This window comes from Colossoma macropomum, unplaced genomic scaffold (assembly GCF_904425465.1).
Source record: "Colossoma macropomum unplaced genomic scaffold, Colossoma_macropomum, whole genome shotgun sequence".
Lineage (NCBI taxonomy): Eukaryota > Metazoa > Chordata > Actinopteri > Characiformes > Serrasalmidae > Colossoma > Colossoma macropomum.
This window is the reverse complement of record NW_023496051.1, coordinates 3889902-3944963: the sequence shown is the minus strand read 5'-3', so window position 1 is coordinate 3944963 and position 55062 is coordinate 3889902. Positions and strand designations below refer to the sequence as shown.

At 41.3% G+C, this 55062-nt stretch overlaps 2 protein-coding genes across 2 annotated transcripts; both read left to right on the top strand.

Annotated features, from left to right (window-relative positions):
• Positions 1–5094: 5094 nt before the first annotated feature.
• On the top strand, positions 5095–11206 carry LOC118804579 (calpain-1 catalytic subunit-like). Its single transcript, XM_036565078.1, has 7 exons — positions 5095–6061; positions 7031–7116; positions 7210–7284; positions 7399–7559; positions 10028–10185; positions 10296–10307; positions 11009–11206. The coding sequence occupies exons 1-7, from the start codon at positions 5966–5968 to the stop codon at positions 11204–11206; spliced, it is 786 nt and encodes a 261-aa protein (XP_036420971.1). The 5' UTR covers positions 5095–5965.
• A 7052-nt stretch (positions 11207–18258) lies between these two features.
• LOC118804578 (calpain-2 catalytic subunit-like) lies at positions 18259–54158 on the top strand. The gene is made up of 22 exons (XM_036565077.1): positions 18259–18283; positions 19792–20129; positions 20826–20895; positions 29884–30002; positions 33293–33426; positions 36870–37038; positions 37130–37213; positions 38079–38164; positions 38411–38479; positions 38611–38771; positions 43357–43526; positions 45140–45151; positions 45250–45461; positions 46551–46587; positions 47600–47665; positions 49234–49291; positions 49372–49436; positions 50624–50692; positions 50972–51050; positions 51709–51825; positions 53522–53580; positions 53703–54158. Exons 1-22 carry the CDS (start codon positions 18259–18261, stop codon positions 53724–53726), a joined length of 2223 nt encoding a protein of 740 aa, XP_036420970.1. The 3' UTR covers positions 53727–54158.
• Positions 54159–55062: the final 904 nt, after the last annotated feature.

Below are 55062 nucleotides of genomic sequence, written 5' to 3'. Positions count from 1 at the left end.
ACGCATTCGGCAAGAGGTCAAAGGAAAATGGACTCCATTCCCAGAATCCCTCGGGAGATCACGTCACAGCACAACGTCCTTCAGAGATGGAGGACAACACGGACTCCATTACCCAGAGTTCTAGGGAAACTCACGTGATCACTGACTCTCAAAACACGCTCCTATCAGAGATCTAGTTCCCCTGAATACTGATGTGTCACACCTGTGTAGGATGTCATATGACTCAAGCTGTTTAGTTTATAAGCCCGGGCTTTAGGTAGGCAAATTGCGAAGTATTGTTTCCTTGAGAACTACTGAGCGTTTGTATTCATATGACCGATACTCTGTTTTTGACCTGTGCTTTGTTTGTCTGGATTCTGCCTCTTGTCTTACCCTTTGGATACTTTTGCCTGTCTTTGCTGACCTGTGTTTTTTGACCCCTTTTTCTGTTATTTGGATTACGTTTTTGCTCTGCCCTCTTTGGATTGTTCGCTTGGTATTTTTTGAATACACTTTGGCCTAGAGTGATTGAAACTACTGCTCTCGTTATTTTTTATCCGCGAGCGTCTGTTTTTTTTCTGTCAACACGTTACAGAATACTTCGACACTCATGCAGACGGCGGATCCGGAAGCCTTACAAAAGGCTCTGAACGAGCAGGGACAACTCCTGGGTCGCCATCAGCAGGTTCTGACCGGAGTGACTCACTCCTTAGAGTCGTTAGCACACCAACAGGCCGAGCAACAAACACAGCTGGCTCAACTGGTTGCTAGTGTGCAGGGATTGACGAGCCAGCTCCAAACCATGAGCTTCACGGAACCTGCAGTCAGCCCTGATCTACCCCCGACAACAGCGGCTTCTACTACCGTGGTTTTTCCGGTTAGTAAACCAGATAAATTTGGAGGAGACCCAGATAAGTGCAGGGGGTTTCTGCTCCAGTGTTCTGTTTTTTTTGAGAACTCACCGGCAAGCTCTGACCAAGCCAAAATCTCTTTCATTATATCTCGTTTAGCAGATAAGGCTTTAGAATGGGCCACAGCCAGTTGGACCCATATTCAGCGTTTGTCCTATAACCAGTTTCTTAGAGAATTCAAAACTGTGTTTGATCACCCCTACGAGGGTAAAGTCAGCGGGGAGTTATTGTCTAGATTACGTCAGGGGAATCGTTCAGTGGTGGACTACTCGCTTGAATTTCGTACTCTAGCAGCGAGCAGTGGCTGGAATGAGGCGGCTCTCCTTGTGATGTTTCGTCAAGGACTAAATGCAGAGATCGTTAATGAGCTAGCCACCAAAGACGATGACTTGACTCTAGATCAACTGATAAATCTAGCTATCAAGTTTGATCATCTGCTGACTCACAGAAGTAAAACTAAGATGGTGAAAGGCTTTAGAAGGACACTTTCTCGAGCCAGCCCTGAGCCTGTGGAACCCACCGAACCCATGCAATGCGATTCCTCCCGGCTCTCACAGGAGGAGAGGCTACGTCGGTTAGCCAATCAGCTGTGTTTATATTGTGGCAAAGCGGGACATCAAGTTCGTGAGTGCCGCGCCAGACCACAAAAAAGCAAGGCGCCGACCCCTGGACAGCACGTGGAGTTCACTCCGCGTGCTAATGTGGTGAGTGTGCCCACAAAGGGGTTGGTTACGAAATCTTTCATGTTACCAGTAATCATATACTGTCATCCCCTTTCTCGTGTCATTTCAGCCTTAATCAATTCTGGGGCAGAAGGTAACTTCATTCACGCCAGGCTCGTGGAGGAACTTCAGGCTCCAGTGGAAAATCTCACGAGTATGCTGAGGGTGGCGGCACTAGATGGAGGACCAGTTGGAACGGGGACCATATCCCCGTTACAGACTAGTTTCCTTCATAAAGAGACTTTGTCATTTTTAGTCCTAGAACAATCTGAATTTGAGTTAATCTTAGGACTACCTTGGTTAGAGAAACACAACCCCAACATTTCATGGGTTGACCACAGTATCACCAAATGGTCAGAGTACTGTCACCGTTCGTGCCTTTCCAAACCTGCCATATCAGTGTTGTCCACGTCCATAGAAAGTCCTAATGCAGACTCCACATTTGAAATTCCTCCGGAGTACCTGGACTTAAAGGAAGTCTTCAATAAACAGAATGCCACCAAACTGCCTCCCCATAGACCCTACGATTGCACGATAGAACTTGTAGAAAACCCTGTTTTACCTAAAGCCCGAGTCTATCCCTTGACCCAAGAAGAGCAAAAGGCTCTTGATGTATATATACAGGAGGCCCTTGACCAAGGTTTTATCAGACCTTCGACCTCACCCATCGCGTCTAGCTTTTTCTTTATTAAGAAAAAAGATGGCGGATTACGCCCGTGCATTGATTATAGGGCTCTCAATCAAATTTCTAAAGCCTACCCTTATCCTCTCCCCTTGGTACCAGTAGCGCTAGAACAACTACAAGGAGCAAAGTTTTTTACCAAATTAGATCTCCGTAGTGCATATAATCTAATCCGAATTAAAGAAGGGGATGAGTGGAAAACAGCCTTTTTGACCACTAGAGGGCACTACGAGTACCTTGTAATGCCTTTCGGGCTCTCTATCGCCCCCTCAGTCTTCCAAGCATTCATTAATGATGTCCTTAGAGACATGTTAGGTCAGTATGTAGTCGCATATCTGGATGACATTCTAGTCTATTCCCCTACCCGAGAATCTCATGTACAGCATGTCCGTGCAGTACTGCAACGGCTCCTAGAGAACGATTTATTTCTGAAAGGAGAAAAGTGCGAATTTCATCTACAGACAGTTTCGTTCCTAGGTTACGTCATCAGTCAGCAAGGGGTTATCATGGACGATCATAAGGTGGAAGCGGTAGTTTCATGGCCCACACCCACATCAGTCAAGGAAGTTCAGAGATTCTTGGGTTTCGCCAATTTTTACCGTAGATTCATCAGAAACTTTAGTAGCATCGCTGCCCCTATCACTTCCCTCCTAAAGGGAGCCCCCAAGAAGCTCAGATGGACAGAACAGGCAGAAAAGGCCTTTGCAGATCTCAAGGAGGCATTCACCACAGCACCTATACTAAAACACCCTGATCCCACACAGCCTTTTATTGTGGAGGTAGATGCGTCGGAAACGGGAGTGGGGGCAGTGTTATCCCAGCGTACAGGTTCCCCTCTAAAATTACACCCCATCGCCTTTTATTCCCATAATTTCTTTCAGAGGGAGGCAACTTATGGTATAGGGGACCGAGAACTCCTCGCTGTAAAATTAGCCTTGGAGGAATGGCGACATTGGCTGGAGGGAGCCAATCACCCCTTTACAGTCCTCACTGATCATAAGAACTTAGAGTATCTCCGTACAGCTAAAAGGCTTAATGCTCGTCAAGCCCGATGGTCCCTATTCTTAAGATTTCGATTTAGTATATCCTACCGCCCCGGTTCTCGCAACACTAAGGCAGATGCGTTATCCAGACTTCCAACTAAGGAAGATCCGACCCCTGAAAATGAGAACCCTGAACGTGTCCTTCCCCCTGAAGTAGTCATCTCCTCGATCAGATGGGAGATTGATGACGAGATAGAAAGAGCTCTGACAAATATCAATGTACCCAGCCAATGCCCCTCAGGGAAGCTCTACGTACCCGAGTCCTTTCGCGACCCACTTATCACATGGGCCCATTCCTCTCTCACTTCAGGCCACCCCGGAGAAACCAGAACGCACAAGCTTCTTGCACAACGCTATTGGTGGGAAACCATGCTCAAGGATATACATGCCTTTGTCTCCTCATGTTCGACTTGTTCTCAGTGCAAAACTCCAAAGGCGCTACCGGCTGGGAAACTAATGCCCTTGCCCGTACCCAACCGCCCCTGGTCCCACATAGCCGTAGATTTTGTGACTGATTTACCGGAATCACAAGGTTTCACCACCATCCTGACGGTGGTGGACCGGTTCTCTAGGGGTGTTAAATTTATTCCGTTTTCCTCAATCCCTAGTGCATTTCAGACTGCCGAGGCCCTGTTCCAGCATGTCTTCCGAGTGTTTGGTATCCCTGAGAATATAGTATCAGACAGGGGACCCCAGTTCACAACAAAGGTATGGACGGCTTTCTTTGAACATATTGGAGTTTCTATTAGTCTGTCATCAGGTTATCACCCACAGTCAAATGGACAGTGTGAAAGGGTGAACCAGGAACTGGGGAAATTTTTGAGACTTTATTGTCATGAAAACCCATCTGACTGGGCTAAGTTTTTAGTGTGGGCCGAGATAGCACAGAACTCTTTAACAAGTTCTGCCACGGGCTTGACTCCGTTCCAGTGTATCTTAGGTTATCAACCACCACTAGCTCCCTGGACCGGATCTCAGACTGAGGTACCAGCTGTGGACTCCTGGATGACACGGAGTGAACGTGTCTGGGAGGAGACACACCAGCGCATAGAATCGGTTCTGCTGCGTCATAAGGAACAAGCAGATCGAAACCGAGGGCCGACCCCCATATACCAGCCTGGGGATAGAGTATGGTTGGCCACAAGAGACTTTCGTTGCCCTGAGGGACGTTGTAAGAAACTTCAGCCTAAGTATATAGGACCTTTCAAAGTTCTGAAACGTATTAATGATGTAACCTACAGATTAGACCTACCCCCACATTTTAGAATCTCACGCTCATTCCATGTTTCGTTGCTTAAACCTGTTGTTGCAGGGCCTTTGGATGAGGCTTCACCGGACGTATCGCCACTCCCACCGGAAGAGATTGACGGGGCTCCAGTCTACGCTGTCCGTAGGCTGCTGGACTCCCGACGACGGGGCGGGGTCCTCCACTATCTGGTGGATTGGGAGGGGTACGGCCCAGAGGAGCAATGTTGGGTGCCGGCAAAGGACGTATTAGACCCCGGTCTCATTGCGGATTTCCACAACCAGCACCCGGGGAAGCCCGCTCCTCATCCCAGGGGCCGCACACCCAAGAAGCTCTCGAGCTCTCTTCCTGCCCGTCTGCGGGATCCTCGTGGAAGGAACCCATCTCTCCAGCGCCTCGGCAGCTCTGGATCCACCCCTGCTCGGAGGTCCGGTGGGGGGCGTAGCGGCCGTCCGGGTCGTCCTCGTTCCAAGGCCCACCCGGACTCTTTGGGGGGGGTACTGTCACGCATTCGGCAAGAGGTCAAAGGAAAACGGACTCCATTTCCCAGAATCCCTCGGGAGATCACGTCACAGCACAACGTCCTTCAGAGATGGAGGACAACACGGACTCCATTACCCAGAGTTCTAGGGAAACTCACGTGATCACTGACTCTCAAACACGCTCCTATCAGAGATCTAGTTCCCCTGAATACTGATGTGTCACACCTGTGTAGGATGTCATATGACTCAAGCTGTTTAGTTTATAAGCCCGGGCTTTAGGTAGGCAAATTGCGAAGTATTGTTTCCTTGAGAACTACTGAGCGTTTGTATTCATATGACCGATACTCTGTTTTTGACCTGTGCTTTGTTTGTCTGGATTCTGCCTCTTGTCTTACCCTTTGGATACTTTTGCCTGTCTTTGCTGACCTGTGTTTTTTGACCCCTTTTTCTGTTATTTGGATTACGTTTTTGCTCTGCCCTCTTTGGATTGTTCGCTTGGTATTTTTTGAATACACTTTGGCCTAGAGTGATTGAAACTACTGCTCTCGTTATTTTTTATCCGCGAGCGTCTGTTTTTTTTCTGTCAACACGTTACATCATCATTCGGTCACTGTGATGAGCTCTAAGCTAGAAAGTCATTTGTTCTAACACATCATTTCACCCAATATCAGGAAAAAACTGATGTTACCTGGGATCGATGTTATGTCAACTTGACATCAAAGCTGAGAAAAGCAGCCTTCATAGCAGACGGCACTACCGAAATAGGCCTTTATAAATGTTTATGTGGGTTTATGTCAGTCATAATGATTATGTAGATGTCATGTAGTCTAATGAACAGTGCTCTACTGTAAGGTGTTACCAAAATCTCCAAAATAAACACTTTTATTGCTTTACTGTTTAATGCTTTCTGAGCAGGGCTTTTCAAATGAAGAGGAGCATGTGACCACAGAGAAGCTGGTGAAGACGCATGTCTACTCCATTACAGGAGCAGAGGAGGTCAGACAGTCTGTATATCTGCTCAAACACAATGTGCATTTTAGATCTGCATGTACATTTGCGTTTATGTCTATGTTTTTATCATAATCAGTGCTATCAAAGTTTCTACTGCCCGGCGGTGGGTAGCGCTGTCGCCTCACAGCAAGAAGAGCCTGGGTTTGATTCCCCAGCCGGGTGACCAGGGTCCTTTCAGTGTGGAGTTTGCATGTTCTCCCCATATCTGCGTGGGTTTCGTCCGGGTACTCCGGTTTTCTCCCACAGTCCAAAAACATGCAGTCAGGCTAAATGGACATGCTAAATTGTCCAGGGTGTTTCCTGCCCTCCCCCCAGTGACTGCTGGGATAGGCTCCAGCACCCCCTGCGACCCAGAAGGATAAGTGGTTTAGAGAGAGCAAGTGTGTGGTCTGGTGACACTGATTGACTTACTGGTTGTGCCACCTGACTTTTCAGACCACTTTCAAATTAAATAGGCATCTATGTTGACAAATTAAATAGGCCTGAGTTTATACTACATTTTTTCAAATCTATTTGAGTGATTATAATGAGTATCATAATAATTATGCATTTTCGTGTTTTTTCCTGAGGTCACACTACCTGACATGGTAAACCAAACCATTCAGTTCACGTCAGGGCTTTAGCAAAGGATGGGGGTTGAGCTACAACTGACACATTCTTTCCATTTACAGAAAGTACATAGTAAAATTATATAATTATATAATCTGCAATCAAGTTTCAGGTGACAGCGTAATTTTGCCCAGTTCACCTGTACGCACATGCCAGTCCTGGCAACTGTTTTCCATCACGAGTAACACAGTTGTTGCTAATAGGCTCAGCCTTTGGACCCGACTGTAGCTTTGATAATGTTTTTCCTGTAGTTCAATAGTGAGACACTTCGATACTGTTATGACCAGCATGTGAGCTGCAGGTCTTTTCGGAGTCTTTAGGTGCTGATGGCTCTCTCTGCTGTAGGTTAGCCTGGGTGGAAACCTGGTTCAGCTGGTGCGCCTCAGGAACCCCTGGGGACACAAAGAGTGGAACGGCGCTTGGAGCGATAAGTGAGTTTATCAGTCATCTGTAGATCTCACAGCACGATACCGATACTGTGAGTAATGAACTGGGTGAGATCCTCTTACCTTCTTGTCCATCAGCTCCAAGGAATGGAACCTTGTCCTGCCTGAGGAGAAGGCCAAACTCAATTACTCCGCAGACGATGGAGAGTTCTGGTCAGTTATTTCACTGTTACTGCCTCCTCCTACTATAGGAACAGCACATCAAGTGGGTCTGCTCCTCCCTGTGAATTCTCATTCTCCTCGCTTTTCTGTTAATCTTTCTTTCAGGATGTCATATTCAGACTTTAAAGAGCGCTACTCAGTGGTGGAGATCTGTAACCTGACTCCAGATGCTTTGTGCATTGATCATGCTGGCCAGTGGGAAGCTAAGTCGTTTGAAGGCAGCTGGAAGCAAGGCTCTACTGCTGGCGGCTGCTATAAAAATGCAGGTGCCTTCAACAGGCAAAATACACTGGATCCAAATGTGTTTGAAAAACCTGACAAAATTTGTCCTCACATTCCCCAGAAATGCATACATTGTAGGCCCACCTTGTTGGTGGGCAATTATAGTCTAGAACACAGTTTCAAAAGTTGCAAATGGGCACCCCCAGCCGAATTACATACTTTGTTGATATTTTAAGTGAAAAGAAGTAAATTCAACCTCCGCAGCAGACTGTTTAAATTTTTCTGCAAATGCTCATACACACTTACTTTATATTTGATGAACTTAAAAAATAGAAAGAAATAAAATTGTAATTGCAGCATGCACAGAAGTTTGGACAGTACTTAGTAACACCCCTTTGGCAGATATCACAGCTTTGAAAAGCTTTTTGTTGCTAGCTAGAAGCCTTTCTGTTCTTTTTTCCGGAATTTTCATCAAATCTTCCTTTGAGATTGCTTGTAGTTTTGCAATATTCTTGCGATCTTACAATCTCCTGATGATAGGACCAACGCTTAGGTCAGGGGTCAGCAACATGCATCTCTTTTACTGCCCTGTTGCGGCTCCACAGCAGAAGTAGATAAGTAGGTAAAAATAAAATAATCCTCCTTTACAGTAAAATAAAGCTCTACTGATCGTTCATTTAACAATAAATGGTCTGAAACACTGGAGTTAATGTAGAACTGCTAATTCACCCTTTAACCCTGAAGATCAGCGCAGACTGCTGGTCACCATAGCAACGCAGACAATAATCTCGCCTGGTTAGTAGCTAACGAAAGGGCACAGAGAGAGATTTAAGATTATAATTAATTTGATAATTCAGAGACGAATGGACTTATTTGCATTTATAATCACTGCAGCTGGTTTCCTGATACGTTTAATCTGCAACGAGAAACTGACATTAAAAAGTCACAAAGCTTCTCGTTTGAATTCTCCTGTTTTACTGTGGCTGCAGTTACATTCACCTCAGGCACCATTTAAGGTGGAATGGGAAAATTTAAACAAGAAGCTGGTGAATGAGAAGCGACTTCAGCCTCGTAAAAAGTTAAACATTGAGAGACATTTAACAAGAAACTGTTTTACCTTTTGTGGAAAAGTTTCCTGCTGGAGATGCGAGAAAAGCAGCTATAGCTGAGCTAAAGCTTAAAGCAGAGCAAAGTAAGTCTGCGTTTTTGGTTCATATTTTTAGTCTTTTTAGTACATCAGCACATACTGAGACATATTTACAGCCAAGATGGTAAAATGGACATAAAATGTTATGGCTCCCAAGGTGGACAAAATGGCTCCAATGGCTCTCACCACTTGGGTGCTAAGCTAATTAATTATAAGTAACTTTGCATTTTTTGCAGGAAAATGTTATTTAAAAAGGTTTGGTTGTGTTTACTTCTTTTCAGTAAAATAGGAAATTTGGACAAGGGTGCCCAAAATCATTTGCATATGACTTTTTTCCATTCAAAACTGATTGTTGTTGTTGTTATTATTATTATTATTATTATTATTATTATTACCAGTAATACGTCTAGTGGCAGTATATGGGTCAATAACAAATAAAGTTTTTAAATGGCAAATTTAAAATCTTATAAAAAGGACATGATGTGCATTTTTACAGCATTTAATAACTAATATAATAATGTGCATTATGTTAGTTATTAAAACTGTGCTGGTCTGCTTACACCGATTGACTTATTGGCCACCTGATGCCACCTGACTTTTCAGACTAATTTCAAATTAAACAGGCATCTATTTGGACATCTATATGGAATCTTTATACTAAATTATTATATTTACTGACTTGATAAACTGAACCGTTCTTATCGTGACTCAAAAATCACATTTTTCCCAAAATTTGTGAAAGGGCTACCTTGCCACTGCACCATGAAGGTCACTTCATCTTCTTTATGATGCAATACTGGCACCTATTTCATAAAAGAATGTCAAGATAAAAGTCTAATATTAGCCTAATATTTCAGGAACTAAGAACTTGCTGACAAAGGTTTTTCAGAGAGTTGAATACTTTTAAATTTGTTTGCTTTTTATTTTGAAGTTTTTAAACAAAAAGCCATGGCAAACTATTTAAATCTGAATTTTATATATAAGTAAATAACCTTTTTTGGTACTTAATATGGTTGGACAGTTGCACCACCTGACATTTTTAGACTTTCGGAAACTAAAATAAACTAAAATAAATTTTATGTATCACATAAAAGTGGCATTAGTGAATCATTTCATGCTTTTTTACATTAATGTTTTGTAATATAATGAACTTGAATGCAAAAAATGCACATCATGTTAACGACCCATACATTTTAAAATATACTAATAATATATCAGTAATAATAATATCAAGTTTATAAGCAAAGTTCATCAGTGATACAATTTTCCTTCCTAACTTTTTAGTGTTCATAATGAACATAAAGATACAAGGTTTTGTTCCAACAACGATGATATACTGAATGTTTCTTGTTGTGCTTTCTGCAGCTACATTCGGCTCAAACCCACAGTTTGTGGTAAATGTGGACAAGGCCCATGGCGGCGCCAAGAGTTGCTCCATTCTCGTGAGTCTGATGCAGAAAGACATGCGCAAAGAGAAAAAGCTTGGACACAAATTCTGCGACATTTGCTTCGCTGTCTATCCGGTAACATCTGACACTAATCCTTCCAAGCAATATAAGCGCAAAATCTCTATCAACACATTTAAAAAGACAAAAAAATAACACATATTCTCTGGTGTGTTTTTGTGTTTCAGGTTCCATCAAAGGTAAGCAAAGAAAGCAACCTGCAGTGATACATGTGATTATAGGCTGAAAGCTTGTTCAGTGGTGAATGTCCAGAGACTTTCAAATTGCAGTTGCAGTCCCACATTTATTAGCATAGACACACCATCCTAAGTTCACTCAAAAAGATCAAAAGATCTGTGTTTTCAATACGTCTCATTTTTGAAGACCTAACATTTCAGTGCCAGACACAACAGCGCACACCACTGAGAACATCACCTGAAGTGCTGTCAGTTAGTTCCACTGCTAGGGAATATTCAGGTTTTTTGCTTACTGGTTTTGCAAATAGCACATGATTAGTTCGGGCCCTTAATTCCTCAGCCTTATATTGTCAGTAAAGCCTCACCCCATGAAGAGGAGTTACATTAAGTGTGTGTCATCATTTGCAACGGCAGCTAGGTTTCCAAAAAGTCGATTTCCACAAAGGCGATTTCCAAAAAACTGATCAGGCATAACATTATGACCACCTCCTTGTTTCTACGCTCATTGTCCATTTTATCAGCTCCACTTACTATATAGGTGCACTTTGTAGTTCTACAGTTACAGACTGTAGTCCATCTGTTTCTCTGCATACTTTGTTAGCCCCCTTTTACCCTGTTCTTCAGTGGTCAGTACCCCCCTGTAGCTGCTCAAATGCAGACATACTACTGCCTGTATGTGTTTTGAGTATTTGTGTATGTTGCAGTATAAAGGCCGCAAGGATGTCCACTTGAGTTCTGAGACACTGTCCCGCATGAAGCCAGTCTTCAAATCCAGACACTATGATAGGCGGGAAGTGAGCGAGCGCTTCGATCTGCCACCTGGAGAGTACATCATCATCCCCTCCACCTATGAGCCAAACCAAGAGTGCAGCTTCCTGCTGAGGGTGTTCACTGAGAAGTAGACCACCACCAGAACCCAAGTGCCAGTGATGGGGGTATCTGCACCTGCATTACAGCCGCAAAATACTTAACTACTCCATAAATGCAAAGATAAATAAAAGTCTTGCTCCAGTTTATTGGCTATCAGCTCGTGAAAAATACAACTTTTCCATCTTCTGGAATTACAATAACAAACGAATAAATCAAACTGTTTTCTAATGTCTTCTTTCTTCTGGAAGTGTCTACAGTACAGTACTGTGCAAAAGTCAGAGACCACCCTTTCTTTTATTTCATTTCCAGCAAAAACAGCCTAGAGTTTTCTAGTGTTGGAAAAAATCGAGAAACATTTAAAAGAAACTGAAAAGTATAATATATTTTAATGTACCCCTTTATTTTTGTGAATATCTTCCTATCATATTACAACTGTGATTCCCACATTGATGGATCTGCTGATGTGTGTGAGTTTGTGTTTTTACTCATGCTAAACCCGGTTTTTAACGTCAGGTGCAGACTGAATACTTTCCTGCTGGTCTGGACGGCAAATTATCACGATCAGTTATTAAAGATATAAAAGCTCCCGAGAGCAGAGCAGCCCAGATTAATCTGTGTTTGAGGATTATAACAAAACAGATTTGGTGAAAATCGGTTGAGTAATAAGGAAGTTGTTTTTATTTACTTTTTGAAAACATCTTTTTGGGATCAACTTCTTTACAGAGCTCATCAAAGGATCCCAACACACCCCAGCTAACCACCCTCAGATCTCACTTTTACTAAAAGGAACCCATAGAAACAAACCTCGCCTTCCACCTCGTCAGCTGCCCTTAACCTCTGACATCCTGCACTGCATTCAGACACTCCATGACTGACTCTTGACCGAGCCGATATCCACCACCTTAGACACCTTTTTTCTTCTCGTATTCTTCAGTTTCCTGAGATGTTCGGAATATGGTCTTCTCAAGCTTTCCAAGGCTATATACGTACTCGAATCCAAGACCTCCGTCAAGCTTACGAACAGTTGGCCTCCATGTAGTCTGGAGTTTTTGGGGGTCGGCCTTCTAGCGCCCTGCAGAAGCCGTGCAGAACTCCAGCCCAAAGTTCCCCTCCTCTCATTATTTCCTTCAACCCAAAGTGTGGTCTGCATTCATAAACTGTAGCCTAAACTACAACACATTACATCAGCAAAGATCTTTAAACAGAAGTTTTTTACTATACAGAACCTGAAAAATCCATTCGCCATAGAACGTAACAGGTTGCACCGCTTTAAATATGTATTCTCCACACATGCAGACATAAGAACATAAGAATGGCCACCGAAGCTAGACGAGCAAAGCTACCTATAAAATACAGAGAGTACTTTAAACTATCAAAATATTACATGTTTTATCTCAAAAATGTAAGTACAACGATAGTTAACTGAGTACCACTAAGCTCTGGTGAGGCCAACGTTAATCCAGGGTGCATGGTAGAGCTGAGTGGGGTACCTATTAAGCCACTTTCAGGGTGGTCCTCCTGGCATTCAGATGGGCCTGTAGCCCTGAAAGCTCCTCAGTCATTCACTCCCCTCTATGTAGCTTGACTAAGGCTGAGCTCATTTCATTGAATGAAATTCACAGTATTACAGTAGGTCTATGTCTGTGCCTGATACAGTCATACCAACACAACACCTACTACCATACAGCAGCCATGTCTGTGTTACTGTGCTGAGAATGGGGCTCCAACCCAGAAAGAAGAACTTTAATATGTAGTATTTGGTAGATGTTGTTTAGATGTAACTAGTTACGCTAGAAGCCATCGCTAACTGTAGCTGTATTCCCAAACAAGGATGCTAGTTTCATTAGCTGCCGGCTCCAGCTGGCTAATGTGGAGCAGGTTCTGTGACACGTTTACAGCAAGATTTGTCTATTTGACAGACCTTATGTTGGGCTAGCAGGCTACAGGTGCTAATTAGTTAGCCTACTATTAGCAGTTTAAGAAACGCCAGCTTCATATGAGTAGCAAACTTCAAAGCTAGCTGGCTAGCTATGTTAGCGATCTGCCAAACAGCCTCATTCTTTTAGTTTCATGGCGACTTTTGAAGCAGCAGTTCGGAAAACATCCACCTTTCACTGCCCAGTCAGAATCGCAACTCCTAGCTAACTTGTATCTTAGCATCGCGGTTATGCTGTGACATTCTGATTTCCATTTTCTGACATAGCTAGCTAGTTGTTTGTGATCTGGAAGGAGCCACGTGGTGTCTCTGACATAGCGTACCAGCTAACGTTAGCTGTTTGTACCAAGCTGATGTAAGAATTATTTCGTTGATGCTTTGTTGCCAGCATTAGCTTTTTAAAGATGAACACAAAATTACCTGGTGATGCAGAAAAGCTGCTTTATGTTAGCCGGCTGATCCAGTTTGGGATAATAGCTACTGTTAGCAATGGCTTCTAGCCAGCGTAGCTAGCTTAATATAAACAGAGTCTGTCAAAATTATACTATATAAGGTCTTCTTTCTGTATAAAACAGAAATATTACAGAAATTGCTGGCATGTTGTACAAAGATGGCCACACATACAGCATTTTAGCTCTGTTTACAGTTAAATCAGTGCTTCCGTCCAGTGCTACCTTTGACATGGTAGTTATATGGAGTAATGCCACTGATTATACTGTCATACATTCACAGCCATAGAGGCGCTTTGGCTCTTCTGACAAGACAACTTTATCAGGCTATTTGGGTCCAATAATATAAAGAGTTCGCGATCAGTGAATATTAGTAACTGGTGAACATTAGCTAACTAATAACTAGTTACACTGCTTTTAAAGGTAACATTTACTAGGATTAACTATCAAGGCCTGTATAGAAAACATGTATTACTACACAGAAAGGTAAGGCCTATGGATTCAGCTGCAGTGCCCCAGTCTCAGCTGTATAATTTTTTTAAAATAAGACAACAGTGATCCCTAGTGGTCAAAGTTTTTATTACACAGAAGATTTACTGTATTTCTGTATGCTGTGAGCAGATTAGAGACCATTGAATCTCTTTCTGCACTACGAATATTCTTTCTTTAGTTTTTAGACATAGATTTTAGTACTATTTGTTTTCTATACCTTCATTTAAGTAAAAAAGGCACTTTAAATTTAAAACATTTAAAATAAACAAAAAGACATTTTTTTCACACTATGCTTCAATGCTTGGCTGCCCTGTTCTGTGAGTTTGCGTGGTCTACCACTTTGTGGCTAGGCTGCTGTTGCTCATGGATGGGTCATTCTACAGAAATGTCCATTTTTGTGTCCCTAGTGCTTACAGATATATTACATCCAGAATTCCACAGAAGAGCTCGTCCTCACAGTCGTGTGTAAAGGCTGAGGCCATATTTTGAAGAAACAAAACACATTTTTCTGCAATTTTAACTACAATAATCTATACATGACTATGAAATATATGAGTTAAATGACATAAAGAAAACAAATGCCAAATAAATATTATAAAATATATAATGATAGTTCCCCAGGAGTCGTGTCACTGATGTTACTGCGTAACAAAAAATCTCTTATTTTGAAATAAAAGTCACACTGATGACATCACTTGACTTCCTTTTACCTGTTTTCTGAGGATCTATGAAGAAAAGCACATGGTGAGTCCACTGTGTCTTTCAGTTATCAGAAATTTTCACATTTAGCTCATGATTTCATATGAAGCTTATAGCTGAAGTCACTGGTGTGACCAACTTTATTCTGAGGTCATTGTGAAAAAATAGAATACAAATGGATTAAATTACATATTTTAGTGGATATTCTATGATTGACAACATGTGGTTTGATGCTCTGTAGCAGCCGTTTTGTAAAATGCATTTTTCATTAAAAATGTCACTGGTGGTACTTTTCTTATGTGTAACACCAATGAGGATTGGTAACACCAGTGACTCCTATGGAGAGATGGAAAAGTGGACGTTTCTGTAGAATGACTGAGGTGCATTCATTTCACAATAATAGCACTTACAGTTGTCTAGGGCAGATCTAGCAGGACAAAAATTCCACAAACTGACTTGTGGCAGAGGTGGCGTCCTATGATAGCGTGATGTTTAAAGTCACTGAGCTCTTCAGTACGACTCATTCTACTGCCAGTGTTTGTTTATGGAGACTGCAAGGTTATGTGCTACATTTTATACACTGTTAATAATGAGTGTGGCTGAAACACCCCAACAATTTGGCTTTTGGCCATATAGTGTATTTTTACTACTCAGAACTGCATAAAAGCTTATGAATTTTCACATTCCATCTGAGGAAGTCCATAGAGCAATCGGGAGAGCTGCAAATGGCAAGATAAGGTTTTATTTTGAGGGCACATAATTATTAAGTAATACTAGTAAGTGAGGCCACAGTAAGTATTGTCAAAATTAGTACACTTTGAGAATATTTGAAGAAAAAAGTCATACAGCATGATATTTTGTGAATAAAGTCATAATACTTAGAGAAAAAAAAGTCGTAATATTTCGAGAAAAAAGTCGTAGAATAAGACATTAAAGTGGCATTGATACCAGGAAAGGTCACAATATTGTGACCAAAGACTTTTTCCTCGTGTTAAATGAGGGGCGTTGAGTTGGTGGTTTAGTTCTACTTTCATATCGATTCACCCATAAAGAAACACTCAGTCTCCCTGTCTCTCCTGCACATCAGCACCAGCCTGTTATTAGTATAAGAACCGGCTGAAACGGCTGAGCAGGAAACTGAGACGGACTCGGAGGAAACTGTCTGTCTGTGTTGTTGAAGGAGAATCGCAGGCAGGGTCGTCTACACGGCTATCGGGGGCTACATCTCCCCCCATTCAAAGAGGGCATGGAGTTTCACAGACAGTGAGAATGATGATCAAAATGATCCACAGAGAGACAGGAGTGAGTGGAGCTCCGGCGCCAGAACAGCAACCGAGACCCCGAGACGTTATGGCAGCCCCCTACAGTTAGCCCCCCTACAGTTATCCCACTTTACCCTCCAAATATTACGACTTTTATTCTCGAAGTCTACTATTTTTATTTTTATCAACAGTGGCCCTAAAATGCCATTGTAGTTTAATGTCTGTATTGATGAGGCTGTGCTTCTAACCCTAGCTCATCAGTCCACTTCTGCACCTAATGCCCTCCTGACCTCAGCTATGCCTATGCATAGGCATTGTTCCCCCTCAATCCGAAGTTCGACTATTTATTTATTTATTCATTTATTTAGTTATTTATTTAATTCAAATCAAATGATCTCCTTGAATATTACCTATTAGAGTGTTTGCAGAATGGTCCCCAGTGGTTTTATTTAAATACAACTACCGCCATCTATTGGCCATGCAAAGAACTACAGTAAAAGAAATGGCTTGCAGAGAAGTATCATCTCTGAACCATGAAGTATCATATTTAACCCCTAACAGTCTCAAAGTTAGCCTTCCTGCTGAATCTGTTGGACTACAATATGATGTCAGCGGTGACTCACCACTAAAAACCTTGGCCTGGAAAACCAGCTCTTAATCAGATAAGTGTACTTCTGAGTAAAGACGTATGTGGGTTCTCTGCAACGCTGATGAGTGAAGAGTCTTATCAGCTAGTGTACAAACCTTTCTCTTTAAACTAACTGATAACATCTCTGACTATGATTTTTAGTTTATGTTTGCATGCATCCATATGTCATATGGTGTTTTTACAAGCAAATACACACTTATCGCAGTGGCTTTGAACAAGACATCCGCATAGTACTGCACACTGTACTCTCCAACTGTGAGAACTAAGCTTTCAGCACTGCACAGCATTACTGAACTGAACATTATTGAAGCACTGAACACTTTAAAAGAATAGTTCAGTTATACAACCCCACTTCCAAAAAAATTGGGACGCTGGGCAAAATGCAAATAAAAAACAGAATGCAATGATGTGCAAATCATTTAAACCCTATATTTTATTGAGAATAGTACAAAGACAACATATCCAATGTTGAAACTGAGAGATTTTATTGGTTTTTGAAAAATATTTGCCCATTTTGAATTTGATGCCAACAACACATTCCAAAAAAGTTGGACGGGGGTAACAAAAGGCTGGTAAAGTTGTGCAATGCTATAAAAAAAAACCCGGTGTTTGAACATGACTGGGTATAAAAGAGTCTTTCAGAAGTAAAGATGGGGAGGCGTTCACCACTCTGTGAAAGACTGCAGGATCAAATAGTGCAACAATTCAAGAATAAAGGGGCTAAAGACCACTCAGCTTGTTATCAGTGCACAGTTCAAAAGCCAGTATTCATGATGGTATGGGGGGCATTAGTGCACATGGCATTGGTGACTGGCACATCTGTGAAGGCACCATTGCTGAATGATATATACATGTTTTGGCAACATATGCTGCCATCCAGACGACGTCTTTTTCAGGGAAGGCCTTGATTATTTCAGCAAGACAATGTAAAACCACATTCTGCATGTATTACAGCAGCATTGCTCCTTAATAAAAGAGTCCGGGTGCTAAATTGACCTGCCTGCAGTCCAGACCTGTCACCACTGAAAACATTTGGCGCATTATGAAATGAAAAATACAACAAAGGAGACTCTGAACTGATGAGCAGCTGAAATCCTATGTTAGGCAAGAACGGGAAAACATTTCACTTTCAGAACTACAGCAGTGTCTCCTCAGTTCGCAAACACTTAGTGTTGTTAAAAGCGGAGGTGATGAAACACAGTGGTAAACAGGCCCCCATCCCAACTTTTTTGAAACGCATCAAATTCAAAATGGGCAAATATTTTTCAAAAAACAACAACATTTCTCAGTTTCAACATTTGATCTGTTGTCTATTTTCAATGAAATATAGCACATTTTTTTTATTTGCACATCAATGCATTTAGTTTTTATTTACATTTTGCACAGCATCCCAACTTTTTGGGAAATGGGGTTGTAGTTCAAACTGAATCTCAAGTTAGAGTGGATTACACCTAACTTTAGTACGATAAAGAAAGTGCCACAGAACTTGGTCTGGGTTTCCTAAAAGCATCTTAGCACAAAGATAATTCTTAAATGGTAGAGTGAGCATCACACTGAACTCTCTCTCTCTACCAGTCAAGAAGATCTTAATACTAATATGCTTTTTGGGAAACTGGGCCCTGGTTAGTCTTAAGCAGGGGTTCCCAATTTCAGTCCTGGGAACCCTACTCTGTACACTTTTGTTCTTTGTCATATCTAGTGCACCAGAACTGCTGCACTGTTTAAGGTGGAACGGAAAATTCAAAACTGAAGCTGGTTACGAGTGTCATGGGGTCACGTACAAAGACAGCAAGCATTATAAGTGGATATATTGCTCTCCTAAACCTCATCTGCTAGCAAAGGAATGGCTATAAACTCTTCGGCCACCATGTTTTCAGATAAAGCCTTTTCCGCTTTTCTGCTGTTGCCCCGTCAACAGGGATGATTGACAGGTTGGGAGCACAGTATTCCATCTGAGGCCTGGTGCCAGTAGCATCTTGTGTACAATCTTGGTAAACGTGAGTTTCAAGCAAGGTCCAGGAGGTCATTCACATCTAAAAACTATATAGTAACTTGTGGCCTTAATATATTAGTTTGTGGCCTCAATATATTAATAGGTGGTCTTAATCTGTTAATTTATGGCCTCAATATATTGCTTTGTGGCTTCATTACAGTAACTTGTGGCTTCAATATAGTAACCTGTGGCCTTAATATATTAACTGGTGGCCTGCATGTATTTAATTTGAGGCTTCAATATAATAACTTGTGGCCTCAATATATTAGTTGGAGGCATACATGTATTAATTGATAGCCTGCATGTATTTAATTTGTGGCTTCAATATAATAACTTGTGGCCTCATTATAGTAACTTGTGGCCTCAATATATTAATCGGTGGCCTGCATGTATTTAATTTGTGGCTTAAATTTAGTAACTTGTAGCTTCAGTATATTAATTTGTTGTCTCAAAATGTTAATTTATCACCTTAATATATTGCTTTGTGGCTTCATTACAATAACTTGTGGCCTCAATATAGTAACTTGTGACCTTAATATATAAGTTTGTGGCCTCAATATATTAATTTATAGCCTGCATGTATTTAATTTGTGGCTTCAATATAATAACTTGTGGCCTTCATATATAAGTCTTTGGCCTTAATATATTAATTGGTGGCCTGCAGGTATTTAATTTGTGGCTTCAATATAGTAACTTGTGGCCTCATTATAGTAACTTGTGGCCTTCATATATAAGTCTTTGGCCTTAATATATTAATTGGTGGCCTGCAGGTATTTAATTTGTGGCTTCAGTATAGTAACTTGGGGTCTCAATATATTAATTTGTGGCCACAAAAGCTTTTTTTGCTATCGGAATCAAATAAATGCAGTGGTTACCTCAGATTTTGCAACTTCGTTACCTACAGGATAAAGTATGTGTAGTAATTCTGTTTTATATCCGTTAAAAATAAAATAAAAGTAACCAGCCAGATTTGACTGCAACACCCAGCTGTGAGATTCGTGAGAGATGAAAACAAAGCACAGCCAGTTTTACTTCCCAGTTTAGCCGCATAATAATGAGGTATCACAGCACCAACATGTCTCTTCCTCTTCCCCCTGCCTCTGAGACCCATTACAGACTGAATAAACCCCGCCTAAGAGGGAGAGTTCCTCAGAGGGGCGGAGAGAATTAGTTACTTAACTCACCTGTGCAGGTGGAAACCCTGGCATTGTGTCTTAGTTACCACAGCAGAGGAGCAACATGTCGGGAGTGGCTTGACTTTGGCAAAGAAGCGGGCCAGGGCCGCGGGCTTTGGGACCAACTCCAACGCCAACAAGTATCTGAACCAGGACTACGAGGCGCTGAGGAGCCAGTGTCTGAGCAGCGGCCAGCTCTTCTGTGACCCCACTTTCCCCGCCGCCCCAGAGTCCCTGGGCTTTAAGGAGCTCGGACCAAACTCGTCCAAGACGAGGGGACTGCAATGGAAAAGACCCGGAGTGAGTGCTGCTGAAGTCAGACTGGACTGAGGCCACTTTATACACTTTAACAGATGAATATAGTAGTTACCTCAGATTTTGCAGTCTTTTTACATATAGGTTGAAGTGTGTGTGGTAGTTCTGTCATTCAAAAACCTAAAAAGCCTTTTCATTGTCAGACTAACGTACAATTTTGATAGCGACTGAATAGAGTTAGCGGCTAAATGAGTATCATGAATGCTGTGTTGTGAGGATGAGGATTCTAAGATAGCAGTACATCTTGTATTTGGAGATAAATGCTGTTTTCCTCATGTAATGTTCAGCTTTACACATGTTAGGCCAAAAATATGGTGGTTTTTTTTTGTACACTTTTTTACTGAACAAAATGTGCCATAAGACCAGTAAGACCAGTTTCCCCAGTCTCCACGCAGATGTACTGTAAGGAAGCATAATTGAGGATTTTTCACTGAAGTAATGCTGGCTTTTACACACTACAGGCTTTTATCTTTGAAAATGGACAAAAATGAACTTGAACTTCATCTATTTCATAACAGGTTTTAGAGCCCACCCAAGTCCTCATTTACAGCACAACTGAGGCCTCCAGAGTAGAATCAAATAGACCAAGTTTGAATTAAAATAACCTAAAAATGTGGCACAGATTGACTTTAACACCTCTTAAGGCAGTATAATAGCTCATCTGCTTACTGTATTGTGCAGGAGCTGTGCTCAAAACCCCAGTTCATCAGTGGTGGGGCCACCAGGACCGACATCTGCCAAGGAGCTCTGGGTAAGTGAACCCATATCAGGACATTTATGTCTAAATCATCCATGATATTCTTACTGCATTTGTGGTAAACTGTGGCTTTGCTTTGCTTCAAAGTCTCTGAGTCAGGAAGTGACACTCCCCCCCCCCAACTCCCACCCACACACACACCTATCTCTCAAACACTGCCCTCTTTAAGCCACTACCAGAAACCGGTTCAGGCAGTTAAACAGCCTGTTTGGCGAAGCTTGTTGGTAGTTTTTTGGGCGTAATTATAAGTCTCTCAATTAGGGTTTGATGTGTGTCTGATTGTGCTTTCAGGTCGCACCTCAAACTCCAACAAATAAGCTTGTTGTTGCTGTTTGCAAGTAACATTTTACACACAGGGTGGAACATTATTTTGATAACGTCAGGAAAACACAGTGTGGAGTCTGTGTGTACAAAGTTATATGTCACATGTGTCAGGCTCCAGTCCTCGCGGGCTAAAACACTGCAGACTTCAGCTCACTGCCTCAATAAACATGCCTGATTCAGCTCATCAGCTCATTAGCGAGGCCTTCATGAACTGAATTCAGAGGGTTAGATGAGGGTAAACACTGATCTCTGCAGCACTTTGGCACAAAAGGTCCCCAGTTTGACATGCCTGTAGTATGTCTACAGTCGCTCACTCACTCATCATCTAAGTTACTGATGGGTCATTCTACAGAAACGTCCACTTTTTTATCTCTCCATAGGAGTCACTGGTGTTACTGATCGCCATCAGTGTTACACATAAGAAAGGTAACACCAGAGACATTCTTAATGAAAATGCATTTTACAAAATAACTGCTACAGAGCATCAAACCACATGTTGTCAATCATGGAAAATCCACTAAAATACGTTATTTAATCCATTTGTATTCTATTTTTTCACAATTACCTCAGAATAAAGTGGGTCACACCAGTGACTTCAGCTAAAAGCTTTATATGAAATCATGAGCTAAATGAGAAAATCTCTGATAACTGAAAGACACAGTGGACTCACCATGAACTTTTCTTCACAGATCCTCAGAAAACAGGTTAAAAGAAGTAAAGTGATGTCATCAGTGAGATTTTTATTTCAAAATAAGAGATTTTTTGTTATGTGGTAACACCAGTGACACGACTCCTGGGGACAACTTTGAATTATATATTTTATAATATTTATTTGGCATTTTTTTCTTTGTCATTTAATTTGTATATTTCATAGTCATGTATAGATTATTGCAGTTAAAATAGCAGAAAAACATGTTTATTGCCTCAAAACATAGCCTCAGCCTTTACACATGACTGTGAGGACGAGCTCTTCTGTGGTGCTTGGAATTCTAGATAATTGATTTAAAAACCAATATTGCTAAATTGATGCCTTAAGAAGACGTATAATTGTTAAAATAATGTATTGTTTTACTTTAAAATATAAATAAATTGTAACCCTAACAAGTTTTTCAAGTGTAATATATCTGTAAACGCTAGGGACACAAAAATAGACATTTCTGTAGTATGACCCTTATCCTCCAGGACTCCGGGGGGGTGCTGGAGCCTATCCCAGCGCTTACTGGGTGGAAGGCAGGAAACACCCTGGATAATCCTTCACAGGATGCCTACATTATGCAATCCGAGTAAAGTTGTGTAGACAGGTTACCGTATACAAGCACCAACTTGTGCTGTGCGTTAGCATGGAGGGAAGCTGGTTGTAATCAAGTTCAACTACCCGTTCCAGTTGCTTATTCACTGAGGTGTATGTCTGCGTTTAGGTTCTCTCTGCAAGGATGAATATACCAGATAGTTAACTAGTAAATACTAATATTTTTTCTGTGTTAAAAATACATAAATTACATAGTGCAGAGTATATTTTTTCCCATTTACCACCAAGTCCCCTGTTTTTCACTGGCAGAAGAGGCAGTGCTATATATCACATCTGGTGGTTGTTGTGGCATGCGCCTGTCCCCCGGGCCCCGATGATGACCGTGAGAGCCGGCAGGAAGGCATGTCCTGGGTGGTGGTGTTCAGGACACGAGCACCATCCCACTCTCACTCGCGATTCTCCTCTCAACGCTGTCCTTGCAGGGCTTCGTCCCCGCTTGGAGTTTGGGCCCCACCTTCCTGTCAGCTCTTGTGGTCAGGGGACGGGCGCGTGCCACACTTGTGTACCATCTAAAATGATTTCCCACTTGGAAATGCATGTTGTCAGCTGTTCAAATGCAATTTACAAGTGGGAAATTTGTTGTTTCCCAGGTTCTGACACCACTCAAACAGCAGGACATCACACAAATTTCATGACACAGTATCTATTTTGGTGCTTGCAATACATTTGCAATACAGAAAAATAAGAAAGAAATGCTAATAGTCATTTTTCTTTTGTTTTTAAGGGTCGACATCTAGTTACCCAAACAAGATCTTAGCATCTAGTGAAAGCAAATGTTCTTTGAAAACAAATACATTTAAATATTCACAAAGCACAAATGGTTTCCAGCGCTTTTGCGGTCTCTTTCAGGAATATCCCTGCTGAAAAGGACCATTAGGCACTGCTTTCTAATAAGAATTGGCTTAATGATTCCCGAGAATAGACCACTGGTCCTGTAGAATGCCTTTAGATCCTATTAGGAAACCATCAAATGCATTTATGATCAGCCACCGGTCACCTGTTTAACCATTACATAGTGATATCAACCCAATACACATTACAAAACCATAAGGAACCAACAAAAACACTGGTTGCTATGGGATCAAGGGCTGTTTTTGGTAGAACAACGGATGCCAGAATCTCTGATATCACAAATGTTGTCTAGTCTACACAACATGTATAATCTCACCATCTGAAAAATGAATATGAATTAGTGTCATATTAGTATTAGATTAAATTAGTACTGTAACATTCCCTATAAAGAAGTCAACTCCAACAGTACAAAACAGGCAACGGTTCATTTTCAGTTGTACAGCTCGTCCTCTTCAAGGCCACAGTGGGTTTGCACACATACACACTCACACAGAGGATAAACAAACATGTAGCGCTACATCACAGTTAGTATGGCTGGAGTACAGAAATGTTAAGCCTGACTGTTTTGAGGTTTTCTTTCTTTGTGTTCAGTGCAAACAAATTCTGTAGAGGAGAAGAGAATGCCTGGAGGGCTGGGTGCGTCCACTGAGTGTACAGTGTCTTTTGCATTTCGAGGCATTGTCCTGCTGGGCAGACGGCCTTGGTGGAGAGTAGGGGTTTGCTTGATGTTTGGTTCATTCTCTGAACACAACTGGCCTATAAAAAAACAGATGCATCAAAAGTTTGGGGACACCTATCTTTTCAGGCTGTTTTTAATACAGATGAATATGCTTTTGTTGTTGGTTTGCAGTAGCGTAGCACATTAAGGGTTAACTAGGAATTTTAAAATATTTAAGCTGGAATAATCATATTTTTAGACAAGCAACAGATACATCTCTGCCACAAACCAACACTTGAACTTTGTTTCTAGCTCCTACTGTTCGTGTACAGTTTCACCCAAAATGAGGGGAAGTGCAGTGTTACCTGGAGGGCTGCGTGCGTCCACTGAGTGTACAGTGTCTTTTGCATTTCGAGGCATTGTCCTGCTGGGCAGACAGCCTTGGTGGAGAGTAGGGGTTTGCTTGATATTTGGTTCGTTCCCTGAACACAACTGGACTTTTAAAAAAACAGAGGGATTTGAAAACTTGCAAAATGAAGTACCCTAACCATCAAAAGTTTGGGGACACTTATCTTTTTAAGCTGTTTTTAATACAGATGGCCATGCTTTTGTTGTTGATTTGCAATAACGTAATATATTCAAGGTTAACCAGAAATAGGTAGGATGACTTAATATTAGAATTTTTTAGATTTAAACTTTATCAGTTAGCCTATATTAGAGCACAAACACAAGTTGAGACATGGCAATAGGAAACTACATTGGTATTTCAAAAAATAGAAACATCACTGCCTGCATACCTCCATGTAAATCTTATCTATATGTTTCCTTTTTTCTACAGCAAACGGGTTTTGGGCAGCAGAAGGCGAGCCTTACTGCTAGAGCGTGATGATTGGCGAGTGGAGCATTGGCTGTTCGCGCTCACTGACGTCATGGACGACATGTACTTGTGACTCCTATAACTCGAGTTTAAAAGCTCTTAAAAATATAATAGCGGTGTTGAAATGTTTTATGCTGCTCTGTGTTCAGGAAATGATTGTATTCTTTTACATTAAAAATGTTAAAGCATTTATAAACTATGATTTTGCTCAAATGCTCCATATCAACCCATTCATTTTGGACTCACTCGGGAGCGCCCTCTAGTGTTTGAGAAAACCGGAAGACATTTGAGCAAAATCATAGTTTATAAAAACTTAAACATTTTTAATGTAAAAGAACACAATCACTTTCTGAACGCAGAACAGCAACTCAAGTTATAGGAGTTTAAAACAGCGCCTCATGTAGGTCCGTGACGTCAGTGAGCGCAAACAGCCAATGAGCTGCTCCACTCGCCAACCAATCAGCACTCAGTAGCACTAATGCCCACCTTCTGCTGCCCAAAACCCGTTTACTGTAGAAAAAAGAAAATATATCGGTAAGATTTCTTGTTTTTTTAATGAAATCCAACCCTCTACTTTCTAAAACTAAAGGAAAGTTCTGGTTCAGTGATTAGGAACTATTTTAACTGTTCATTTTTAGCCGTTGAGCTCCATTTATTCCCATTCATTGAGGACTCACTCGCGGGAGCCCTCTGCTGTTTAGCAGTCCTGTTTTTAATATAACGGGGGAAATGGGAAGTGGCCAGACTCTTCATAAACCGGCTCTGACGTAATGATGTACCAACTCCAAAAGAGACAAAAGAGGCACCAGTGTAGACTGCAGTGGGCTGTAAGGCCATTAAATACTTTGTGATATATTAATGAAGAATTCTTTTCACTTATATTACCAATAAGAGAAATTGGCATCATGTCTCGCGTGAACTATTGGCTACCATGCCCCATACTGCTCTGTTTCGTCCAGATTCTTAAGCTGTCAGAGAACATGCACAAATACAGATGAAATGAATGCAGAGAACAGACCGAAGACTCCGTCCATATCTGTATTTGAGCCTCACTCCAAGGAAACACTATAAAGAGCATGAAGTGTTGCAAAATACATGCAAAGTGTGAAGAAATAGCTGTTTTTCTGGTTCAAAAACTAGAAAAACTCCCTTCTGATGATGTAGCTTGAAAGCTATTTCTTTAGCTGATAAACACTAGGTGGCCAGTGGTACTGATAGGAAGCCAAATATGTTACAGCAGTTGTATATCTGTAGTATTGAGTTCATCGTTAAAATGGAGAGAATGGATCACTCAAATGGTAGAAATGCTCATGACCACAAGCTAAACGCTAGTTAGAAAGGTAGCTGGCTATTTACCTCAGTTTGGCTTCTTTCCTCTGGCTGAAATGGTGAAAAACATGTCTCTGACATCCATTTTGTGCTAAAAAAAAGTAGAATCACTTGTTTTTTTTTCGCAATTTAGCTCAACAACTAAAGTAAGGATTACTGTAATGCCAGCTTGGCTGTATTTACTAGTCTATAGATCAGTGGCTAGGCTAGCAGTCATGACCGGTCGACACCACAGCAATTTCCACTGGTTGAATGATGTATTTAGCGTAATTAAAGCTGGGTATTGTAGTGAGAGAACACATAAAATTAATATAATACAGTGCTACACCATAGAATATCTAGTTTTTCCTTCACTGTTGAGTTCATGTTCCAACACTTCAGTGGGTGGCTTTGGCCCAGCATAGATGCAACCACTGGGTGTGTCTTTAACAAGAAAACGAGCCCCATTCAATGCAAATGCATGTCAGGTGCTGGTGTGGTCAGGGCCCAGCGAGACAATGTGGCTGAGCTGCCTTTCAAACGTAAGCATACCTGAACAAAGCAGAAATGTGGTCGCCTTCGTTCTTTGTCATCTGCTGTTTGGGTGAACGTCCCCATAAAGCAGTGTTGAAACCTGATCTGTGTGATAGACAGGAGGGGAGGAGACCTTTCACTGACACAAAGCACACACACCGTCCTCACTCGTGTCGCTATGGCAATGCTGACATCAGAGAAGGCTGCAATATGCAAATAAGCCCTCTAACCAATCACAAAGTTTTGTATTCAGAGGAGAAGTCGCAATGTTTAATGTAGCTACAGTGCAAATATATATAAATAGGTATACACCGGTCAGGCATAACATTATGACCACCTCCTTGTTTCTACGCTCATTGTCCATTTTATCAGCTCCACTTACTATATAGGTGCACTTTGTAGTTCTACAGTTACAGACTGTAGTCCATCTGTTTCTCTGCATACTTTGTTAGCCCCCTTTTACCCTGTTCTTCAGTGGTCAGGACCCCCATGGACCCTCACAGAGCAGGTACTGTTTGTGGGGGACATCTCAGCACTGCAGTAACACTGACGTGGTGGTGGTGTGTTAGTGTGTGTTGTGCTGGTCTGAGTGGATCAGACACAGCAGTGCTGCTGGAGTTTTTAAACACCTCAGTGTCACTGCTGGACTGAGAATAGTCCACCAGCCAAAAATATCCAGCCAACAGCGTCCAGTGGGCAGCGTCCTGTGACCACCGATGAAGGACTAGAGGATGACCAACACAAACTGTGCAGCAGCAGATGAGCTATCGTCTCTGACTTTACATCTACAAGGTGGACCGACAAGGTAGGAGTGTCTAATAGAGTGGACAGTGAGTGGACACAGTGTTTAAAAACTCCAGCAGCACTGTCAGTTCTTCTCACGACACGATAAGTGAACTGCTGCCCTCTTCAGGCTGAGCCGTGAACACCCTTCAGGTTAGATGTCACTTTGAAAATGTAAATGAAAAATCAACAGAAAAAATGAATGTATTTTTTGGCTGGCATTCTTGAAAGCGCCAAATGACTGTTTTAGCACAAGAAGCTGCTTTAAATAATATAATAATGGTAAAATAAACATCTTCACGCACTTCTGGAATTCCACTCGTGAGTCACACTGATAAATGCTGAGTTATCAGTAAGAGAATCAACATAGTTCTGTAGTGTAACTGATAACAGCATTCAGTAAGAACAGTATGTTGTGTATGCACGTGTAGGAGTCAGATAAATGTGTGAAAAGGCAGCAGTGACTCATTTTCCTCAGCACTGAACTACTCACTGCCTTCTGTCTTTAGCAAATGTCAGAGATCACCTCCAGACACCCTTCATTGTGTTTCTCCTCAAACTGCTTAATGGGTCAGTAGGTAAAACAGAGGCTCTAGTCCAGGGGTATTAAATTACAATTCAATAAGGTCCAGTTAGAGAAAATGTCCTCAAGCAAAGGTCCAGAACATCATAATGTCTAACTTACGTCATGACTCAGTGCCATATACTGTTTACTGAAGTAGCCTAGTAGGTATATCAACATCTTATACAGTCAACAACTGAATATCAAATCAAATAAAGTACAATTCAGTAACATTTCAACAACATTTATTGTCAGTTTTCTCTTTTTAGATCATGACGTGTGAAATAACTTCCCTCTGACTCACTTTCTTCTCTGACTGCTGTTTCTCGCCTCGTCCCTCCCCTGTGTGTGCGTCACTCTCTCGAGTCTCAGTGCTCAACGTAATGCACAGATCTGATTGGCTGAGTAGTGTCAAGTGTGATATTTACATTGCATGTGATTGGTCTGTGAGTCTCCGGCCGCTAAAGCTACCGTAAAGGCTAGAAGAGTTACGCTAATTAAAACAGGACCACACTTTGAAATGAAATCATTCTCCATTGTTTATCGGTTACAGGTCCAGGTCTGCATAGGACAGTGTCTGGGTCCGGACTCAGACCGCGGTCCACGTATTAGTGACCTCTTTGCTTTTTGGCTCCCCTTTTGACCCCAGTTCCCAGGACCTATGTACGCAAGACCTGCCCCCGAGGATCTATGGCCTGTGGATTTCGTCTAGAGTTAGCAAATGCTACAGTAGCTTGTAATGGCGCACTTAAATGTGATAGGTATTGCCTCATATACTATTTCTTTTTCTAGATGATGAAAGTAAAAAATGATTGCGTTCAGATGTTGGCAGTCTGATGGACGAGTCTGGGTTTGGCGAATGCCAGGAGAACGTTACCTGCCTGACTGCACTGTGCCAGCTGTAGAGTTTGGTGGAGGAGGGATGATGATATGGGGCTGTTTTTCAGGGGTTGGTCCAGAACCCTCAGTTCCAGTGAAGGGAATCTTAATGCTTCAGACATTCTGGACAATTATATACTTCTAACTTTGTGGGAACAGTTTGGGGAAGAACCTTTTCTGTTCCAGCATGACTGAGCCTCAGTGCACAAAGCAGCTCCATAAAGTCATGACTGGGTGAGTTTGGTGTGGAAGAACTTGACTGACCCTCACAGAGTCCTGACCTCAACCCCATCAAACACCTTTGGGATGAACTAGAACAGAGATTGTTAGCCAGACCCTCTCGTCCAACATCGGTGTCTGACCTCACGAATGCTCTTCTGGATGAATGGGCTAAAATTCCCACAGACTCTCTCCAACATCTTGTAGAAAGCTTCCCAGAAGAGTGGAAGCTGTTAGAGCTGCAAAGGGGGGCCAACTCCATATTAATGCCTATGGATTTAGAATGGGATGCCATAAAAGCTCCTGTGGGTGTAATGTGTAGGTGTCCCAATACTTTTCTCCATATAGCGTATGTTGGAATTGGGAAGTGGAATGGGGAGATTAGGAAATATAACGGTGTGGCTGCTTTGGAGGTTGAATTAGTTGAATCAGTTGAATTATTGATTTTTTTTTATTTTGGGGACACTGAGATTGTGCCGAGATTCCTATTGAACTGAAACTAAAACTGATCCTGAACTCGGGATTTAAAATAGGGTTCTATCATGTCAGGATACTGAGATGGTGCTGGAGTTTCTTATATTACAGCTCAAGAGTCTGATCAGTAAAATATATATTCACAATCTCTATGACTGAGTTGAGAATGTCTCTCTCTCTCTCTCTCTCCCTCTCTTCTCTAGGGGACTGCTGGCTCCTAGCAGCCATTGCTTCTCTCACTATGAACTCTGACGTGCTGGCCAGGGTGGTCCCCAGCAACCAGGATTTTGGGTCTGGCTACGCCGGCATCTTTCACTTTCAGGTACCAGAGTTAACGGCACTTAATTACCTTCATATTTCTTTCATATTTGTATTCAGATACAGTGACCTTTTCCGTCTAGATCTCAATGATCGTAGAGACATTTGAGTTAATGATCATAAACCAAAGTCAGCTTTGAAAAAGCTCCATTTCTGTCTTGCATAATTTTCTGTTTCTAGCTGTAGTAGTAGTAATAATAATAATAATAATAATAGTAATAATAATCATTGATCTAAATATGATTCTATGAATAAATTCAACACAATTTATTTTAATAATAGACCAGAAGAACATCATTTACTGCTGTTTTCATTTGCCACCAACATAAACTCACTTACTATTATTAATAACAATAATAACAATAATGATAATTATTATTATTATTATTATTATTATTATTATATTATAAATACTGTTGAGCTAAACATAATTAAATACATAAATTCAACATTATTTTGTTATTTAATAATAGCCCAGAACAACATTATTTACTGCTGTTTTCATTTGCCACCCAAATAAATTCACTTAATAATAATAATAATAATAATAATTGCATAAGTGCATATAAATAATTGCTAGGATGCTATTAAGCTATAAAAATAAAGAAAGCGGATCATGGAGACAGAGGAGCTGCTTGTTGAACTCAGGCTAATAGGGGAACGCTCTTTTTAAGTGTTGTCAGCTGCCAGTTTGCAGTGACATATTCTTCGACTCTCACTGTGATATCAGCGTTTCTCAGCCCTATATTTAGCATCACTTTGCCGCTTTGCTTTTTGCATAAAAGCATGAACAGGTCCAGTTGTTTAGCTTTGCATGTGTCACTGTGGGCACTACTCACTCTGTGGGTGGCACAGTGGCACAGTGAGTAGTGCAATAAGGGTCTGGGTTCGCTTCCCCGGCCGGGCAACCAGAGTCCTTTCAGTGTGGAGTTTGCATGTAGCAAAACACTTTTAGAACGACGCTGAAACCAAACATGAAATGAAGGATTTAAATATTCCTCACCGTCTAGATGATGTATGTTCATATAAGCCATAGCATTAAGTTTGAGTTTGACATTCTGTTTACATCACGTCTTATTCTGTGAGTTTATTGGCTGGTTGCAAAGTGGAAAATTAATTACTGTCTGACTCCTGTAGATCTGGAGTTTCCCCATTATCTGATTACCCAAGAGCATGTAAACGCTTTGTCATTTTTGCTACACATAAAAGCATGAACAGGTCCAGCTGTTTAGATTTGTATGTGTCACATAAAACAGGGGACGCTACTCGCTCTGGGGGCGGCACAGCGGCACAGTGGAAAGGGTCTAGGTTCGATTCCCCGGCCGGGCAACCAGGGTCCTTTCAGTGTGGAGTTTGCATGTTCTCCCTGTGTCTGTGTGGGTTTCGTCCCACAGTCCAAACACATGCAGTCAGGCTAATCGAAGATGCTAAATTGCCCCAAGGTGTGAATGTATAAGACTGGGTGCCCTGTGATGGACAGACGACCGCGACACATCCAGGGCGTTAGAAGATAAGCAGCTTAGATAAGCCGTATGTGTAAACAGTGCCTGGTGTACTTGTCTATTGTGCTCACCCTATAGATGTGTCCAGAATGAAGTTGTAAAACACTCTATAATGACTAAGAATGCTTTAAAACACGGAAAAGTGAGATAAAATAATTTTAACATTCTGTATTCATCATATCTCAAAAGTGGAGATCAAATCTTAAAAAAAAATGAATGTAAATAGGTTATTATATTATTTAGCACTATAATTACTTACTGTTCACAGAATTCCTTAAATATTGAATATATTGTATGTATTTTAAACATCTAAAAATGCCTTTTGGTGAATACTTTGAATCCCCATTGTAAGTTATTATTACTGTAAATAAAATTTGGATGGTATTGTATGTCCTGCAAAAAGCAGAATTCTATTGAAATGTCATTCAGAGAGGTTTGATTACTTACCAACCTAGATGTATTTACAGTGGTGGTGATAGGAACCAGGGGTCACCATGACTACAACACAAATATAGACATTTTATTACTGTCCAAAACCACCAGTGAATCTCCACGAGTCTTCTGGGTTTTTATATGTAATGTTGATGATGGTACAATAGAGGTAAATCTGAAAAAATACATTTTGATTGGGGATTATTTTGCCTTTCAACATCCTGCATGTACATCTGGATTAAAAAAAAAAATGTTTTAGACCAAAACCTTTAACGTCTCAGGCATCAGGTCACATATTCATAACCATTCTATGTAATAACTTTCTGTTAAGGAGCTTTATGAGGCATTAAACTCCACAGATGTCTGTCTGGTTCCTATCACCACCACTGTGAACAATTCAGAGATGGTACGTTTCTCTAGAAGCCACTCTGGATGACTTTGTTTACATCTTAACCAGTTAATTACGCAGAGTGGAATTTCTCTTTAATGTCAGAACCAATCAGCTGCTTCAAATGACTCTAAGGGTGCAGTTGTACTTCACTGCTGTTGGAACATACTTTTAATGTAAGTCAATGGAACTAGATGTTTAGTCATTTTGGGCTGTTTCTTTTGGTCCATTCATCATGAAATTCACACACAATATAAAGAACAACAGGTTTTTCCAAATTATGTGAAAAACTGAAAAACGATACAAGGTTTTCTTCAGACAGCAGCAACTTGTAGTTCAGTTCTCTTAGTCTGGACCAAAGCAGAAAATGATGCATTGTTGGATTTTAGTTCTGGTTCGCTTAGCGTTCACACTGACATGTTTAACACACAAAGATGTGGACATGAGAAGTACGAGTAAAAGGTTATTGATTGGGCAGATTTGATGACGTACAGGAATGATGATAATGTCTACCGAACTTCTTGAATCAGGCTATTCTCTGTTCTATCTGGACTCGCTGCTTTTATTTCTGTCTTATTTTACCTGTTTTGTGATATTAGAGCTGTAAGGTACGGGACCTGTGCTACCGTGATTTTGCACAATGCAAAGCAGGGTGAAATCCCTGTAACAGCCTCGAGTGGCTTTCTGCTTCTACACAATGGAGAAACCTTGGCACTTTAATGCACAATATAATGAATGTCTGCAGTCAATGGTTAAGCGATTCAGAGCTTATGAAGGGATGATAAAACACATGCATGTGCAGCATCGGAAACTCGCCTTTTCCTCATACCAAGGAAGGTTCATACACACTATATCACACTCCTATGTTAAAAAATAAAACCAGGAAAAAAGGCTTTGTAATGAGTAGGACTTTAATGAACCAAGATTTCTACAGATTCCTTAAAAAAGCCCTTCTGCTCTCTCCCTCTTTAGTTCTGGCAGTTTGGTGAGTGGGTGGACGTCGTCATCGATGACCGGCTGCCGGTGAAGGATGGGAAGCTGCTGTTTGTCCACTCTGAAGAGGGGAACGAGTTCTGGAGCGCCCTGCTGGAGAAGGCCTACGCCAAGTGAGTTTGTTTGTGTAAACACTACTGTTTGCAGTTTAGCCTCAGGAGCATTACTGACATAGGGGTGGGCAATACGACAATATTTTATCGATATTGTGATAAATTAGGTTACAATATGCATTTCTGAGCATGTGCAGACATCATCAGTACCTAAAGAACACTGATTAACAGCATGTTTCCTTGCAAACAGAGCATATTTAGGCCTGGATTTATCACAGCACAGTTTGTTGTTTTTATTATATTATTTACTATATGTGGCACTACAGGTTCTATTTTGTCTGTAATACTATTTTGTAATGTAAATAACATCACGGCTGTGATTTGGTTGCCGTAGATCATCACAGCCGTGATGTTACTGGCGATAACACACTCCTCGAGTGTTCTACTGCTTTAATACAACAGTTAAATAAATACAGTAATAAATTAATAAACTGGGCCGTGAACGCGGCGTTTAATATGTTTTAATGTTCGCAGTTCCTTCACCAAATTATAGTTCCTTAACAAGCAGCTTGTTGCTACATCAGAGTAACGAGCTCCGCCCACTCACTGCACAGCCGGCAGTTCGTTCTCCAACTCCTTACACTAAATTCCCAAACTGTCATCACTACTGAGCAGCTTTTCAGTCGGCAGCTGTGACAGAAGAACAGCTAAACAACCTGGAATCAGCCAGAAATTAACCTTGAAATGAGCACCATTCGCCAAACTAAATGGGCTGTAAGATGCTTTACAGACTGGCTGGAACAAAACAACATTAATACTGATCTGGCAAAAACTGACAAAACTGAGCTGAACTTGATATTGCGGCAGTTTTATGGCTCAGTCTGATTTGGTCAGACTCTGAAGATCAGACTACACGTGTGGCGAATGGTATTGGGTTAATTTCTGGCTCATTCCAGGTTGTTTAGCTGTTCTTCTGTCACAGCTGCCGACTGAAAAGCTGCTCAGTGGTGATGACAGTTTGGGAATTTAGTTTAGTCTCATCTTCAGAGTCTGACCAAATCGGCTGTCGGTCAAATGTGATCTTAAAAGTGTCCATTTTCTGTTTGTGGCAAAGTAAGAAGTAAAAACGTTCAAATGGCTTGAGCGTCTCCTACAGCCGTCAAAGTCGTTGCTTAGCAGCGGCGTCTCAGCAGAATGAAACAGTGTTTGTGTAAAAAACCGTGCTGTTATTTCATAACACTTCTCAACCAATAAGCTTGCATGGCCGGAACTAACTGTTGTATGAATTGCAACTATAAAAAGTGAGTTACAGGAGTAATTTTGGGGTCGTAGGTCATTCGGTTACATTTTCAGATGTGCAAATTTGCATTTTGCCTGCATTTTGTATTTTTCATTTATCAGATCTACTTTTACAAGCTTGTGTTCCAGTTTGCTTGCACTGGTACCAGAATCACAATTATAAAGTGAGCCATGAAATTTGTGCCTTACCTGTACAGTCTGTATTGTAGCTGCGTTACGGTTTATGAAAATGAAAGAAAAAGGCAGATTTGAACTTTAACCACAATGTTTGTAATACATTCAGTGTCAAGCAATCATGGCCCAAAAGTGACCACAGTTGCCAGCTTCACATACTTCACTGGGCCAGCTTTGCGATTCTGAGAGACAAATGACAACACTGTCCAAAGCATGTAAGGAAATTATATGCAAATATGGGTGTGAACCCTGAACATTCCGAGCCTTATTACATACAAAGGCTTATTATTCAGTAACTACAAGGACTTCACTGCAAACTAATGGAGCTGCTTTTAGGTTATAGAAGTGTGTAATAATACTTTGGGCCTGCTGGCGGCTCCATGGCTTGTTAAGGGTTTAATCTGAATGAACGTATCACAAACCAAACTGAAACGCAAACTTGTACAAGCCGATCTGATAAATGACAAATACACTGTAAACTGTAAACATAATGCAAATCTGCACATTTGAAAATGGAACGACCCCAAAATTACTCCCGTAACTCACGTTTTATCATTGCACTTTAATAAATTTACGTTCAAAAACTAATGTATGCCTTCAAATCACAGTTCACCAATAAGACACGTTCTGGCTTGAAAACTACATACATCTTTATTCAATGGGCCCCTACAGTTTATTGACTAACATTAACACTGTTAAACTAGGTTTTAGGGGTAGAATTAGAGTAAGGATTAGAGTTAGGTTTTCTGAAAAGTTCATTTGAATTTAAAGGGGAATTCCACCAATTTTTCAAACTTTTGCAAGGTAAATAAAGTAAAACATTGTTTTGATGTGAAATAGTACTGGGGATTCGCCCTAAGGGGGAGGATTGAACTCACGACTCTTATGTTAGCAGTCAGGAGCGCTACCGGACAAACCACCTGGCGAACGCAATAGGATGGCCTTAAGTGCAGAGCAACTGAGAGCAAGGAGGAAGGTGCAACTCAGAAAAGAAACAAAAATTGCTAAGAGATAGGATAATAAACTGAAAAAAGAATAGATGAAAAAGCAAATGCAGTAGACAAGGAAAGTAATGAGTTATGCGGAGAATTGAACCGTCAATCATCCCCGTAATTTGCCACCAAAGGGGGATAAATACAGTGCTAACTAAAGACTTAAAAGGATAACCCAAATTGAGAGGTCCCCAAAACTGACATCTAAAACTCCCTTCTTTTATCTCACCCTTGCTTTTCCCTAAACTCGGTCAGTGAGACCGAGCAGAGCTCTGAGTGACGTGCTCATTGCAGCGTGAACTCAAGACTGATCGCCGAGCAGCGTGTGAGCACCTCTTAACCAGGGTGCCCACAGCTGCTATTGCTCAGCCCTATTTACTCAGTCCTGGCTCTATGGTCCTTCCTAGTGGCCGGAGGTGGCCTAGCAGGTTGCCTGGACGTTACAAGTACATCACAGTAAAGATTCTAGTTTCAGATGCAGATGCAGTACAGATTCCAGTTTCTAGGAACAGAGGTTGTGATGTCTATAACACAAATATAGCCATTTTATTTAGTATCCAAAGCAATAAGAAAAAAAAAGTTTTTATACCTAATGTTGATAATGGTACAAAAGAGGTTAATGTGAAAAAAAATACATTTTTATTCATGACTAATTTGCCTTACAACATCATGATTGTCCCCCTCCATGAACAGGCTTAAAAATAGGTTTGAGGCCAAACCCTTATCTTAGAACCATCAAAACAAAAAACAAATAGTATCCTTCAAACGGTTCTTATCACCACCACTGTGAACAATTTTGACTCTCTGGAATGGTTCATTTCACAACAAACCGTTCTGAATGAAGTGAGCATTTTTTTGTGAAAAACTGGTAAAATTTCAGCCTTTTAGTAGATATTTAGTTGAATGCAAGTTACAGTCAGGGTGAGCATCTACAGTGGACTGTCAGAAAACAGACCCATACGAGTGGTACAGTGGCCATATTCGGCTACTATATGATTGGCAGTCCTGTGCCATACTGATCTTAGCTGTCTACTACAGGGTTAACGGCTGCTATGAGGCTCTGTCTGGAGGCTCCACCACCGAGGGCTTCGAGGACTTCACCGGCGGCATCGCTGAGTCCTACGAGCTGAGGAAAGCTCCGGCCAACATCTTCCAGATCATTAAAAAAGCCTTGGAGTGCGGATCTCTGCTGGGCTGCTCTATAGACGTGAGACATTCCACTCAGTTCACTCTTCACTGGATGGCTTTTACATGGCTAGTTTGAATAACCTATTCGTGTGGTGTTCATGCATTTCTAGATCACGAGTGCTGCTGATTCAGAGGCGATCACCCGTCAGAAGCTGGTCAAGGGACACGCCTACTCTCTCACAGGAGCTGTCGAGGTACAAACAGAAACCAGCCAGGACACTTAAAACCCAATTCAGCACTGAAGGATAATAAGCAGAAACAGGTTTTGCAGTTTCTCCTTGGAAAGTGGATAGCAGTTATTATATGCAGAAACTGGAAACCAAAGCAAAATGATAATAATCTGTTAAGATGGCAAGTATGTCAGGCATATTTTGGGTCCCTTTTCGATTGTGTTATTTCTTTAACAGGGTTTCCATTAGCTTTTCCTTCACAGCATCAACAATGCAGTCAAAACACACACGAACACACCACCACCACGTCAGTGTTGCTGCAGTGCTGAGAATGATCCACCACCCAAGTAGTACCTACACAGCAGTGTTGCTGGTATTTTTAAACAGTCTGTAACTGTAGAACTACAAAGTGCACCTATATAGTAAGTGGAGCTGATAAAATGGACAATGAGCGTAGAAACAAGGAGGTGGTCATAATGTTATGACTAATCGGTGTATAACGCTACTTAAACTAACAAACAGCACTACCCAACAATCCATTATTCCCTATCCATTAAGTGTTCTCTACATCAGGAGTCTCAGAATGTCCACTGTCCTGAACAGTATAAGCCCAATGTGAGGGGGGGGGCTTTAATTCAAGTACATTATTTTAAAACATTCTGTAAGTAATTAAAACATCTTTTAAACATAATTCATAAATGAGATTCACAATAGAACTATAGCTACAATCATCAACACTAGACTAAGACTAAAAACTAAATCAGAAAAAAAGGCCTAATCTGAGTGTGTGGTGGAGTTTGTATACATGTTTTTAGATTCTACATTTGATTAATGGATGTTGTATGAATGTGTTTGTAATGTTAGCCTGAGAGTCTGTCTTTCGTTTAAGGTGAACTACCGCGGCGGGCTGGAAAAGCTGGTGCGAATGCGGAACCCCTGGGGTCAGGTGGAGTGGACTGGAGCCTGGAGCGACAGGTACTGTACATCTCCCTAGTCTCCAGCACAAGCCAGATCAACACCACATACTCTTTCTTGCCTGCTTCATTGTTTAAATCTAATAACAAATAACATATACAGTTATAGTAGATGTGACTCAATGATAAGCCAGGGTTTTTTTGACAACAGCTGTTGTTGAATGTGCATGTATGGCAGAGGCAGGATGTTCTTCTCTTGCTGTGGTGAGAAATAAACAGATGGATGCTGTCTTTCCTACATGTGCAGCTCGTCTGAATGGAACTCGGTGGATCCCTCAGAACGTCCGAGTGCCAACGCAGAGGATGGAGAATTTTGGTAATGGTAGCAATTCAAAATTCCGCCCTTGTGGTATTTATGTTTAGTTTTGTTTGTTTTACATGTTACATGGTTACTGGTTTTCTCTCTGTGCATTCAGAATGTAATTTTGTATATGTGTTTGTGTTCAGGATGGCGTTCTCAGAGTTCATGCAGCAGTACTCTCGTATAGAAATCTGCACGCTGACCCCAGATGCGATCACCGGTGATTCCGTCAAGCCCTGGAGTGTGTGCAACTACAGCAGCACCTGGAGGAGGGGGTCCACCGCAGGAGGCTGCAGGAACAACCCCAGTAAGAGACAGCGTTCATATTGCCACTCATTTAGATTTAGTCTTAAGCTATTTTCTAGATTCATTTTATGTGGGGATGTGCTTAAGTTGAAGTGATTACCAATGAGGTTTAGTGTGAATCCACACTGGGTAGTTTTTACAGCCTGACAGTAATAATAGTGGAGTAGATGGTCATGTGTAATTGGCTAAACTTGAAGATCCCTCAGCAAGAGTAGCCCGGTACAAATTGACCTCAAATACCAAGGCCGGCTAATGCTCCGTGTTGTTATTGTTATTGAGTGGCGTAACGCTGGCTGTGACTTTTCAATCCAGACTGTCTACGCCAATACTTTATTTTGGTCAGTCAAATCCCTTTTACATCATGATCTTCCCTGGCAAAACGAATGCAGTTCAAATCTACCTATCGAATCTAATCTAAGAACTTAGACTAAAGTGCACTGTAGTTTTAGTAAACTTTTAGTCCTATCATATACAGTAATCATAGTCAAACCCAAATGGCCTAAATTCATTTTGCTCAAGTTTTCTTTTTATTCATTCGTTGGCCACTTTTTAAGTTGTAGTCCACATATTTTGGCACTGCTTTTATGCAGCACTGTGCGTAGAGACCACCCTTCATTTATTTAATCTCCAGTGTTTCATACAAGCAGCTGTTCTGTACAAGTTACTCACTTTTTCAGGAGATATTTCTGAGAATATTATATAGCTGATTCACTTGCATAAGAAATGAGAAAGCCAAAGGAAAAAAAAATGGAGTTCCAAAAAATGGGGTTGTGCAAGACCTGCTAGACCACCAAAAGTGATAAAAAATACATTGCCCAGTACTGTATGTAGAAGCCCGAGGCATGTCTAGCCCCTTTTAAGACTTTAAAATAAGTGTAAAAAGTCTTTGTTGTTGTTATTTATCTAGCAAGCTAATGTTGCAGGTTGTCAATTAACCACTGTCCACTCTTTGAATTTAGAGTGAGGGAAGCTAGCTGTTGTGTTATTGGTAGGCCTTGGAGGTTATAGATCTGACTTGTGCTCCCTGTCAGTTGGTGTCCCCCAGGGCTCAGTTCTCGGCCCATTGCTCTTTATACTGTACACGCTCCCCCTTGGTGACATCATCAGGCGACATGGGTATGGAGTTAGTTTTGTGCCAAAATGTTTGAGAGAGGAATGTAGGAAACAAATGGCCGAGCTACCAATGTTAGTTATATTAATACGTTATTATTTATGACAGAGTATTACTGATAAATCGTTGCTATTAATTTGATACTAGAAAGCTATAAACCATCTAGCTAATGTCGAGGCTCCAAGCACACTAGCCGACTCAATACCACAGCCACGAACGGACCTTGACCAATTGGCATAAAGCTGCTTAAGAAAAGACGCCATGATTGGTGCGCTGACAGTAACCGCCCTTCGGCAGCTCTGATTGGCTGGAGTTTTGACACAAACGTTCAGACATTTTACAGCGAGCAGATGTGAAAGTTGAGCGCACTCTGTGAACTGTGAGCCTACATGATTTGTGCACACGTGCAAGTTTTGAAGGTGAAGAGCATGATTGAGCAGGTTTTCCAGTTTTGAGTGAAAACCGGAGTGTTTTGCAGGTTCGAGCTCTGAAAGGGAAAAACATTGTTGTGCAGATTTTAAAGTTTTGAGTGTTTTGTTGAGCAAATCTGAGATGTTTATCTGCCACACTTCGCTGACAAGAGCGTTCAAGTTCAGTAGCTGCGCTCAGAGCACCGCTGTCCACTCAAACCAGAACATTCCGCTCTCAAACATCAGGATCTTCTCTCAAACATTTTGGCACAAAACTAACTCCATACATGGGTTGCATGTCAGGACATGGATGGTTGAGAACTTCCTGAATCTGAATAGTAACAAGTCAGAGGCCATACTTATTGCCTCTCCAGCTACAATTAAAAAGATAAGCAACACTGCTGTTTCTGTTCTGGGCTACATTGTCTCTTCTTCCACCCAGATTACAAATTTCATTTTTGCCTCCACTCTGTCTTTTGAACCCCATATCAAAAACACTTGTAAGGCAGCCTTTTTCCATCTAGGGAGCATCTGAAGATCTGCCTTTTTCTCTCGTTTGCTGCTGCTGAGACTATTATCCATGATCTTGTAACATCTAGTAATTGACTACTGCAATGCTGGGCTACATGGACTCCCTGCTCTGGTTCTGAATAGGCTGCATTATGTGCAAAACTCAGCTGCTAGGGTTTTAACCCAGATCCTGAGAGCACATCAGTCCAACTTTGAAGTATCGCCATATTTCTAAATCTTTGTATGGCCTATTTTTTAAGACAGGTAGGCATCAGTAGTGTTAGGAGTCTTGCGCAAGGACCCTTATTGGTATAGTGTAGAGGGCTTGCCCAGGTGGGGGATTGAACCCCAGCCTACAGCGTAGAAGGCAGAAGTGTTACCCTGTACACTATACCAACCACTCCTTGTTCTCTGACTCACATTTGCTCAAAGTCCCTCCCTCTAAGCTGGGTACTTTTGGTGACAGGGCAATCTTATTGGTCTCACTGGGTGCTCAGCACCCCTAAAGCTCTGATCCTAGAGTCGCCCCGGCGTAGAAGTCAACCTGCTCTGTTGTCAAAACGCATTATTCATGAAAGTGGCCGCTGAAGACACAGCGCCACTGTGCCAAGAACAAGACGACCAGTCAAACGACCTCTGAATAAATATTTGCACACTTCTTCTCTAAAGTTAACAGAAACCTTAACACATCCTACTACTGTCCTCTTCATACGTTACTCTGTGCCAAACTTTGAATGACTTTATTGGCTTTTTACTGCGGTACAGCGCTTTAGACTGTGAGCTAATTAGCTAAGTAGCAGATCCAGATCAGCCGGTTCCCCTACAAACATTTCACGTTGGCATGTTGTGCATGGAAACTACAACTGATCACTCAACAACAACGGCTGCTGGAGATTTATTAGGTCTGCTTTTCCAGAAGACAACTGGAATACTGTTAATGAACTAGTATAAGAATATAGAATAAAAGTATTCTTGCATTTAGTGTGCAGTCACTTTCTGGTGCCTGAAGCTGCATCATTTAAGGCGGAACAGGAAAATTTGAACAAGACGCTGGCAAATAAGAAGCTAACTGCAGCATTGTGTAAGAAAGTGCTAATGTTAATCTATTATGAATATCTATACGGATAGGAATGATATAACTTACCCAGCTACACAGCTTTAACCATCACTGTAAATAAATAACTACTACATAAAGTTAAGATCCCCTGAATAGACTATCAAATGAAATAAGCTTCATATAAAACCAGAGGAAAAACAATCACATCAGCAGGTTCTCTGAGCTTCACCAACCACACGGCCATATCTACATAAACACCCCACAAACAATACACATCACACAGACATGAGTGTGGATCACTGCGTTCCCTCCATTATATAATCCTGTCCCACTTTCTGAGTGTAATATTCCTGAAATAGTGTAATTTTGGACAGTATCTTTCTGAAACTGCCGCTCTGTAATGGTACTGAATGCAGTCCAGCAGCGATGTTGACCGCCCCAAAATGGCGGCGCCGTTGACGTGCCTGGCTGGACTCAACGCAGCATCTAGGTATGTATATCTATGGTTCAGTGTCCTCAACCTGGCAACCCGCGTCAGCTTCATGTCTGGGGTTGGGAGGGTGGGTTGTAAACACTCTCCAATATTTTGAACTTGGACTGCAGTACCAGTACCAGTGACACATGGGGTTTAAAATGTACTCCCTTGGCTGTGTTCAAAATAACACATTGTGTACTGTACACTGAAAATTGCACCAGTATAGACTGCCAACATTAGGGGCTCAGCCAACCGGATCCATCTCAGGACCTGTCCCATTTTCCTTACCCCTTCATTCACTGCTTAGCAACCTTTGCTAGTTGCTTTTCAACTCTTTAGCAATGCTAAAGAAAGCTGAGGGGGCTTCAGCAGAGCAAACTATATAAGGCCGAAACCCAATATTAAATTGTTGGGAGCAAACCAGGCAGTTATGTCAGTGGTTTTGTCCTCCTGAAATGACCGTTCCCATCATTTTGGGACGCAGTATATCATGAAGATAGCTGCGTCTGTGAGCACAAGTGGATGTGATTCCTGCTGTCACTGTTTTACAGTGACTGTTGTAAGAGACAGATGAGGATCAAAACTATGAAATGTACTTTACATACAGCTCTGCAGAAGCACTTTCCACTGCAACTCTTCTCAATCCAAGGTAAATAATGTAGCAAACCAGGTGGTTATTTCAGTAGTTTAGTCCTCCTGGAATGACCATTCCATTAATTTTGGGACGTAGTGTATCATGAAGATAGCTGTGCCAATAAACTGAGATCTTTGGCCAGGGTAGTTTATCACCCAGGTATCTTTGGCGTACTGGGGAAATTCATGTTGGTCACATGTTACTTTTGGGATAGGTAGTAGGTAGTATTTCCAACATAGCCTTGGAGAACATCAGGATCTACTGACTTTGATCCTTCTCAAACTTAGTAATGTAGTCTGGAACCTCGGGCTATGAGACACAGGTGTGCTCGATTAGGGCTCGATCCTGGGTTTCTACTTTCCCCTGTCTAACTTGCCCCCCTTCTGCAGATACATTCTGGATGAACCCTCAGTTTGTGATCAAGCTGAACGAAGAGGATGACGACCCATACGACAACGAAACAGGCTGCAGCATAGTGCTGGGCTTGATCCAGAAGAACCGACGACGGCTGAGGAAGGACGGGGAGGACATGCACACCATCGGCTACGCCATCTATGAGGTCAGAGAACCGCAAATGCAGTTTCTTAGCCAAGACATGTTTGATCGCTTAAGAATATGATCAGTGAAGCTGACGAAGATGAAGTTTTGCACCACTGGAGCTATAAGGATAATGTGGCCAACAAGTAATGGAAGTTATGTAGATCAGTTAGCAATGTGCAAATAATCACACAAAACAACAAACATTAAAACACAAATAGACTCACATATGTGGTTTCTGACACTATATGACATTCTGTTATGTGAAAATATGGACTATTGCATAGTGAAAAAACAGTAGAAGCCTGAATTTTGGCCATATTGTGTCTATGTATAGGTAATCATATAGTGTCAAAAACCATAAGAAAGTCAATTTGAGATTACTTGTAACACTTTATATTAAGTGTTGGAAATTAATTGATAGTTACATGCTAATAAGTAATAAAATACTCATTATTTATATATGTATTAATGGTTCACTAAGTTATTAATTACCCATTAACTGTGTACTAACTGCTGCTTATTACACTGCTAATGAATATATCGCTGCTGTCGGACGGAAACCTTGTATCTCCATTTTTGTATATATATTTTTATTATTTCCCAAATGAAAATTATTTCCTAAATGAAAAAAAAACATTGGACTTACAAACAAAACCAGATCACAGCTACAACATAGGACACATGAAAATTGAGTTACATCATTCACAACTTGAACACAGCATATAGTTAAGCGAGCATAAGCGTCCCGACTTTAAGTATTCCGTGAATCCATGTATCAAGAGCTCCAGGGCCAGCATTACTAATTCTTGCAGATGACAGTTCCAGATATAGGATATCCAGTAAGGTATGGAGTCAGTGCTGTATGGACAGGTTGTGAGGGGGCAGCCAATGCTGGACGATAACTTTTTTTGCTGCTGTTACGCCAGCCAGCCATATTTTACGGGAACATTCCGTAATGGGGAATTTAGAGTTATCATTCAGTAAATGAAGTTCAGGGTTCAGGGGGAAGTATGTCTTGGTCAGAGAAGAGATAGAATCAACAACCTCGTCCCAAAAAGCATAAACTTTTGGGCAGTCCCACATAACGTGCATAAAAGGCCCCAGAGTGGACAGAAAGTACAGAGAGGCTTAAACCCAGCAAGTGTCTTACCCTGGGTGTCAGATAAGCCCTGTGGCATATTTTCAGGTGGATGAATTGATGATTCCCCTCAGTTCCATAACTCTGTCCCTTTCCTAGTTTGTAAACCACTGTTAATATTGATGATATTTATATGATGAGTCATGCTTGGTATAACCAGGCATGGAAACCAGCAAGGTAAAAAATCCGTAAATTTACAATTTTCCATTTTTTTTTGTAAACATTTTGTAAGCATTTCTGTTCTTGGTTATCCACTGTGTTTAATTTAAGTGAGCTGAAAAGAGTGGCAATGCCCAGCACTAGCCACTACACATGCAGAGTGTGCATGCCAGTTGTCAGAAAGTGTCAAAAATAAGGAAAATCCTTTTAGAAGTAAATGTGTCCACACTTTGTCTGGTACTGTATAAGGGAATACTGTCTTGCTGTATTGTTCTGAGTGAATCAGCTGTTGTATGTGAGAATCCTGACACCTTTTTGTTGCCTTGTGTCCACAGGTGCCTCCACAGGTAAGATTTAAATCCAGCACCCAAGCACTTTTACGTTTCTGCTAAAAGTTTTCAGGCCTTGCTTTTTCCCGCCTTCTGATTGGCTCTCTTAATTTCAGTTCCGAGGCCAGAGGAATGTGCATCTGGATAAGAACTTCTTCCTGACGCACGCTCAGAAGGCTCGTTCTGAAACCTTCATCAACCTGAGAGAGGTCAGCACCAGGTTCAAGCTGCCTCCGGGAGAATACCTCGTCGTCCCCTCCACCTTCGAGCCTAACAAAGATGGAGACTTCTGCCTGCGTGTCTTCTCCGAGAAGCAGACCGAAACACAGTAACTACTCTCGCATTTCACTTGACGTCACACTATATAGTTGCCACCATTTTGAGGGCTGAAGCAGGGCCTAACTGTGCTGCGCGACGCCTTCAAACTGCTGTACTTTGTGAACGATTGACCTGCAAGACGCAACAGAAGCCGAGAGACGAGAGACACACAGACCTTTAATTCAGTGTTTTCACTCCAGGTTTGGAGCCGCTGCACTGTATAGTTTAGTGTTTCTCTCTGCTGTTCACCTCGTTCGGCTCAAGAAGGGATTAATTAGCTAATAATATCAGGTATTTTAACCAGGAAACCACAGTTATGCAGTGCAGGGGTTTCAGGACTGGAGCTGAACTCTGAACTAACTGCACTAGCAAACTTACAGAATCACGTCTGTCGAAACACGACGTCGTTTTCAGACCCACGACATTCAGTCTGATATTTAACACTTATGTTTCTCCATTCAAACCTCATTTAAATCTCCAGGAACAGAGAGTGAAGTTATACCGGCTGTCTGCAGCTCCGTTAGGGGGACTGTTCATCTCTCGGCTGATAACGTTAGCTAAAGTTATCTAAAGGATAGCATTGTTCACATCTGTGTTAATTAGCTGATGTCGTTACCCTCCTATGATCACAGAGTGTTTCTCCTCTTTATGAACACCATGGGATCCTTTACCCACCCTGACGTGAAGAGCCGGTGGGCTTCTGTGCTTTTAAATGCTTTGAGAGACTCTCCAGAACAGGGAGAGGGGCTGAGTGTGAGATAAATATAAATGTCAGGAAAACACAAATTTGGTGTCTTTTCACCAGTTTAAGTGGAACCAGGAGTTCAGGGTAAACTGTATAAGGATCTCAGGCTGTTTTATCGACTTTATCGAGGACATGTTTTTACTCTTCCAAAGTAAGGAGGGTAATTTTAGCCATCTTTCACCTCTAGTTACTTTCGTGTGGAGCAGCGAAGCCAGAAATTCGGTCTCAATTATGGCGGCCACAACAGAAACATCATGTGACTGAAACCCTCGGATTCTGAGTCCATTCTCTCTAGTGCGCTACACTCTACAGAAGGACCTTGTGAATTAATAATTGCAAATCTTTCCTTTATAGGCGCTGTGATGATCCTGTTGATGCTAAATTAGAAAATGTGAGTTTTTGCCTTTGATTTTTTTCCTTTTTGTATTGAAGTGACCTTCACAAGTGACCTCGCGAGGACCATAATAGTCATATCATTTATATCCTCGCTGGCTATTTTATTGGAAACATCTATCTTGTAGCTCCAGACAGTTTTTACAAGCATATGGTTTGTGTTGTGCACTATATTGCCAAAAGTATGTGGACACCTCTCTTAATTTAGGTGTTTCAGCCACACACACTGATAACAGAATCAAGCATATAACCATGCAGTCTCTATAGACAAGCACTGGCAGTAGAATGGATCGTACTGAAGAGCTCACTGACTTTAAACTCTGCCACAAGTCAGTTTGTGAAATATCTGCCCTGCTAGATCTGCCCCAGACAACTGTAAGTGCTATTATTGTGAAATGGAAGCATCTAAGAGCAACAACATCTCAGCTGCAAAGTAGTAGAGGTACTACTCAAGACTAGGGTCACTATGTGCAATGCCAAGTGGCGACTGGAGGGGTGTAAAGCACCACCACCAGACTGTGGAAGAGTCAAAACATGTTCTCTGGAGTGATGAATCAGGCCTCACTATCAAGTAGTCTGATAAAAGAATCTGGGAAACCAGAAGAATGCTATGAACCACAATGCATATTGCAAATAGTAGAGTTTGGTGGAGGAGGGATAATGAGCTGGGGCTGTTTTTTTAGGCCCCTTAGTTCCAGTGAAGGGTGATGTTAATGCTACAGCATATAAAGCCATTTTCGACAATTATATGCCTTCAACTTTGTGGCAACAGTTTGGGGAAGAGCCTTTCCTGTTACAGCCACACTGTGGCAATGCACAAAGCAAGATCCGTAAAGATATGGCTTGACAAGTTGATGGCCGTGAGTTTAGAATGGGGATGTCCAACAAGCTCATATTGGTGTGATGGTCAGGTGTCCACATACTTTTGGCCATATAGTGTAAACAGTTGTGCGCTGTGCAATGCAATAGGAAATTCCTTTCACTCAACATAGCTTAATTGTTGTTTTCAGGAAACTGTGTCAGAGAGTGAAGTAGACGCAAATTTCGTGAGTCTGTTCAAAAAGCTTGCAGGAAGTGTAAGTACAGTTCTTCAGTTCTTAATCACCATATTTAATAATGCTTAATAATATGAACAAAACCTGGAGTAATGATAAGGCATAAACGATAAAGCACTTATATTCCCTCTTTTCTTGTCCAGAATGGTAGTTTGTGACAAATCTGTTTCATTTTTGGCATTGTTTTGTTAAATCGCGTTCTACATGTGAAATTAATGCAACAACACCATTTAGTTATTGTGTTATGGATAGAAAAGAGTCAAGAAAATGGCACAAATAGCTGCTTTCTTGCATCAGCCTTAATAGGGTACTGTACAGGTATATGTATGTATATAATTAATAACACTGTTACATTAAAAACTTATTGCAATTTTTTTTACAAGCTACATGGACAGGTTAGATATTTTCCCATTTGTTTCACTGTCTGTGTTTACATGCAAAGATTTTTGCCGATCTGACTGAATACATTCTGATTACAGATTAAGACTGAGGTGTTTATGTTCACTTTACTCAACAATCTGATGGAAAATCTCAGTTTACATGCTCACTACAAGTAATCCGATCAAAATTCTGTGCATACATAGAGAACCACTTTGTGTAGATGTTACCATGACAACGAGCATCACGTGAGTCCAGTCAGAGTGAGATGAGCAGCAGTGAGCAGCGCTTGTGTTTTTAATTGCTTTAAAATGATGTCAGACTCAGGAAAACATCCTTCACATGTCCTTATTAAAGAAGGCCGAGAGGAAGACGTCGTGTTCTGAGACACATAAGCTGGACGTCCGTCCCACCGCCGTCTTTTAAAGATCGGAGCATAAACTTCGTCTCCTTTGCAGACCAGTTTCTGCTCCGCCATGTTGAACGGTATAAACTTTCACTATGACGTGACGAACATGATCAGAACGGGCTTAAACTTTCTGATAGGGAACGTAATCAGATACAGGAGTTTACACAGTTATTATTCTGCTATTTAATGGATTATTTACAGGATCACCCACCTTGTACAATTAGATAGACATTGTATTCCGAATGGCCTCAATTGGACTAGACTATTCCGATTGAGGTGTTTACATGGATGTGTTCTATTCTGATTAAACCACTAGTGGGATTGTTAACGGATTATCAGGCTGCATATAAACGTGGCTAGTGTCAGAAATAACGAAAAAAAAGTTAAATTGTATGCACAACAATTACATTTTGTCAAACTTAAATAATCTCACACTTGTGGTTTTGAATCTCCAAAGAATTCTCTACTTTTTTTTCACAGAACCTAGGAGGCGTTAACTTCAACAGCAATTAATTTTAACGTTAATTTTGCAACTGCACACATTATTAACCCTTAAATGTCCAGGACCCCCAGGTGGGCCCAAGGTTTTAGCACACCTAACAATAGCTCAGCCAGTTAGCACTGAAGCCCCTGTAGTTAGTAAATAATAAGCCTTATTATGTAATAATCCTGGGATTTAAGGGGTCACAGCACATAAAGCAGTTCTACAAGTCATAGCTATTCTCTGCAATGGCTTTTGTTAGCCATGTAGTAAGTTTTGGGTGTATACTGTCTAAATGACTCATCTGCCTCTCTATTCCAGGATATGAAGATCTCTGCTGTGGAGCTCAAATCGATCTTCGACAAAATTATTGCAAAACGTACGTATGCTCTTTATTAAATCTAGAACATTAAGAGTTCAGTCTTACCTGGTTACTGTTTTTTCGTTTGTTTTTTTTAGGAACTGACATTAAGACAGACGGCTTCAGCCTGAATACATGTCGGATCCTGGTCAACCTCATGGACGTATCCTCTGCTGTTCAGTGTTATGCTTATCTTTTTGATCACACTTGGTCTCATTGGCCGTTAGTCTGTTGCTCATGGCCATGATGACAGTTACCATAAGCTGAGACCAAGCCCATGACATCTCAAGTCATCAACAGGTTGTTCAGTCTCTCCAAGCGAGTGAGTAGGTAGTATGTAGGCACTAGAACAATGGAGTAGGTGGAGCACCTGCACCCTCCCACTTTTATTGGGAGCCCTGTGTGGCATGTGCTCGTCCCCTGGGCCCCCATGAAGGCTGCGAGAGCCGGCAAGAAACTCCGAGCCCAGACGAAACCCCACAAAACCAGTGGAGAGAGGATGAAATTCTGGATGGAATTGGGGGGTTGCTCGCGAGTCCCGAGCCCCACCTCCTGCCTCTGGTCCCACAGTGAGGCCATTTTAATTTGCCTCACTTTCAATCCTGGTGGCCAAGCCCAGGAGGCATTTTCTGGCCCTTTATTCAGCAAATCTATAGAAATAGTAGTAAGTATTTAATTATCATTGGCAGAACTGAACTGCAGCATTTTCCCGAAGATATTCAAATCAGGCATTTACCTGAATTTGCATAATAGCAGCAAACTGATCTGAAAGTAAGCTATTTTATTCTTGTTTGTTTTGCAGTTTGAATAGCTAAAAATATTATAGTTAATGTGCCACATTTTAATGCTGAAGCAAGCTAACATCACTCAGCAGTTCTGAAGTGTGAAAAAGGAGTGGTAAAGTTGGTTTCCTTTTCCGATAAATGTTATTGGTATTGTTCAAATTTCAAATTTTTTGTACCAAGATAATCAGCTCCTGCTTCGTTTTCATGTGAAGTCTAAGCTCACAGGACAGGTTGATCTCTGAAAGCCTAGGGACCGTCTACAAATTCCGAACGCGATACACCAATATGAAGCCTTATAAGCCAGAATAGGCCTTTTAGCAGATAGATCACAACAGATGGCCAGTCAGGTTTAAGCATGCCCTGTTATCTTTATGTTTGAAAAGAAGTATTTTTTGGCTAAAAATGAAGGAAATTTGTAGTAAAAGGAGAAAATTCGCTGACAGCTCAGCCCACCCCCCACAACTTTGCTCTCCAACTGTCAAACAGTAGTAGGCACCTGTGGATCACGGGCTGTACAGCACCATGTATGCGGCCATATTGAATGTTTCCCTTGACTGACTCTCAGGACAGCAGTGATGGGAAGCTGGGCCTGGGCGAGTTCGCTACACTGTGGAAGAAAGTGCAGAAATACATGGTAAGAGACATAAAACATTGGTTCAGATTCAACCCCAAACACAGTCAGCCAGCAAAAATATTTAATGTTGTGAGTGAAATTGTGACTGATTAGTCATTAGTCAGTGATTAACTGCTGACCAAAATCAAATTTGCGACCCATGACAACAGATATAAAATGCATAGATCAGCTTCAGAAACCAATTTTTAACCAACAGCATTCGTCAAACTGTTTTTTAGTTGACGCTAAACAGTTAATGGGTTATTTTTGCAATCGGCGTATTTTTGTTGCCTGTTATAGAACATCTACAAGAAGAACGACCTGGATAATTCTGGGAATATCAGCACTACCGAGCTGCGTCTGACACTGAAGGAAGCAGGTAAGTAAAGCATTGGCCCAAATTAGTCACATGACCATCGTCCACACACTCAGCACAACTTTTTACTGCTCACATGATGCTGAATCAGCCAGAACAAGCAAGAAAGGAAGGACAACAACGCGCGTAGGGCACAGGAGTACACATACACAGCAGGGTAGCTTGGGTGGGCCTCGGCCCTACACAGAGTGATCACTGGCCTAGACAATCAACCAAGGAAACAAATATATTAAGCTGAATTTTTAAGAATTTAATTTGATTTCTGTGAGTGGCGTCACTGTGTTATGAACAATCAAACCATTTTGCTCTCTGCCAAGCTCCGCCTTTCTCAGCCCTCCAATCACTGCACAGCTATCCACCATTGCTTCAGGCCTTCGGCTTATCATCAGTTAACCAGTGTTTGAATTTGAAGCAGCAGCTGTGGTTAAAAGATGTAACTGGGGATGTTAAAAGTCAGATTCTGTCCCATAGACTATGACATTGTCTGCCCATCTGAAGCCAGCTTACAGCTGTTGTGGTAACAGTTTGGGGACGATCCTTTCCTTGTGCTCTAAGTGAGGTCCATGGTTTTGGAATGGGATGTCCAACAAGCTTATAAGGGTGTGATGGCCATTTGTATGTGTCCACATACTTTTCCCCTCTCTCTTTTCTTTGCTTACAGGATTCTCCCTGAATGATGCCATCTTCCAGCTGCTCGTGGCCCGCTATGCTGATTCAAACCTCACCATTGACTTTGATGACTTCGTGGCCTGCCTCATGCGTCTGGAGATGATGTTCCGTGAGTGGGATTCCGTTCAGCACCTCTCAGTAGATACAATAATAAGAGGCATTAGGATCACTGACTTGTGAAGGGTTTGAGACTCAGTTTGTCTCCAAGATACATACTGTTCGGAAAAACTCACCTAACTCTCTGGGGTCCGTGAACCTCGCCCAGTGCGTCAAATTCAATATTTTTTATGTTTCTCTATCTTTGCGATAACATGGCACAAAAATGTGGTTCAAACGTTTCCTGAATCTGTAGAGTCGCCCTTTCCATTCCATCTTATCACGAGATCGAATGTGACCCACATCCGGAGTTATGAGCCTATGAAGAGGGGCTAGAGATACACGTCATCTGCCTCTCACCGTGTGGAACAGTGTGTCCGTCTATATTCTGTGTGAAACTGACCAATAGACACTGAGAAAATCACTAAGGACTGACCATCACGCCGGAAACCTTTTATTTTTCATTCAGTCCACATCGGAGACACATGTGAAATGGGGTGCAGCCACTCTAGTTGCAGTTTTATAAAGTAGCAACAAAGATAATGGAGCATTCTGATCTGAAACGTGGTTGTCGTCTTATATCGTCACTGTTCAAAGAAAAGCAAGAGCCTCAAAAATGGTCATTTTACAGAAGAGGGCAAAAACTCTCTTTACTTTCAATGTAAGTCGATGTAGCTAAATGTCATTCCATGCAATTTTAAAGCATTTCTATTGGTCCATTTATCATGAAGTTTTCACACGACGTAAAGGGCGGCTGCTGAGCTCAAATGATGTAGAAAAGTTAAAATCTACAAAAATGGAGATACGTTTCTTTCTTTGGACAGCGACGATATGCAAGTGCCTTTAAAGGCGCATTTAAGAAGATATGCAAAAATCGAGAAAGTGCCCTTCGACCCCAGACTATTATTAGTAGAGGTGAATCCAGTTATTTATATTTAATTTTATCTCACACACTGTGCGAATATCCACGATATGCTTAGAAAAGAGAACTGTAACATACACCGGTCAGGCATAACATTATGACCCCTCCTTGTTTCTACGCTCATTGTCCATTTTATCAGCTCCACTTACTATATAGGTGCACTTTGTAGTTCTACAGTTACAGACTGTGGTCCATCTGTTTCTTTCCATGGTCCCCCATGGACCCTCACAGAGCAGGTACTATTTGGGTGGTGGATGATTCTCAGCACTGCAGTAACACTGACGTGGTGGTGGTATGTTAGTGTGTGTTGTGCTGGTGCGAGTGGATCAGACACAGCAGTGCTGCTGGAGTTTTTAAACACTGTGTCCACTCATTGTCCACTCTATTAGACACTCCTACCTTGTCAGTCCACCTTGTAGGTGTAAAGTCAGAGACGATAGCTCATCTGCTGCTGCACAGTTTATGTTGGTCATCCTCTAGTCCTTCATCAGTGGTCACAGGACGCTGCCCTCAGGACACTGTTGGCTGGATATTTTTGGTTGGTGGACTATTCTCAGTCCAGCAGTGACACTGAGGTGTTTAAAACAGTCTGTAACTGTAGAACTACAAAGTGCACCTATATAGAAAGTGGAGCTGATAAAATGGACAGTGAGTGTAGACACAAGGAGGTGGTCAGAATGTTATGCCTGATCGGTGTATGTGATGGCAAATATCATGATAGCACTAAATATTGCCCAGCCCTACTTAACAGTCATTGATATTTCCTCTCATCTCTTCACAAATTCAGGAATGTTTAAGACGCTTGACCCACACAACACCAACTTCATAGAGATGGACTTGAATCAGGTTAGTTACAGCTTTTCATACATTTCATAGTTCAAAATAATGGAAATCTGTCTGTGGTTCATTTAAACAGCCTCTCTCTCTCTCTCTTTCTGTCTCTTTCTCTCTGTTTTGTCTTTTTTCAGTGGCTGTGCTTAACCATGGTCTAAATGACATCCTCCTGAAGACAGTGGACAAGTTTAGACACGATTCTTAAAACTTCTCAATTGCTTAAACACACGTATCGCATTCAGATTTTCATAACGAGCCCCAAAGTGCTGTGATTTTGCATATGTGCTATAATATGTACTATGATATTCCATTATTTATTCTACGCTGAGTGCCTACAGTAGTTTCAAGTTAGACCCCGAGGATAAGTGCACATATTTTGAATGACTAATATTGTGTACGAGTTAAGAATATATTAGCTACAATGAATGCGTTTACATGGACTCAGTAGTCCGATCGTAATCAGATTCTGCAGTTTTCTGATTATTCAAATGGTCAAGTAAACAGCACACTCTGATGTCATAGTACGGTCTAAAAATCTGATAAAGAGAGCTGAGAGTTTAAAGAGAGTTTAGCTCAGTAATCAGATTTCTCAGTGCATGTGAACTCTTACTCTGATTTCTTTCGGATTTCTCAGTCTACACATGTGCAAAAACAGATGGCGGTACTGGAAATAAGCAAGCAACAAAATACTTTTGAGGTGATGCTGAAACCAACTACATGCTTGACAAAATGAAGGATTTAAATATTCTTCATCTTCTAAATGATGTATGTTCATATTTTCAGGTAAAGTGATGCAATGTTTTAAAAAAAAAGCTGCAGTAAGAAGTTTTATGGGAAGTTTTACATTACGTTTACGTCACGTCTTCTTCTGTGAGTTTTTTGGTCAGTTGCAAAGCAGATATCGGATTACTGTCTGACTCATGTAAACCTAGAGGTTTCCTATTATCTGATTACTCAACTGCATGTAAACAAATTGATCGGATTCCTGACAAAATCTGATTTTCTGCAGTTATCCGATTATTAAGTGCATGTAAACACACTCACCGTTTGGCTATGATTTTGTGCAGATTAGTCCGCTGTTACAGGGGTGCAAATTGTTATGCAAATCTAATAATGATGTGTTGGTATTTGTGTCAAAGCAATTGAGAATCTATGAAGCTCCATTTACTGTAACAGGTTTTTTATAGTAACTTCTTGAATGTGTGCAACATTTTGTATCAAGTTTGTTTAGAAAAATCTGCATTGTGATACTTTAACCACATTCTGATTTTTCCATTATTATATTGTTATTATGATTATTGTTATACTTGGTTCAGGTGGTCCTGGAAGTATAAGCTTCCAAGTAAAGTCTCTCAGGGTGAAGGTCTAAGGCCCAGTCCCATTTCTTCTTTTTACCCCTACCCCTTGTTTTCGAGTGTCTCCTTGCTCCTTGGAACTGAGTTACAGGGGTAGTGGTTGAAATCTTCCTCTCTGAAATGAGACCCTCAAATAAAA

Coding starts and splice junctions, on each gene's coding strand:
- LOC118804579 (XM_036565078.1), top strand. CDS start 5,966: ATGCTTTCTGAGCAGGGCTTTTCAAATGAAGAGGAGCATGTGACCACA. Junction 7,117..7,209: donor AACGGCGCTTGGAGCGATAA/GTGAGTTTATCA, acceptor CTTGTCCATCAG/CTCCAAGGAATGGAACCTTG. Junction 7,560..10,027: donor CGGCTGCTATAAAAATGCAG/GTGCCTTCAACA, acceptor TGCTTTCTGCAG/CTACATTCGGCTCAAACCCA.
- LOC118804578 (XM_036565077.1), top strand. CDS start 18,259: ATGCTTTTTGGGAAACTGGGCCCTG. Junction 18,284..19,791: donor TTTTGGGAAACTGGGCCCTG/GTTAGTCTTAAG, acceptor ACCCCGCCTAAG/AGGGAGAGTTCCTCAGAGGG. Junction 45,462..46,550: donor GAGAAGCAGACCGAAACACA/GTAACTACTCTC, acceptor TTTCCTTTATAG/GCGCTGTGATGATCCTGTTG.